The sequence below is a fragment of the Phaethon aethereus genome (assembly GCF_964289735.1).
Source record: "Phaethon aethereus genome assembly, chromosome: 2".
In the NCBI taxonomy this organism is placed as follows: Eukaryota; Metazoa; Chordata; class Aves; order Phaethontiformes; family Phaethontidae; genus Phaethon; species Phaethon aethereus.
In genome coordinates, this window is record NC_138582.1 from 121,028,626 (window position 1) to 121,091,888 (window position 63,263).

At 43.2% G+C, this 63,263-nt stretch overlaps 3 protein-coding genes across 4 annotated transcripts; 1 reads left to right on the top strand and 2 right to left on the bottom strand.

The window, feature by feature from the left end:
- Window positions 1-3,216: 3,216 nt before the first annotated feature.
- SLC6A20 (solute carrier family 6 member 20) lies at window positions 3,217-16,218 on the top strand (the record flags this gene model as incomplete). The annotated part of the gene is made up of 11 exons (XM_081996699.1): window positions 3,217-3,337; window positions 7,329-7,469; window positions 8,208-8,299; window positions 8,812-9,039; window positions 10,522-10,632; window positions 11,024-11,265; window positions 12,161-12,323; window positions 12,804-13,008; window positions 13,780-13,939; window positions 14,985-15,150; window positions 16,069-16,218. 11 exons carry the CDS (start codon window positions 3,217-3,219, stop codon window positions 16,216-16,218), a joined length of 1,779 nt encoding a protein of 592 aa, XP_081852825.1.
- A 1,131-nt stretch (window positions 16,219-17,349) lies between these two features.
- Window positions 17,350-23,234, bottom strand: SNRPD1 (small nuclear ribonucleoprotein D1 polypeptide). 2 transcript variants are annotated; one of them, XM_081996904.1, is made up of 3 exons: window positions 23,162-23,234; window positions 20,153-20,344; window positions 17,350-17,673 (listed from the first exon to the last, which is right to left on the bottom strand). In XM_081996904.1, exons 1-3 carry the CDS (start codon window positions 23,229-23,231, stop codon window positions 17,597-17,599), a joined length of 339 nt encoding a protein of 112 aa, XP_081853030.1. In that variant the 5' UTR covers window positions 23,232-23,234; the 3' UTR covers window positions 17,350-17,596. The 2 variants fall into 2 exon arrangements, with proteins under 2 accessions (XP_081853030.1, XP_081853031.1); XM_081996905.1 differs by having other exon boundaries at window positions 20,153-20,217; window positions 23,134-23,234.
- Window positions 23,235-26,764: 3,530 nt separating this feature from the next.
- On the bottom strand, window positions 26,765-56,209 carry SACM1L (SAC1 like phosphatidylinositide phosphatase; the record flags this gene model as incomplete). The annotated part of the gene is made up of 20 exons (XM_082015135.1): window positions 26,765-26,901; window positions 27,600-27,657; window positions 28,336-28,428; window positions 28,511-28,604; window positions 29,058-29,130; window positions 29,220-29,289; window positions 29,511-29,649; window positions 32,249-32,347; window positions 34,311-34,390; window positions 34,476-34,544; window positions 35,005-35,091; window positions 35,282-35,367; window positions 36,163-36,264; window positions 38,950-38,983; window positions 40,557-40,616; window positions 42,821-42,970; window positions 43,969-44,096; window positions 46,618-46,692; window positions 48,271-48,368; window positions 56,157-56,209. The coding sequence occupies 20 exons, from the start codon at window positions 56,207-56,209 to the stop codon at window positions 26,765-26,767; spliced, it is 1,785 nt and encodes a 594-aa protein (XP_081871261.1).
- Window positions 56,210-63,263: the final 7,054 nt, after the last annotated feature.

Consider the following 63,263-nt stretch of genomic DNA (forward strand, 5'->3'; position numbering starts at 1 on the left):
CTGCCCTTGATAACATCACTAAACATTTGCAGAGGCTATAGAGACTCTTCCACCCTTTCCCTTTGATAATCATCTAATACACTAACAGCCAGCACGTCTCCATTTAGAAGTGGGTGCCTTCAGGAATGGCAGATACTAAACACCAGAGCTAGACCCTGCTAACACTTTGTCCCCCTCCCACGTGTGTGGCTCATCACGGAAAGTCCAGAAGGTTTATTTTTAAATCAAGGGATCATAGTCCTACATGTTGGATGTAGCATAATAAAGTCCAGGCTACCTGGTAGAATTACCTAGGAGTTTGTCTACACCAGACTTCTGCCACTGCTGCCTATTACTCCTTCCTCCCCTGTTTCCATCTCTTTCACCAATAGAACTCCTTAGCTTCACTCATACCCTCAAATAATCATCCCCAACCTGTTGCTAGGACCCCAGACTCCCTTTTTGTCTGCATTTTATGTAGCTGGGAGAATACTTGGCTTCTTATTGTACCAGCATCAAAAGACACAAGTCCAGGATTTTTAGGTGGTACCTTCACTAAATACTTCTAGTTTTGCTTCAGTGAGAAGTAGGATTCTCTTTGTTTATCATCTTCTGATTAGGTTTACATAGGGCAGTTCTCATGCTGTCCCATCAGTCGCTGGCCTGCTGTGGAGATGAACCACTCCCCCAAACCCCAGACACTCAAATTTGTTAGGTGCTGGGGGGAAAAAATTCTTTCTAATCCTCCTTTAACATGAGCAGTGAAATGATCAAAAGTTCTTGCATGTGTCTATTGGAGGCTTATCTTTGTTCCTAAAGATAAAGTCCAAGTACTCCCCCAACCCAATTGAGGGAAGTTCAAAGGAGATAAAAATCTTGAATAGCATCAGAAATATCATCTTGACTGTCTGAGGTGTGTATGAAAAATCCCACAGCAAGAATTCCTGAGTGTTATCTGTTCAAATACCTTTATATATATTTAAAGCAGGTCTCTCAAGGAACCACCGGATGGCAGGCACTTTGCTGGATGCCTATGCGCATTTAAAAAAAACTCACAGTAGTTTGTGATCCAAGCTGCTTATGGGAGTGACACGTGCGAGAGGCAAGGATTCATTTCATTGCATCTGAACTGCCTGATCTGGCCTGACCCGAGCCGAGGACACCACACCTCTCTGCCTGTACAGCCTCCCCAGTCCATTAGTAAACTAGTTTGAAATGTAATGGGAAGGAGGTACAGAGCCAAGGAAATGTTTAACTTGATTATGCTCATCAGTAGCAGTAATCTATTCACACAGAAGCATCCTAAGTGCTAGTGATGTGCTATTGTTTAAGGCTGTCCTGTCTGCGATTTATTAAATGCTCTAAGTTATTTATAAGCATCGTGTGTAATAAATCCCACAGGCAGTGACAGACATTTAACTTTTGGATAATTTGCAAAAGTTTTTGTGATGTGGGGCAGCTAACATATCTGCAGCTTCTCAGTGTGTCCTTCAGTTTAATAGCTTATGGATCTAAAATTACCTTGGATTTTCCCTTCCAGCAGCATTCAGGCTTACCCATGAGACGTATTTCCAGGGCTAGCTGGCATGTTGCAATTCTGTGGGCAAAACAAGAACTGCAAGGATGTTGCAGAAGAGCCACGAGCTTCCCCGAAACGGTACTCTGGAAGGGTTTGGCAAACCCTGATGTTTTCCAGCAACAACCTCCATTTCTAGCAGCACTAAAACACCGTGCAGAATGGATTCACTTACGGGAGATGCATAAACGTCTTGCAGTCACCTTTTCTACCATGTGGAAAAGTGGCATCCCACTTTGTGACTTTGCTACTACAGGTGGCTGGTCAGCAAGTCCGCCAGAGTGGTTCTGCTGGTCTCAACAACACTGCACAACATGCTCTGCAGTTTGGGCTCATGTCCAAAGGCCCCATGGTAGGGGTTCTCACCCGTACCCACAGCTGGATACCTCAGCTCTGCCAGTGCCTAATGGGATGCTGGAGCAGCACAGACAGCCCTGGCAGGGAGCGCGTTCCTGGCACTGGAAGAGTGAGACTGACAGCAGCTGAGCGAGTCTTATTTGTAAAATGGACCTGAAAGGTGCCCAGTCCGGACCTGAAACCCCACACACACATTTAGACAGAGAAAGGAAGCTGAGTCCTTGGACTTGTTCAGCCTCTTTTTATTGCTACAGAGGCTGCCGGCAGCCTCCTTCACTGGAAGACCTGTCTGAAGTGGTTGAGCTCAAAGTGTACCTTGGCAGGGGCCCAAGCACACAGGGTTCATGTTCAGACCTGGCATCTCAGTGTGCGTTCAGACGACCCAAAGGCCTTGTAGGTCCTTCTGCCTTCACAAAGGGCCACAGACACCTTTTCCCAGAGGCCTTTGTATATATTTGGTCCCTGCTGCTTAAAAGTATTTTAAAACAGCAACGCCTCAGAAAAGTTCATCTGCAGCAGTGGGGGTTTGAGCATGAAGGTAAGTGAAAAAGAGACTGAGCTATTTCATGCTCTCACACACATGCAGAGTACATAGAGGGAGGGTAGTACTCCTGGAGGCTCAAACTTGAGTGTTGTACTCAAGGCTGCAGCAGGCTGAAGACCTGCATGGCTGATAGGGACTGTCTCAAGGCCACTTTTGGAACTGGGGAGTGTGCTGGGCTGGCTGGCGTGAGCACCAGGGCACAAGTGACGGGTTGCCTGAGGACCCGTTTAGGGAAAGGGACACTAGGAATAAAAGGCAGCTCTGACAGCCATTAAGCCCAGTCCTAATGGTGTGGGAACCCCTTCTCTGTGCTATCAAATCCAAGCTGGTGCCTTATGCACAGCAATGCCACTCCTAGGGAAGAGAGCCCTGTGGGGAAGGAGCGTCTTGTTTCCAAAACCAAACTGCAGCCCCGGTGCTATTTCCTCCCAGTGTCAAGTTGGCATGTGAGACGATAAAAATCCCTGGGCTCACATCCTTCCCAGAAATGCCAGTCAAAACCCAAGCGGCTATTCACCCAAAGTACCAATTTTATAGTTCTGTGTGTGTCTATAATCTATTTACCAGCATTCCTACTTCAGTATGTGCCTGTTAATAAGATTAGTAATTAAAAAGCTTGATAGGAATTGGCAAGCATAGCTCCTCCACCTTTCCCTCCCCTCCAAGCCGGGCTGGCGTGGAGTCTGAGGCAGGGCTGGCAGAGTACCTGAAGGAGCGAAGGCAGGAAGGCTCTGCTGAAACCTCTGCCTGCAAGCAGGCAATGGAGAAATCCCGGCCGCTATGGGACAATCCCCTGCAGTTTGTTTTCGCCTGCATTTCCTATGCCGTGGGGCTGGGAAATGTGTGGAGGTTTCCATACTTATGTCAGATGTACGGAGGAGGTAAGTGTGGTTTATGTTTCTTGCTTCCCCTGAGGAGGAGTGTGGCAAGCTTTTGGATTTAAAGTATGTTGTCTGTGCTAATGCCCTGTCCACCCAGCAGGCTCCAGGGCAGAGTAGGAGGTCAGGCTTTTTGTTGGTGTGGAATCTCTTCTATTGCTGCTTGATTTTACGTATTCTTTAGCATAAGGCTTTTACCTGACCGCTGCCCCAATACAGTGGCACTCATTTCCTAGGAGTGCAATGAAACAATGAGAAGGCCCATGTTTTCTAAAAGGATGGAGGTACAGTGAAAGATGTAGGTCCACATGGTATTATTTTATTACTTTCTTGCCCTATTGAACCACTCTGAAGGCACCAGAAACTAGTTCAGTTCCTTGTAGGTTCACATATGGGGACTTGGAACATACAGAGAAGGGGAGATGCTTACGCTGATTTAATTTAAGGATCAGCTGTATCATTTCGAGCTCTGTCATTAATGTGTTGTCTTTTATACAAAGCCTTAGTTTAGGAGGTGATAACTTGGCTGCAAATCTGCCTTGAAGTTGGCTGGAACTCCTTAATCAACAGGAATTCTGCAGCTAAAACCACCCGGGAAGCTTTGAAAACAGGGAATAAATTGGTTTGGGTTCCAAAAAAAAAAAAAAAAAGCTCTTTGAAAGTTTATCCTTCTTCTAGGTCCAAAGTGAAGAAAGATGATGTCTGTATCATGTACCAGCCACAGATGTTCTTCCTTAGAAATCAAAAGGCAGTTAATTAGATTAATTAAAAACCAACACTAACATATCTTCTAGTATACAGCTACCGCTGGTTCATGACCATGTTTTGAAGAATCCTTATGAAGAGCCTCTCTTTATAAGACATCCCAGTTCTATACTGCTTCTCGCACTGCATTCGTTGTCATAGTGTTGGACCCATCTCAGTCATGCATTAACTGACATGATGAGCATCTAGTTGAAGATGTCCCTGCTCATTGCAGCGGGGTTGGACTAGATGACCTTAAAAGATCCCTTCCAACCCCCAAATTCTATGATTCTATGATTTGCTTCTGGTCTGCTTCCGCCTTTTCTTCCTTTCAGGGAGAAACACACTGAGATGTTTAAATGCTTTTTGCTTGTTTTGTGCTTGTTTTGTTGACTTGTAGCTTACTTCTAAATGCACATGTGGTGGTAGGGGTTGGTTCGTGCTGGTTTTTGAAAAGCTAGCTCAGCATTAGGACTGCACCAGAGCTGCTCTGTGGGATCAGGTCAGAAAAATCCAGATAGTACAGTGGGTGAGGTTACAGTAGAAGCTAGATGCTGCAATGGCTGAAGCTTTCTTAGATGATTCATATATAGCACAAGTGATAGACATGTTGCAATTCTGGGTGTATTCCTCTACACAGAAGCTTTTGAGGGTCATGTCTGTCAGTGAACTCTAGCACAAAGCTTAAAATGCGAGTGTTTCTGTATGCAATTAAACTGCATGTGGTTAGTTCACTAGCAGCCTGTCTTGGCAGACATCCTGAACGACAGCGAAACTCTGACACCGGGGCACTTCGCATGGTCTGGCCTCTTCTTACCAGCCATCAGTAGTGTAGTAGATGGTGAAAATTGTCTGAAATGTAACCAAAACTGGAACACTTGATTAACCTGAAAAAAAAGATTAAACAAACCCAAGTATTTTCTGAAAAGCATGTTTTTATAAGTATAGTTTCTCCACTATTTTTATCCTTCCTGGTTACATTTCCCAAGGGAGGGGCAGCTCTCCCTGCTGTGAAACTAAAACTCCTGACAGCAGGCTTTGCTCTCGTTAATTGTTTTTCACTGCCCTCGTAAAAGAGATTCGGTGGCTTTCCAGGGGTCTGCAAAACCCACGCAGAGAGAACATCATTTTGGGAACTTAAAAACTGGATATGCCAGGCACTGGGCTTAGGGCGGGTGCGAGCAACTGCTTGTTTGGCATCTTCGTTGTAGAAAAGCACAGAGCTGGTCCCTGTCCTGCCCAGCAGAGCGATAAGGCCCTTATCGCTGGTGATACTCATAAACAGGGTATTTGCAGACTTTACAACCTCCTGCCTTTCTGCTCATCAGTAGGTTGCCTCCTTCTCCTTGCTCTCCTCCAGAGAGCCTGACCTGAGCAGAGCAAGGGGTGTTCAGACCTCGTAGGTGCAATTAGTCTTGTCCGTAACCAAGCCGGGCCAGGCTGAAATGACACTGGGACAGCTTTACAGCAGCGCTCAGCCCTGAGCGAGGAAGCCCCTGGGCACCGGGGGGATGCCGAGCACAGGCCAAGGTGCCACTGGCCAAGCCCGGGGCCGGGACCAGACCCAGGGCACACTCCACATGTTGTGCCAACTGCAGGGGTCTGGCCTGGAGGCTGGTTGTCGCAGGCGGTTGGCACTGTAGGGAGCAGCACCGGGTGTAAATGAGCAGGGGGGTCAGTGGGGCTGTGCTGGTTCACACGGCTGCTCTGAGTCACTTATAGGAGGCATTTGGGTTCTACCCTTTAGGAAAAATAGTGTCAGGAGTAAGGTCTGCGTGCGAACAAGGTGCAGAGCAAGGGACCCGGGGCTCAGCCCTGGCATCCCCAGCTGTGGGGGAACACCGGGGTGAAGAATAAGCCTGAAGGCACTCCTCCTCCTTGCAAGGTGTCAAAGCCAACACCAAGCATGTGGCGATGCTGCTGGGAGGGCGGAAGAGCCTTCGCAAAGGGCCTAACGCTGATTCCCCCCGTGGTACGTGGCAAAACTCCCCTCGGCGGCTGCCGGGGCAGCTCGCACCCCGCCGGGACAGAGCGGCTGTGGGAGCTCTTAAACCTCCGACAGCTCCCTTGCGGCATGGGAAGTTATCTAACAGACTAACAAAGGGGTCGTTAATAATGAGGGAGCCGGGAGGTGGGAAATTAATTCCCAGAATAAACCGGATTATTGCTTGGTGTTTATTTCCAGTTCTTTGCCTCAGTCACTGCCCAGAGTTCATTCCTCCGCGGCGCTGCGCAGAGCCCATTGCAAGGAATGTTAATGCCGCAGATTAAATCCTAAATAAGAGATATTTACGTAAATATGTTTGGCTTGCTGTAAAAAGGGAAGCAGGAAAGCCTTCACAAAAATCCCGTTTTTGACTTGGTCAGCAGCTCTTTCTGAAGCGAGCCCCAAGTAGAGGATGAGGATTTTTTTTTTTCCCCCAAGCAGAAATTTAAGCTGAAGCGTATCCTCCTTGCCGGGCAGGAAGCTCCCTTCCCCTCCCTCACTGCCAACCTGCCCATTCCTGCTGCTCCTCTTCTGTAGGAGCACCCCTGCGCCTCTCCGTGCGGGGGGAAACAGGGATGAGCCGACCTGGGGCGGGAGGAGGCTGTGTGCCTCCATCCCAGGGTCTGCTCCCACAGGCTTTTCTCCTGGTGGAAAAGCCTTCATCTCTTTGCTGGTGCTTGCCGGCTCACCATGGGGGTTTTGACGAGCTTTTTAGGTGTTTTTTTTTTAAAGCCAGGCCAGGCTTCAATACGTTACTCAAAATTCTCTATCCAACACGGGCGTTGCTGATACTTTTTCATTGAGCAATTTGGCTCTGCTGCAGAATGCCACACACGAAGTAAATCTTTCCCTCATCCTCTTCTCTCATTACCTTTTACAAGGTTTGGCTGGCGGTTAGTTACCCTTTAACAGCCCCAGCCCCGAACATTGCTCAAACCGCCCGCGAAGCATCTGGGCAGCCCCGCCATGCCGGGGCGGCGATGGGCACAGTTTAACAGCAGAAATCGCAGCTCTGCCAAGTGCCCACGGAAAATTCCCCGCATCCAGGTGCTCGGCGCCCACTGGCACCTGGGACGCCACCTGAAACCCTGTGAGATGACCCTCAGGGTTCGGCCGTGCCCTCAATACACAAGGTGCCCAGACAGGATCCAGCTCCAGACAACTCTTTGGACGCTAGCGGGCTGATTTGACCACAAATAGGGCAGCGTGGTGTTTATCATGCTGCTGATCTGCTGCAGGCTGTCTGTTGGGTTTTTCTTGCAGGTGGCTTTTTGATCCCGTATTTTATCATGCTGATCGCTGAGGGGATGCCACTGCTCTACTTGGAACTGGCCGTGGGGCAGCGCATGCGTCAGGGCAGCATCGGCGCCTGGAAAATAATAAGCCCCTACCTCTGCGGCGTCGGTATGTTCTCAGTTTTCGTCTTTATTTTTAAGAATAAAACAGAAACACGGGTGGTTTTTGAATGGAAAGCTTTGTCTTTCAGAGAAGAAACCAGGCAGGAGCTGAGGTTTTACTGGGTCTCACCAAGCTGAGCAAAGCGGTTATCCAGACACCTCATGGCATGCATTTACCTTGTCCCTTGCCGGGCATTGGGGCCAGACCCCAACTCGCTGTGCTGGGTCCCTGGACTTGGAGCTATGAGTCCCCCTGCCCTTGGGCAGACTGCCAAAATCACAGTGACTGATTTTGCCAAAATCACAGTGGCCAGCACTGAACTCAGCCCCTGGGGCTGCCTGCACTGGGCTTTGACCCCAAGAGCATCTTCCCAATAAGTTCAACACGCAGTGATGAAACCGTGCCTTAATTTCCTATCGTCACTGCCTACCATTTACCAATGTCCACTCTTAGCTACGTTACTATGTTATTAAATTACCCTGATAACCCAAACTATCATTAATTTGCTTACATGCACATGTTATTTCTAACGATACATCGAATATTCACCCCCCAGGGGCTACAGTATAAAATCCAGTGCAGGAGAGCCCTGACGGGAGGAGGCAGCGGCTGCAGCGGTGGGGACATGCCCTGTGCAAAAGCAAAGCCCCCCTGCGCCAGCCGCGGTGCCCGCCCCGGGCGTTACGGGGCCCTGGGCGTTTCGGGGTTTTGCCGCTGACTGAGCTCCTCCCTCCATGCCCGCAGGCGTTGCCAGCGTCGTCGTCTCCTCCTTCCTTTCCATGTACTACAATGTGATAAATGCCTGGGCCTTCTGGTACCTCTTCCACTCCTTCCAGGTACGTGGGTGCCCGGCGGCATGGCTTGGCCTCGCCGTGGCTGCAAGCGGGTCATGGTTTTGCATCAGTGCTGGATGTGGCACGGCACCATTGTCAGCTGGGGTGGGGGCCCAAAGGCTCCAGAAACCCTCCCAGGGCTTTTCTGGAGGAAAACATGAGGCAGCAGTGTCCTCCTCTGGGAGATTCCCAGGGTTATTGTAGTGTCTTCTCACCACAAAACACAGGTCGAGGCCAGTCCCGTGATGCCTTGGTGGCCACGGTGTCCCTGGGATGGGTCCGTCTGAAGGCAGGGGAGAGGGTTGGCCCTGGGGGAGAGGATCAGAGAGGGTCATCCCCAGGGGAGAGAATCAGAAAGCGTCAGTCCTTGGGGAGAGGGTCATCCCCAGCCCCAGGCAGCACAATGTGAGACAAGCAAGCCCTGGGCAGAAAGCTGTCCTCGCCTTCATCCCCCCCATACCCCACCGGCACCGCAGCTCTCCTCGCCATGCTGACAGCAGGCGCTCTCCCCCCAGGACCCACTGCCATGGGCCACCTGCCCTCTGAACAGCAACCGCACCGGCTACGAGGAGGAGTGCGAGAAGACGTCGTCCACCCAGTACTTCTGGTACCGGCAGACCCTGAACATCTCTCCGTCGCTGGAGGCCAGCGGGAGCGTGCAGTGGGAGCAGGCGCTCTGCCTGACGCTGGCCTGGCTGGTGGTCTACCTCTGCATCCTCCGCGGCACCGAGTCCACCGGCAAGGTGAGAGGCGGGCGCAGCACCGCCGAGCCCGGGCGGGACGTGGGGAGTGCCGAAAGGCAGTGGCCATGGCTGCTGTCACTTGGGGTTATGGCATCTCCCCCGGAGCAGCCAGCCCTGTTGCCTCTGCTGCTCTGTTAAGTTGCAACTGAAGAAGGCTCAACCGAAACAGAGTGATATTAAAAAAAATCCAGAAAGGTCCATTAAATGCAGCCACCTCTGCTGAAACCAGAAGCTGCCAGGCTGCTGGCTCTGCGGAAAGCTGTCTGCCACAGCAGAGCAGTGTCAGGAGACATCTGTTCCTCGGTCTTTGCAAGAAAAAAAAAAGACATCTACCAGGCATTTTCGTTCACTTTTTATTCACAACAGAAGTTATGAGGAAGGGGGGGGAAAAAGCAATGTCCCGGCTGAGCCTGCACTAAGAGGCAAGCTGGGGGCTGTAATCCCCAAATCGTCTTAGCCAAACGCAGAAAGCCAAGAGACTGTAAACTAAGAATAACCTCTTAAACTTGCTGCAGCTGGCTTTGGAGGCAAAAAAGAAATAAATAAATAGCCAAGGAGCATTGAAACAGCATCATGAAGGCATGGTCTCATCGGGGGGTGCGGGGGGCTTCCCCTGCATCCCTTGTGCAGGAACAGCAGCGGGTTTGGGCAGCGGTCACAGGGCTGTCCTGCTGGGGAAGGTGAAGCTGCTGTATCTGCAGGTGTGTGACAGGGAATGGCAGGTGCCCGCTGGCAGCGCAGGCAGGTGCAAAGCTGAGAATATTTGGTAACTACCCAGCCGATTCTCCTCCCAAGAGCTTGGGAAGGCATCTTTTTTGTGAGTTAGTTTTTATATGAGTTTCTGGGTGAGCCATTTGGCTACATCCCAGCAAAGAGAAGGTAATTTGATTCTCCTGTTTTTTTTCTGCAAATGGCTTTTTCCAACGTGAAGATTGAATATTTAGATTCAAATTCAGGGGTTTGATCAAAAGCTCATGGAAGACAACTGAAAGATTTAATACCCCCCCCCCACCCCATCTGGGTTACATTAAGTTAAAATCTTTTTCACATCTGAATTACAATAGTTTCATTGAAGTTTGATTTCGACCTTTTATGAAGTCTGCCTGCTTTCCTCCTAAAGCAGATGATGGATGACCTATGCTTATTGAGCTCTTGATAGACAGTTGCAAACTGGCATTACTCCACCAAACGCTGAGTTTGTAAATGCTTGTAAACGCTGCAAATATTTTAGATTTTGTTCTTGTTTTTCCAATCAAAGAGAAGACCCTGGGAACAGTAACACAGGTCTTTTTTTATTAATAAAAACTTGTTTCCTTAAAACGTAAGCCTAAAGTTAGATTTATCTGGAAATATTTCTTTAAAGATTAATTCAAGGTAACAAACACAATAATGGAAATTATTTAAGTAAGTGAGACTGACCATAGTAGATTAGCTCTGTCTTATATATTCTTTAGACCAAGGTATTTCCTCTCCTTCCCCCAGGTCGTCTATGTAACAGCCTCTTTGCCATACTGCGTTCTCATCATATACCTCATCAGGGGATTGACACTTCATGGAGCTGTGAATGGGCTCGTCTACATGTTCACACCAAAGGTACAGAAAAAACGTACTGAATTTTTCATGGAATGTTATTAGTTACCAAACATGTAGGTTTTTAAAAGGTGGCAATGCTCCTTTTCCTTATTGAATTTTTGACAGCAGTAGCTTAGGTCAGGCAGCTGCAGAGCCCGGGCAGGAGTGGCTGGAGGCTGTTCTGCCGTGGTGCCCGTAAGCCGCTTGCTTTCTCCTGCAGGAAAAGACCAGCCCGTTAACATAACCTGTAGCATATTACTTTCAGACTGAGCAGTAACCCTGCCCAAAAAACACTCATGAGCTAAAACGGGTGCAGGAAGGGGCCCGTCCCCATCCCTGCAGGCTGGAAAGGGCAGTGCTGGGCATCTCTGTGCTGCTTCACGTTCCCGCCTCTCTCTGTCTGGTTTTGCAGCTGGAACAGCTGTCGAACCCCAAGACGTGGATCAGCGCCGCCACGCAGATCTTCTTCTCGCTGGGCCTAGGCTTCGGCAGCCTCATCGCATTTGCCAGCTACAACGAGCCCAGCAACAACTGCGAGAGGCATGCCATCATCGTCTCGCTGATCAACAGCACCACGTCCATCTTTTCCAGCATTGTGACTTTCTCCATCTACGGCTTCAAGGCGACGTTTAACTACGAAAGCTGTATAAACAAGTAAGAGCCTGGTACTTCACTTGTTTGCCACCGCAAGCCGTTCTGGGGAAGGTAAGAGGGGAGGTAAATAAATAACAGTACGCAGCGCTGCCAGCGCTGCCCGGAGACCAGATCTGATACTGCTCTAATAAAGCTAATGGCGCTATTTAAAGCGATGAAGGCTGAGATGAAAGGTCAGAGCTGGCGTGCCTTTTGACACCTGGGTTCCGCTTCCAGGCACGAGCCAGGTTGAGAGGATGTTTGTCGGGGCACGTCACTGCAGCACTTTCCCCTGTGCCCTGGTCTCAGCACATGCATCGGAGGGGTGTGGGGGCTGATCAATAAAATGCAACAATGCTCAGATCCCCCCCACTAAGGCTATGCCCTGTGCCAGGAGCTCAGCCTCCTGGGCAATGATGCTCTGGACGTGCCCACCAGCCTGCAGAATCAGGAGCCGAGGCAGCAAGCTCGCACGCGCTCCCTGGCACGGGGCCCGCAGCAGTTACACTTTTACTCGTATTTTTACGGCTTTCAATCTATATGCTGATCAGAGAGGAAACCAAGCTGCTAGTCCCTGCTCGTTGCCAAAAGGCTCGTTAAATTGGTGAGGTGTGGACGTGAGACCAGAGGGCAAAGGGGAAGAGACGCCAGCTGGCACTGGCTGGCATCCAAAATAGCTGCTTGAGAGCCTCAGTGTGGGCGCAGGAGCTGCTCCCTCCAAAGCAGAGATGAGTGGAAGGTCGCTTGTGTCCCAACACCGTGCTGGAAGTGCCGTGGCTCCCACCTGGGGAGACCAGAGTCCTGGGGCTAGCAGAATATCCCTGCATGGGGGCCGATGGAGAGGGGATGAGGTGTAAAACCGGCCTCAATTTATACCTTGGCCTGAGAGCCATTAAATTCCCGTAATCTTTCTCAGGGTGATCCTGCTGCTGATGAACGCTTTCGACCTGGAGGAAGGCTCTTTAACAGCAGACAACCTCAACGAGATGAAAGACTACCTCATGGCCACTCACCCGCAGGAATATGCCCAATTATCGCCGCAGCTTAAAAACTGCAGCTTGGAAGCTGAACTCGACACGGTGAGTCGATGCTTTGTGCTGGCGCCTGGATTTCACTCGTGCCGTTCCTCCCACCGAGCCCAGGCAGCCCCTCAGTCCCACACAGGAACAACTGCTCCCCAGCAGCCGCCTGGCTGGGGGCTGCGGTGGGGCTCATGTCTACACCTTAGGTTGGGGCGGGGGGCACTGGCTCAGCCCGGCAAGGGGCTCGCTTGGCCTATTAGCAACGTGGCAATGCAGCCGGACTGCTGGCTCCGGCTGCGGGACAGGGCAGGTCACAAAGGTTTGGGGAGAATGTTTTTGCTATGAGCGGCACTAGGCCAGTTTCCATGGAGCGTGAATAAAACAACGAAGGTCTCATCTGCCTCTGCTGTGCAAAACCACCACCGTGGGTGTATTTTGTTGTGGTGCAGGGTCAGTCTCTTATGTCCCTGTTCTTATGTCCTTTACTGAGCTGATGAGCTGCCTGTAACTCACTGCTTCCCCCCTTCTCGCCCGCAGGCTGTCCAGGGGACGGGACTGGCATTTATAGTCTATTCTGAAGCGATCAAAAACATGGAGGTGCCCCAGCTGTACTCCGTGCTCTACTTCGTCATGCTGCTGATGCTGGGCATCGGCAGCATGCTGGGAAACACCGCCGCTATCCTCACCCCGCTGACCGACAGCAGGGTCATTGCCGCCCGTTTCCCCAAGGAGGTGATCTCGGGTAAGCACCCGCCACGTCGCAGCATAGGCCACGCTGTGAGAGCACACGTGTGTGCAAAAGCTTCGGTGTCCCACAGCCATTGAAGGTCCTTCTTTGTCCTTTGGAGCTTTGGAGCAGGGAATACCAAATACCCTGCTGGAAGGGTTTGCCTCCCCTTGGGAACTCCTGGCCAGCCTGGCCAGCACTTTCCCTCGGGAGCTCTCAAAGCACTAGGGCAATCGTGGCTGTGTATTTGCAGGCTTCCCAACACACCCCAGCTCCTTCAGACTGGTGTCTACTTACTGTTGAAACTCAAAGGGCCAGGACAAATATCAAGATACCTGCAGTGAGTGGCTCTTCAGTCACATGACCAGCATCCCAACTGCAAACCACCTCAGTTTTTGGCCAAAAGTGATACGCGCTCCCATTTGGGCATGGAAATGAGTTGTCCTCCCTTAAAACCTGTTTTAGCTGGATGCCCAGCAGTAACAGCAGATGCTGCACGCATACGCAACAAGGCTGTAGCCAAGACTCCGTTGTCTTGACCCTGCTGGGATGATGTGCCATGATTGCACAGGTCTAAGGAGCAGCAGTTTAAGGATACACCAGCATAGTCACACACAGAGACAGGTCTTTTCCAAAGGGAAAAAAATTATCTTTCTCCTCTGAGAAGGCTGCTCCCTGACAGAAATCAGAAATCTCACCAGCTTTTTAGTCACAAGAAGTGTGACATTTCCCCCATGCAATTAAATTTCTGGGTGTGACAGCAGGGTCCCTGTTTTATCCATGCAGGTGTTGTGTGTTTCATTAACTGTGTGATTGGCCTGATCTTCACCATGGAGGCTGGAAATTACTGGTTTGACATATTCAACGACTACGCAGCCACCCTCTCACTGCTGCTCATTGTGCTGGTAGAAACGGTTGCTGTGTGTTATATCTATGGGATAAGAAGGTAAAAGCTTGAACTCTCCTTTCTTCATAGTGGGATAGGTGGGGGAGCGACCACTGGCCAAGACATGCAGGGCCAGGAGTAAAGATACCACCTTGGGCTAAACTTTTCTCCTATGCTATGATGTCAGCAAGGCGATGTGGTCTCCCCTGCCCTGCAGACCCCTTCTAGGACCTTGGGTTCAGGGCTGTGTGGGGGCCCGGCTGGGCTGACACGTCCTCTGCAGGCGGGGGAGTACTAATGAGCCGCACACACCGCTCCCTGCTCTTCTTGTCTTTGGTCTCAAGAGCACCTTCTGCTGAAACTCTGCTCCTCCTTCCGCAGTAATTCAGTGGGAGCACAACAGTGCCAGTAAGTCTGGTTTTCAAAGATGGTCACCTTGCACGTTGCTGATCTCCCAAGTCATCCCTTGTGGGTAAAAGCAAGATTCAGCATCAGGAAAGGTTTTAAACAGCAGAAGCGTTTATGCTCAGGGCATCTGAAGGAAAAGGCTTTAGTATTTGCTTTGTTAGTCTGCTAGCACAGTGCACGTACAGGCACCTACATTGGTGTTACGTCCTTGAGGAGTTCAAAGCCTTCAAGTCAAACCCAAGTTTCCTGCGTGATTTTAGGTGACATCCCCAGCATTAGTATTTCCTCAAAGACAGTTGAGTAACAGCAGTGAGAACCCAACTACACAAAAACCAGCAGCGTTTTCTCCACAGTACTTAAGCATCATTGCTTTTCTCCGTCAGCTTACACCAGTGTGAACTTACACTCCAGGCAGAGTTTGTTGGGACTTTTCCTGCTGTACCTATTTCTAGCTACTCTTCCCAGAAGCCCTGGTATCTTTTTCCTTAATGATTTCACTCTCACTATATGATCCTGGTGAGCCAGTTCGTCAGACGATACCTCTCTGCTCATTACTCTTCTGGTCAACCTTGCTCCCCTTTCCCATCTTACGTATTTAATTCTGTAGGTGGTCTTAAAGCAACTCAGATCAAAGTTATCAGTTGAACATAGGCAGCTGTTCTCAAAAATGTGGTGATGTTTTTTTTTTTAAACACAGATTTGAGAAAGATCTTCACACCATGATTGGACGCAAGCCAAACTGGTATTGGAAAATTATGTGGGCTTTTGCTAGTCCTTTGCTCATTATAAGCCTATTTATATTTTACCTCACCGACTATATCCTCACAGGAACACTGCAATACCAAGCATGGGATGCCACACAGGTAAAATAGTTTTGATTTTGGGGTTGGTTTTTTTTAAACTTTCCTTAATGCCTGCAAGGACACAGCCTTCCTCCCTAACTCCCTACAAAACTGCCTTCTGAATGCTGCCAGCTGGAGTCAGGTCCATCCCTTAATTTTGTGGAAAAGTAAAAGAGGAAACAGTTGACCTAGTGACAATGCTGCAATGGTTCTGTAAAATGGATTAATTTCCCTCTATGATTCTTAATTGACCCGCTCAAACAGTAAAATTTTATTGATGTTGAAGACCTAAACATCTTAAAAAATACACTTTAAACAGAAAAATTACTTTCAAGGTATAGTGTTTTGAACAAAATTAGTGGTATTTTAACAGGACCGAGCTGCTGCTGGAATAAATAAATTTCATAATTTCCACATACATTTTTCTTCATGGCCAAAAATTTTATACAAATGCTGAACTGTGTATTTATCACACAGGAATTACTAATGGACAAGTAATCTTTGGTTTCATAACCTTTCGTGGAAAAGTTCCTAGCACGCAGAACAAATTACACACATTGTTTTCATGTCATCGCTGATTTGGGACCCGCAGCAGGCCTGGCCTGTTGACTGGGTGTCAGCAGGAGCCCACAGGCTCCCCGAGAGGAACACAGAGACTTGACAGAGGGTCAGGGCTGAGCCGTCTCATTAAGAAACATGAATCAAGCCAAAAATCTGCTCTTTACCAAAGCTTGCAGAAGTTTTCCCCAATATTTTTGTCAGCAGCTCTGTTCTTCTTGTCAGTTTTAAGCTTGTATGGTTGGACAAAGAAAAGCACCAAGTCAGGGGCTGCTACAGCCTGCAAGTACTTTCCAGGTGTCCTGTTTAGATCCAGAGCCAACTGTAGGACACAGAGAACCAGAGATCCCGCAGATCCAACGCCACTTCTCTTCCTTGCAGGGGCAGCTGGTGACAAAGGACTACCCAGACTATGCCCTAGTGGTGATCGGGCTGCTGGTGGCAGCATCCATCATGTGCATACCCCTGGGGGCACTAGTGACTTTTATAAGGAAGAGACTGAAGAGGGAAAGCATTTCAACCATTGCATGAATGCCAACAGCTGGATTTGGGAAGACCTTTACTCCCATCGTCCATGACCCGGGCGCTTCTGGAAGACAGCAGCAACCATTATTTGTAGCAGCTATTTATAGAGTTGAGAATGGTGGGTGCTATATTGACCAAAAAGTGCTCTTAGGAGGTTGGGTGGGGGGGAAGGGGGAAAGCAGCTCTTGTGTAACAAGCTGAAGCTTTAAAATGGCCTCTGTAAGAGAGGGAAAAAAAGAAGAGCAGTTCACAAAACACCAGCTAGCACGAATTACCAGCATATCAACCCATTACACAATGTTAGGTGATTCTTTTCCACTGTTGTAGCACTGCCTACGTGGAAACACAAGCAACCAACCAAGCATGTTCCTGCACCAAGGTATCAGCAAATACCCTTACCGTTCAAGCAAGCCACGCTTTAGCATGCTCACAATTTGAAATGACATTCTGTATTTCGTCAACAGCTGAAACTGTTGGAAGTCTTGCAATGCCAATGTGACAATCCCTTTCCTACAAGGGAAAGGTCAGTAGGACAGTATTTGAGATAAATGTGTCCAACACTGCTGCTTTTAGACTTGTGTCCAGCAAAGCAGTTTTTTTATATATATATATATATAAACACACACACATATGGGCTGCAGAAGTTCTCTCACCTCCAGAAGTAAAATTCCAATTCCAGTATGTAATTGTGCTCTGTGCTGTACTTTGTATTTCCTAGGGATGCATGTTAAGTACACTAGATGATACCTGCGATAAAGCTGCTTTACAAGCCCCACCCAACCAACAGTATGCCATATAATTAGCTTTGACAAAGTTCATATCCATGTATACTTTAATCATGAGACGTAACAATCCGGCAGTTTCACAGACCTGGGTAATTTCCCTATGGGAACGTTGTATAAAGCAAACAACATATTTAAATTGTAAGCGACACGTAATAGTAAAATTTTATCTACGAACTTTAAAGAGATCACTCTGCAGAACAACATTAGAGACACGCTCATGAGATGTGGGTTCTTCATATAGTGTCTTAACTATGTAACCATTAGAAGATGGCAAGTGCCTTATAAAAGAGGGATTAATTTCAAACAAACATTGTTAAAGCACACCGACACAAGTCTCTCGCTCTGGGGCAAAAAGAAAGGCATTTGCACAGCCTTCAGGGGTGGGTGAAATCCTGACAATGACAAGTAGTGGCAACAAGACATGCTTAGCCTGCAACAGCCTCTAGGAACAGGACATGCCTCCCTCCCCAGACTGCACTAACAAAGGAAAGACAACTTTTTCACATTTCCGTTTATTAAAAATGGATACCATAAACAAGACCTGTACAAAAAAATATCCGAAATTGCCCAGAACTTGGTAACAGTTGCACAGTGAGAAATTATCGCCTCGGGCCCCCTCTTCCTCTTCCACGACCTCGGCCTCTCCCACGGCCTCTGCCACGGCCTCTTCCAGCAACTTAGGAGAGGAAACAAAACGGATAAACCAAGTAAGACCCAAGAATACTTTCATTTTGATTAAAACATTCTGTATCAAGCATATACAACATACTGCTCACCTGTGATGAGACATTAAGTCAGATATTATGCCTGTCAATGCTCAGTAAGTTTCAGACAATATTTTCATCTTTTGTGTTAGGTTTTTCAATATACAACTTCCACAGACTACTGTCTGTCTTTGTCCCCACTGCAGAAAACATGGGAATCTAACAGTTGGCTGCTCCCAAATGCTAGGGTAAGGCTGACAGAGAACTGTGATTCCTCCCCCCCCCCCTTTTTTTTTTAGTAAAATCTAGTTTTTCAGACATCAGAAAAAGCATATGCAAGACAAGAGTATTTTGTTACTATTCCTTACAGTGGAAAAGATTTTTCTTTTAATCACAACCCGCATTCTCATTTGTAAAGGACTCTGTTAAAGTGAAATGCAAGTTTTAACAGGCTGAGCTTGGGAATCTCACAGCATTTCTCAGGCACCATGTGAAAGGGCAGCACTTTGAAAGGATCCCACCACCAAACCTGTTTTCAATGACACCTCTGCCAATTTCAGACATGATTCTCAGGCCAAGGTCTTAGCTGTGCGCTCCTACTTTTACATACTGCTATCTAATGGCAAAGGGAAGACAGAATCACAGAGTAATTCAGGCTGCAGGCAACTGCTGGAGGTCGTACGATCCATATGGGGATAACATGTCATCTCCCCCCTTTTCCCTAAAGAAACATAACCTGTCCCCCATCAGGTTGCAAGGCCACCCTACAAACTTTTGAAATTACTGGTTAATTTCAAACAATTTTGTTAGTGTAGGGCTCAAAAAGATACTTAAAATTCTGTGGAAGTGGGTGGCTGGGTAAGAGACACACACTAGCATCCACATTCAAGAAACAGGCTTGTAACAATTACTCTGTTCCACCTGCCAGTATGCAGGTCAGAAATGCAGTAAAGACAGGAAGAGCAGAGGCACAGGACAAACTTGTGAGAAGCAAGGCATCATTTGTTTTGCTGGTAATAGTTAGTAATGCTGTTAATTAGTTTTTTACTGACTCTGTAAAACACAGAGCATCAACACCTGACTAAATGACTGCAGCATCTACATGTATCAGTAGATAGTCATGTTCACTCAGGCCCAAGGTATGTTTCTTAGCCAGCACCCCGCCGCCCACTGACAATTTCATTTGCCCAGGACAGACCACATGTTATAAGCTTTCGACGCCCAAGGGTGTTCATAGAATAAGGGAAAGCACAGCACAATGCAGCTGCGGTCTGAGAGTGCTTCAAGTACACTGAAGATGCAAGGAGTATTAAACCGAGGCAAATAGCGCTATCACAGCTCCTTTTTTTTCTTCAAAGTTAAACAGAAATCGTGATGCTCTTGTTCACATCACATCGTAAGGTTGAGGAAAAAACCAACCCAACCACACTAATTTCTCCATGTGGTCAGATTATTTTTAACGGACATGAGAAGAGCAGAACACTTTCAGGAGCTTTATCCTTATTATCTATAAAGACAGCCATATCGCTTGCACTGCATGATGCGCACAGCTGAGGGTTCTTTATATCATTTCAGTAAGGTAAGCAAAACAATTCATAGCATATGCATGGATCAAAGACAGCAGATCCAAACACTTAAGCAGTAATTACAGAGGAAATGGTATGACATTATTTTAGAGCATAATTAGCTTTCACTTACAACTTATTATTTTAAAAACACATAGATTAACCACTGGGCAAAATATATACTGCCTGAAGACGACCTACAGATTTTCTGGGGTTTACTGGATATTAACCTTTAACAGTGTGGATTAAAACTAAATTATTGTCTATACTGTTAGGCTTCTAGGGAAAAGGTTTTTGTTCTACAGCTTTTTGAAAAAAACAGTTCCAGGAAGAGCACAGAGCAGAACTCTACTGGGAGCCAAAGCCAGAAAGCTGATCATCAGACTACAGCCTAGACTCCCTCAGATTCTCAAGTCTCTCAAATTCAGTTCTCTGACAGATTATTTTTATACACTTCCAAGTGAGACTTCAGTGGAGCATTCAACACTGTTCAAGAGGCTGGTCTGTACTTTCTTATTAGGCTATGTGAAGTTCCCCATACAAACTGGGGAAACACAGTAGATATTCAGAGAAGAGAAAATGTAAGTCTTTGTTGTCAACTCTGAGACTGTGATAGGTTAAGATTCACTCAAGCTTAAAAGCATTTACATTTTTAAAAACAGATGTATGAAAAGCTACACACATAATTTCACATGAAAGAAAGCTCTACAGATGCCAAGAAGGTGGGCAAGGCAGACTTAGCCAGTTCAGTATCAAACCCTCAGAGATGAAAGAACTAGCTGCCAAATACAGGTATTAAGACACTCAAATCAGATGTCTTCAGATTCAGAGTACTAAAATGCATACAAAGGCAGAACAAACACAGACTGGGAAAGCACAAACTAACCTGCTTCTCTTTTCTTGGACTTGACTTTTGGTTCCACATCCACTAGCAAAGTATCCAGAGGCAAACTGTCCGGCAGAATGAAGTATCGGATGTTATTCCCTCGAATACTCAGCGTCTCCAGCTGGACAGGTTCTCTGTTCTTCAGTGTCATTTTCACAGCTTTGAGATGCGTATTCATACTGACATCCACTCCTGAAACAGCACAAATCTAATTTCAGGGATGAACGCCTTATAAGATGGTCCCTTGTTGGCTATTTTTAAGTATGCACATGCTTCAAGACTTACCCTGTTCATGAGGGAAAGGACTATCTTTTCCTCTCAAATTATTCCCACTGATTTATCAACTGCTGCCTTTAACACCTCATTGCTAGAGATCTTTACCTAGGTCCTGGCAATAGCTATTTTGTGAACAGTTAGAACGATTCCTTTGAACAACAAATAAACTGCCACTTATTACAGAAGTCTAATACTACTCTTTTTACTCCTTTAAAAGGAAGCAAACAAATCTTTGAGGAAGAAAAATGACCTGATAATTTCCTCTTTGTGTAAGCCTTAGAAAAATCCAACTGCCAAAGCAGCATTTATTTGCTAATAAAATACACCTAATACTAGTGTGATATCTTCTGTGAAACTATGTAAAATACACTTGTAAGGAAAAATCATTACAGTTACAAATTCTGTGAACAGCCAATATGTAAGAATTGTATGGAATCAGTACTGTGCTCACTACGCTGAGCTATGCATAATTCAAAGCTGGGAAACAGTTTCAGTTGGATGCATGTATTCAATAACAGCCCTGAAAAGCATTTAAAAAAAAAAAAAAGTCCTCTATTAAGTTTTTATTTTGCACATCACAAGCCTTGTGTGGGATTTGGTCTCAAACTGTGAAGATCAAAGTAAGAGTACCTTTTTCAGATCAAAAATTTAGGCAAAAGGTGGAAATTGTAGTTTACAAATATTTGCTAATTCAGTGACAGGGTACTCACAGGAACAAAATTTTAAGTGTGTTCAAATTTCTGTACAAACAACACTTTGTGGTAAAAATAATTATTGTTTCATTCCATAAACATGGAAAGACAAACTGTAAGACCTCATACTAAGGTAAATAACATAAGTGAGTACCAGGCCAGAACCAGAAAAAACATTGTGCTGTGCTTATTCCATGTATTTTTCTGTCCTCTCCCCTTACTTCTAGATTTTATGCAGCCCTCTGGCACTTGCACTCCACCTGACCCCTGCCTTGGTTCGTACAAGGTATGCAGGACATGAAGCCTGCCCCTTCAGCACGTCTGCTCTGGCCAGCAGACACACCAAGAGGAAGAGGAGACTGTACAACTGGCAGGACAGCACAGCAATTATGAACATTGTTCACGCACTGGTGTAAAGGGAAGATTGTGATTTTAGAAATACGGATTGCTTTTGAAGTTTTTACAGATTCTTAGTGGAAAATGAGGGAGACTTTGCTCAACAACTGAGCCTGCTAGAGCATAGAGGTCAGGAGCCGAGCAGCTAGTTTGCTTCCTACCTAGATGGGTTCAACAGAGCATGCTGCAATCAAATACCAGGGTGGTGCATTCAGGTCTAATCAAAGCTGATGGATCTGGCTGCAAAACAATGCCGGTTTTGCATTTTGCCAATTCTCGGCAGATTACTACTGGCCAAAAAAGCACCTAAACAGTCCCCTGGAATACAACTCTGCCAAGTTTGAATTCTATTTTTTTAATAGTGTCTGGGTCTAAGAGCTTCTAGAAGCAGCCTGAGGTGAATGAAGGAAAGGAGATCAAGCACGTCCATCAGCTTAACTGTAAGGGTTTGCTTCATCAAATACAATGTGCCCCACCTACATACCTGATCATCTCTAAAGTAATGCTAACGTGAATATTCTCAGAACAGTAATTCACATTGCTATTATTAAAGCAAACAAAATAGTCCACACATTTTCCAATACACATGAGAACCATACAATGAACCATAAAGGCTTTTCCTACAACTTTCAGTTCAGTGATACAAAGAAGCACCTGCTAAACAATAACACCCACAAACTTACAGGATAGACCTTTGGCAACAGCAGGGGAGCAGATTCTCAGCACCAAGATTCCTTTTTGCCCTCTATCCCCCATCAAGCTCTGCGTTTTCAAAGCTGTTTCATTAATTCAATGCAAATATATGCAAAGATGCATTTCCATATCAGTTCACCTTAACCAGAGCAAAAACACGCTCAACAGAAATAATTCGGTTTTTAGATTAAAATTGCCTACGCACAGAATTTAACGAATATAAGACCATATCGGCACTAACATTTGCCATTTATCTGTATTACCATTAAAAAAATAAGTCACTCTTCTAGCTATTCAGCTGTAACTTTTTTACTATTTATTCCAATTCCACAAATGAAAAGTCAGATGTCCTGAAACATCATATAAAAATTTGGCTGTATATCCGCTAACAGTTTGATACGGTAGTATAACTACCTCACCAACATTATCAAGCTGCTAGAATTCTAAGAGAATACCATGCTTACACCAGCTTTGCCAGCGGTTCGGAAAGGTGTACTACTTCCTTCACGCCCAAGCCTGCAGTCAGGCTCAGAGGCTCCCAGGACTACAGGGAACCTACTGCCTCCCAGCAGCACCTTATGAACAGAAAGCTTATTATAAAATATATCAACAGCCTGACCATGGGTGAACTCGCCCACTAGTTATGTCAAAGGCGATCTGTGACCGATTGAAATTTCCAAGTATTTTTGTGGTTGCCCAAGGAAAGCTGACAGCTCACAGCTCCGCACTCTGCTCCCAGCAACTTCTGCCAATGTCCAGGCTCTTCTGTAACAAACACGTCTTATGCTTACGCATAAATATGTGAATTACAAAGAACACCTCCTGCGCCTTACCAGAGAGGGTCCCCACAAGAGGGAGTACAAAACAACTTCAGCCCAAGCCATGGCTTCCAGTTGTTGTTAGCAGAAAGGGAATGAAGGATACTTTGCTGTAGCCTCCCATTCCACCATACCTGTGATAGTTCCATGCACCTGTGTCCCGTTCTTCAGTTCAATGGTCACAGTCTCATGGCTCAACTTCATTAGAAACCTAAGAGTTAAGAAAACAGTCGTTATTCTACAAACGCGGCAGCGTTTTAAAACTCGTTACTATCTCAGGAATGTAACAGGTAACCAAATCTGGGGCGTTTCCCCCCCAAAAGGGCGGTCTACTGAGGCCCCAGCCCCTTGCCGCGCAGCTGTGCCAGGCCAGGCCAGGGCTGAGGTAGCGGCACGGGAGAGCAGGCCTCCCGCCGCCAGACACCGCGGTCCGGTCGAGAAGATGGGCCACCACCTCTATCCGTGCAGCCCAGGGGTCCGCGGGCAGCCGCTGCCGCCCGCCGCAACAGCCGGAAGTGGGACCCGTGAGGTGGCCGTTATCGCGGGGGCGGCCGCTGAACGCGCCGGCTTCCTCGTCGCCGCCGCCGCTGCCGGCAATCCGGCTCCATCCCCTCACCTGACGAGCTTCATAGCGATGGGAGGCCGGCGCTACGGCCGGGCAGCCTTCGGCAGGGAGCGGCGGCCGCGCCGCGGGAAAAGGAAAACCCTTGGGCGCGAAGGCCCCGAGGCCTCTTCCGAGCAGGCCGCGCCGCCTCTGGCGCCAGCAAGCGGCCACCGTCGGCGACGATGAATGGGCGGAAGCGCCGCCGCGCGCGGGGCGGAAGGGGCGGTACCAGCACCCCGGGGGAGAGCGCATGCGCGGGGCAGCACTTGGCCCCCGCACTGGGGGAACCTCGGCTTAAAGAGGAAAAGGCCGCGCTTAACGAAGGAGATGGGGGGGAGGTGGAAGGAGGTGGCTGAGCCAAGCTTTCCCTAGGATTTCCCTAGCTACCCTGGCCTTAGATTTTAGAGAAAAATAAAGAAATACTTCATTAAGGCATTTAAGCTGGGTCTAAGCTTCAAAAACAAAGAAAACCAAACACCCCCACCCCCCAAAAAAAACACCACAGGAGTAAAACCTTTTAAGAACTATTTAAACAAAGAAATTACAGCTTCAGGATCAAAAATTTTAATAGCAATAATTTTGTCTGAGTATGGGAACATAGTCATAGTGAAGCCCTACCAATTTAAAGTGTACAACTAGGCTCTTCCAGCTGTGACTGCATCAGTGACTCAAACACCCAGCCCAGGACCTGCACAGTTGGGTAAGCGCATTTCACGCCCGAGTTCACAATAGGCCAATGCGACTGCCTAACATACTGCAGGACAACTACAACAAAAAAAACAAACCCAGAAGAAAGCTGATGCATGCCTGCAGGGAGGGAGGGAAAGGGAGAAGACAACTTGAATTTTCACCCCAAGCACCTATTGCTGCAGTCAATAAAAACCCCAGAAGCAGTCATGTGAGGGAAGAAGCAATGAGCCATCAGTACTGAGCAGAGATGACACTTAGGATTAAGCATCAGAGGCATCCAGTGACAGTAGATCTCAGCCCGAGATCCAGCCATGGTAGTGAAGACTGGAACATGACACTAGTGCAAGCTCTAACAATGGGTACAGTGCAAGATCATCGGTATTAAGCACAGAATGGCAACTGATGCAAAGAGCAAAGACAAACCTGAAGCATCCTTCTGGTGAGAAACAGTTCCTAAGGAACAATTTGGGAGAAGTCTGCTCCCACAGGCAAAATGCACCACAGACAGTGTATCTAGAAAAGTTGAACATTTTATTATCATTTATGAGTACACCATTTGTGATTTTAGAAATACAGACTCTTTGCAAAGCACTGAAATACAGACGCCTTCTGAGTCCTAAAACCCAAGTTATTCTATGCCTTACAATCTTTTCATATAAGCAGTTTAAGTTTGGTCTTTGCTGAAAGAAGTTCTTGAAAGATGCAAAGATTTAGTTCTAGACTGCAAGACAAACGAACTGAGTTTCAAACACCACCTGCCAGCAAGCCATCAAAACCATTACTTTCAAATATTGAGGCTATGATCTTCTCATATGTTGTGCCCACAATGGAATTCACCTTTGAAAAAGTTAGAGGATTTTCCATTTAACCATCAACTGGCATTTCCATTGCAGCATCTGGAAGCAAACAGATACTTTGCAAGTACTAGTGCTTATGAACAGGTTACGTTTACACAAAACCCAGAGAGGCCTCCAGAAACATTCAAGGTTAAAATGAACACTTAACAATTGCAAAAATCTGTACATATTTTCAGTCATAACACAAGGAAACACTGTAGTATCAGTGTTTCATGTTCTAGCTTCAGTGACAACTGTGCTAGTATTCTACACATTTCTCCCTTCCCCCCCATTTAAATTTTATACTCGCAATCTGAATATACAGCTGTACTTACAGGAAATATTAAACAATGCACAGCGCCTCAAGCAAGTTCCATGTCTGGTTTTGAACAAACCATATAAAATAAGTGATGAAATAGTTTAAAATTGGTCCTTGATTAGGATTACTTATTTTTATACAGCTTGGAAGCACTAAATTTAAAGACACACATTTATTATTAACCAGCACAAATTATTCTGTAGCTTTTTTCCTTTAAAGAGTGTTACAGTATCATGCATGAAAAGCAAGCTGCTGCTCCCAAGTGCAAAGATGGAGTTTAGACTAAACGCTTTCTCCTCAGGTTGTTATTCCTTCTTTCATAAATTACTTCAACATAACCAAGAATAGAAGCAGCTGACTAGCAAACCAATATGAAGTTCACCTTTTACATTGTGACCCATTCTTAAAGTAATGGAGTACTTTGGACCATTAGCATAAGGAAGGTTCAATAAACACTGCAAAGGATTTTTACATTCTTTGATTTCATTTACATATTTAGAAAGAAAATTCTATATTTTAAGTTGCTAACTAATGAATCATCATCTGGAGACTGTAGTATTGAAACAGTGCAAGACATGTACAACTTCAGGAACATCCAGTTACACTGCCTTTTCACCCAAACAATGATTAGTAGAATATTGCATCAGTCCTAGATAAACAAGACAGGACAAAAAGCTCATTTTAGAAGAGCATTGGGATTCAAAAAATCTTTTATATTTAGTGAAAAGAATCCACACACAAATATGCACATAAGACTCCTTAACATGGACTTTATGACAACAAATGTAATCCAGCTGTAAGTCTTGGAACTAGACTTTATTGGCATGAAGCCATATTTGAGACCACAGTTAGATGCTCCATTATTAATGCTTCAACATCTGGGTATTTTGATGCATGAACAGCATCAGAACACTCTCCTGTCAAGCCAGAGACCAAAAATTCAGCTGGAAGAGCTCAGGTGGACTATGAGCTTTAAGCAGTCCACTTGTGCCGTAGAACATTCCAGACACCAAAAAGTTTGCTTTCATCTTTGTATTTCCTCACAAAGAGTGGAGCTCCCTCCACTAATGCAATATTCCAAAGACCATTGCAACTAAGACTGTCGAGTCAAGTCTCAGCTGAAAGCTACCACCAAAGGACATTATTTTCTCTGCACCCCCCCCCCCCCCCCCGTCACCAGGGAAGGATATTAAAAAGACCACTGTTCAGTGTGGAAAGCAGGTCAGTAGAGACTCCAAGTGTGGCTTGAGGAATCCTCCATACCAAGCCGCTTTCCACACACACAAATTCAGTCCATCTTCTCTTTCTGGACCAGCTTGGGTGCATCTACAAAATCCTTGCCGTTGTAAAGGATGATAGCGAAAGTTCCAAAGCTTGCACTTCCCCAGAAAAGCACATAGGCCAGTGTCTCAGTCCATGTATCACCTGTCAAGAGTCAGATGACCATTTTAGTTCATCATCTCCAATTAGAGAGGTTTTTTTAGTACAAAAGCAAAGTATTTCAAGCCCACACTCAGAGATACGTTGTCAAATTAAGCTAGAAAAAGAAAAGACCCCAGTACCCATGGAAGACTTCTATTTCCTTACCTAGGAAAGCTGTATTTGCCACACAGTTCTTTGACTTCTGTTATCTGTCTGTTCAAACTGTTCTGAGTCAAGCACTCTGTTGGTACTAGTGTTAGAAAACTCAAGGCAGAAGCAGAAGGCAAAAACCTTCACAACTCCCAACAGATTCAGATTAGGGAGACATCCATCAGAAGAGACTTATGCTTATCTCTGACTTTCCTGAACTGTCTTTCTGCCCAAAATTAGGTAGGTATTCTTCCGGGGATTCATCCAGCCTATAATAAAGCTAGATGTCTACTTAGGTGCAATTAAATCTAGGGGCAATTAACTGCCCCTTAGGTGACTTCTATAAAAAAGTTTTAACATTTTTTCTATAATACCTCAGTTTTTTCCATATTAGTGATATAGTGCTAACCCTTAAACGCCAGAGCCATGCTCAAACACCTTTTAGTATGACTAAGAAGGAATTTTACACTGAATAGTTTCTGGTAACCTTTTAGAGAGAGCTCACACACAAGGAAGCTAATTTTGTGAAATTAAACTCAATAGTGACTTACCAGCCATTAGCAAACAAATAATGCACATTGAGAAAGCAACCACCATAATAATAGGCAACTGGGGAAAGAGAAAAAGAATTGATCACTTGATATAGTAGCACATATATTCCTTAATTTCTTTTAAGATGGGCTGTATTGCAAAGCTATTTATTTGCTTTGCAATGAAGTTGCTTTAATTCCCAGTTCACCTGCTCTCAGGTACAAATAAAATTTTGGATAGCTCCAAAATTTGGAAGAGTGTGTTCAATAACTAAGTTAATAGATAGAAGGTATATTTTAATTCTTAAAAGATTACGGTTGAGATTTGTGTTTTAAAAAGATACACCAGCCACTAGTTAAACCCGTAATGTTCCCAAATCCCATTTCACAAACTAGAAGGGGGATGAAAAAAGTTTTTCTGTGTTACAGTCTATGCTTCTGCATGAAGTATAAGAGATCTTCACAAGCTTCTTTTGCAGAAGGCAACAGTCATTGCTGGTGACTAGTAGAATTTCTCCCTTTCCACTTCCTGGAGCAGATTTTAAAAAAGCAAGCAGCAGTTTTTTCAATACCTCAAGGACACTCCATTTTCTGTCAAGGGAACAGTCTGAGTTTAGTCCTATAAGCAGGCATCAGAAACATAACCAGATTACAGGGACACTTCATGACTAAATAGACATGTTCTACTTAGTCATGTGAAGCAAGTGACTAAAAGGTTGTATGCGTTTCTCCAATCACAAATAGTCTCCATACTCACAGCTAAGAACTTCCAGTCTTTCTTGACATGTAGAGGACTAGCAGGTTCTACTTCATCCACTGAATAATTTCCAAGAAAAAGATCAATTGCATCCTGGAAGAGAAAGGGAGAGTAAGAGTTAAAATGCACAGCAATGTTTATCAAACAGTTTCCCACAATTAAAAGCCTAACTTACTTGTCTAAATCCATCAGAAAAGTTATTTTTGTAGTAACGTATTAATGAGTTCCATCCATCCATTATTAAGCCCCACTGAGTTCTCTTCCCAGTTCTGCAAAAAGAAGTTTTAGAAAATATTTTAAATAGATTTATAAATTCAGGAGATAATTTCAGATTTACAGTCCTTTCATTGTTCAAATGTGTACTATGTTTAATGAATACTTGCATGTAAATACATTTCTCTACTGCTGCCTCTGCATTATTACCACATATACTTGTAACAAAGTTCAAAAGTAAAATTACACTTCTCTCCATCCCACAATATGTGTGCCTTTAAGAGGCACATTTTCTTGATTTTATTTCCAGATAGCCTTTTCTCCTTTCATATACAGTGAAAAATGGTGTTCTGTAGATTTTAGTCTGACATTTTACTAGTTGAACCACTGCAAAACTCATTCACGGCCTAAGCCCCAAGTTAATAATATCTTCTCAGATATGAAGACTTAAAGAAAATCCCAAACATGCCCAAAAACCCAGAAGGCCTTTACAAGAAAGGCTGACTTGCCTTGTGTAATCTGTCTTTAAGGCACCAGTTCCAGCATATTGTTTGGCACAAGCATTAGCATTATCAGCCCATGCTGTGAATAGGAAAACATTAAGAAAGATTAAGGAAGTTATGTACATGGTTTGGAAAAAAGTGATTGTTTGAACTCTATAAACAGCCTACCATTTTTGTAGATTTTCTCAAAGTCTGCTTGCTCTTCAATTCTTTGTCCAACATGCAGAACACCTAGCCTCTGAAAGAAAAAGCATACTGAGGCTCACTAGTAGTTTGCTAGAAAGATTAGGATTTGCTTTCAGAAAAACCTGTATTTACTAAACTAGAGTCTGGCCAATGCATTTCAAGTAGTATAGTAACAAGTATGCAAGCTCTTACTGTAGTGTTAAAAATGACATTTCTGCTTCAAACAGAAAGCCTTTCCTCTTCCAGCTTGTTAAACAAGAATAAAATATTTACCTGAAGCTGGGCTTGAAGGGATCGACGTGCTAACAAGCTCTGAATCACATTAGTCCGATCAAGGCAGTCCATGCAGTTACTGCGGAATATTCCTTCCTGCTGAGTCACAATTTTACCATCGGAATCAACTAGAAAATAACTAACACATACAATCCACTTAAGTAATTATAGATAACAGGCCATACAAACCACACATTTTCAGAAGCAAATACTCTACCAACTGGAACACAGCTGTCTTGAACATATGAAGAGTTTTTAGCCATGTCTTTGAACATTGATGCCTCCCTGAGTTCTTCCACACTGAAAAATGGCATTAATATTTAGTAATCTGAGGGCAGTATTCACTCTTATTTTAGAAAACCAACCAGCAATATTGAGTTATATGCCACTGGGAAGAATAGGTTCTGGTACAAAACCAGTGACTTATATTGTATTTTTTTCAGTTATTATAGGGTCCTAACTCCACAGGTATCAGGATCATTAGCAGAAGTAACCAGATTTGTGTATACCAGGTCACGTGGTTCAATCCAGTCATCACTACATAAAAAGTCATATAAGCTGTCAGGCATACGTCTCAGAAGGTATTCTAATCTTTAAGGCCACTACTGAAAATCTGCTACTGTCACTCTTCTCCCCATTATGTGAGCATCTGGGGGAAATCAGATATTCTCTTTTGCAACTGCATATGCTAACTGCTACCTCAATCTTCTTAACCAACTAAACCAGATGTTTCTAATTGATAACAGCTAATTTTAAATACTGAATTGCATGCAAGTAAACTGATAACTGAGTTGGTAAGACATATGCCAATCAATTTATCAGCTGGATGTGTGAATGGGATAGAACTGTACTTGTCTTTCTACCACAGCATGAAACTTCCAGTCACCTAAAGATTTATAGATCGTATTCTGTAGATTAAGTTACTCCGTTATGTAATGATGAACTGAATGTGGACTAGCATATGACCCACTGTTACTGTACAGCATTTTAAAATTATAGAGTCTGAGTCACACAGTACCAAAATCAAGAGCCTTAGAAGCATATGCATTTACTTTGATCAACCTTGTGTTAACAAAGACCAGTATTTGTTATTCTTGGAGAACTAGTTTTGTTAAACCATGTTTTACATTCTCATATGATTAGAGGAGACTAACACCTGTGAAATCTTCATTTTCCCCTCTTCTCCCCTCAAGCTTTGCCTAGAACTCATATTAGGATAATTACTGTAGTTGAAGAATAAACTATCTTATTATCCAGAAATGTCTAAGTGCTGCATCTCCTATAATTGCTCTAAAAAAATTAAAACCAAACAACGCCCCCCCAGTCCAACTCCCACCTTTACCCCAAACCCAGCAAGTCAGCTCTCCTTTGACAGGTCTTTCATGACTAGATTTAACCTGCAGAAAATAAGAGGTGTTTACCTCCCGCAGGGTTGCAGGACTACTTCCTAAGAATATCAGAACTCAGACTTTTCTATTTATATTTAAGAAGTCATCCTAGATGAAACAAAACAAGGCAAGGTAAAGCCAACCTAATCTTGAGCAAGAGCTTTCATTTTTGTGTCTTGTTTTGGAAACACAATGCTTTTTTGGTGTCTTCATTTCAAGAAAACCCAATTCGTTTGTAAGCCTCCAATGGCAGGTGACAGTAAACAAGTTATGGGATTATTCGGTATTCATTCTAAGAAAAAGATCCTTGCTGTGTAGAAAACCTACATGCTTATTTCTCTTTATTTGAAGTACTCAAAGCAGATTTATTTTTCGGCTCTTCATGTGTTTAGGGTTTTTTTTGCTGGTGGGCAGAGAATATTCACTATTATCTGACTAATTTAATAATCCCCACAGCCTTCATTCCAGGCAAGAGATTTCATTCATGAGACTCCTGTTTTAGTCTGCAGCTCACCTAATTTTTTTTTTTGGACAGAATATACTGCTGCCAGCTTTATAATGTTTTAGCTGATCTACTTTGTGCTTTAGGCACTAGACTTCAGGAACAGGAAGGAAGCAGTCAGAAGAGTAAATAGTTTCCCTAACAATCTAGAAGTCTACAAATAGCCAAGACCAAGTACTTAAAACACACTTGTGAGACTAAAAATATTTAAGTTGATTTGGACATTTAAACTACTTTTGTATGACTAAGAATGTGAATTTGTTTCCTTGTGAGTTACTTATGTTAACAAGGGCTTGTTAATGATTGTCAATTGTTAATTAACTTGTGTTAACAAACCAGTGCCAAGGTTTGGTGCCACAAACCATGTGAGCTAGACAAAACACTTAAGAGAGCAGGTGTCTGTAGAAGAGCACTAAGTGTGTGAAACTATGTAGCAGAACAGTTTGCAGTCAACACGTGGTTACTATTGGATGAAAAAAAATAATCACCTAAAAGGAGACTTTAAAAAAATAGCTTCAGTTGTATCCATGCTTATTTCTTTGTCTAACCTTTTACCTTTTACCCAAAGGTACAACGGCAGCCCTTGAGTCACAAAGCAGGGTTGCTACAATTCTCAATTTTATTGGGACATAAAAAGGGCTCTACATCTTATCCACCACCAGGTCTCTAACCTTTCACATGGTTATCAGCAAGGGATCAGAGATGTGGAAACACTAATGCATCTGAAGGCGTCTTCTTCACAGATGATTACAGGTCTGTTTTACTGTGCCTTAACTCAAGACAATAGAAGCTATGAGAGGGTGGTCTCATTTTAGCACTACAGAAGTAAAAAAACTGCAGAGCCTTACCTAAACTCATCTTGCTGTTCTGCTAGTTGATCCATCAAAATCTGAAGTCGATCCCACCTCATTCGACTGCACTCTTTATGGAAGTCAAATGCTACGTATCTGTTCAGAGAAAGAAACATCTTTTCAGATTACATATGCACTGCAGTGATGGTCTCTGAAAACCCCACAGGGAAGGTGGGGGATTCTATAAAACAGGTAGTGACAGAGGATTTGTTTTACTTTAGAGATGGGACTTCCAGCAAATACCTGCTGATTTTGTTAGTGCTCTGTAACCTTCCTGAGGCTGCACCCTTAGCATGCATGGTAACAGTATTTACATTTATTTACAAGATGCCACTAGTCTGGGGAAGCACACATTCAGTTCCAAGTTACTCATACTACATTATGGCTAGTATTTTTCGTCCAGAAAGTACAGAAGGGATATGCATCTGATTTCATCTCTTTTTTTCCACCAGGATCCTTCTGCCCTCCTTTTCCAAGCAACTGCACTGGGAACTTCAGTTCACTTTGAACTAGACACAGGTGTTAAAATGCAACATTCTTTGCCAGCATGCTCTCTAGAAACCTGAGACAGATTCTGTTTAAACAGCTAACCTACTCTGTGATAAGAAAATTAAACAGCTACTGACTTGGAACAAGATTTTAACTGCTAATTCATTTCTGGTAGGAAGTGCTCTAGATTAGTGATGTTTGATTCAACATTTATACACACACACACACTTGCTGTGAATTAAAGGGCATTACATTCCTCTCCTCAATATTCATAATCCAAAAGTTATTTGCCAAGTCTTCAAGACTACTTGCATGAAGAAAGATGGTATATATACACTGAAGACTCAAGTCAGTCTGGCAGGCAAACACCATCAAAACTGATTAAGAAAAAGGATTTTGGCAGCATTAAGAAAATGGGGCTGACAAACACCACTTCAACATACAGAGCAACAAGCATCACTAAAACACACCCTGACAGAATTTTACATCTTGGTTTCCACCAGGTAACTTTATAGCAAAGATGCACAGAGTTTCACAAGCTTTGTCCAGCTAAGGTATCAACACCAACCTAGGTGCAAGAGTGAAGAAAAAGCCCACCTTAGAAGTGGTCTTTTTAATAAAAACAAAAGAAAAATCCACAACCATACACCAATAACACACCACCTCCCCCCCCGCCCATGGTAGTAAAAGCAGCACACAGAAGTGAGACAGACATCCATAACTACCCTGGTAAAAGCAGCAGCATAGCATCATACAAGCAGAAAAAAGCTTAGAAAAAATTCCACGTATGTCAGGATTTAAGGACATCTTGATTATACTCTGCAATTCCTTAGTTACGCTTAGGCAGAAGTGAATCTATATTAGAAGAGGATGCTTTTTTGCTTACAGGGAAGATTTCGTCCTTTGACATACATAAGTGACAATACTACTGTACATCAATTTCAAGGAAAAGGTAGAGGCAAATATCTGTGGGAGCCAGATACTAGCCCTCCCTCTAGAATTTAGTGAAAGCAAGCGCAGGCAGATTCTAAAGTTGTGTACTGCACTCAAGATTCCCACAGAGAGAGAATTTTTCTTGTGATTAAAGTACATTCTCTACTCCCTTGGCCCACTGTTATACTGAGGTCCGTATGTTTAAATTACATGTTCCCCTTACTGTTTCCTCCTTTATCTCAATACTGCTTCTCTCATGCTCAGCACTTCCTTCTAAGTTAGCAGTGCAACCAAGCCCTTTTGCCAGAAGCTAGTTCTACAGGGCAGAATTTTTTCCTAAAATGCAGATCTCCACAGTTCTCATAGCATGCTATTACTCCAATACTGGCATTACATTGCTTCTGAGCTCCCTTCTTTGTTCTGTGTGTCTCCTCTGTTCCATATTCACTTCACAGTCTCACTTCTGCTTAGAATGTGAGCTCTGAGGTAGGGGCATTGGTCAGATGCAAGTTACTTCATGAAAATAACTCAAGCAAATCTGACAGTTGGTAGAGGCCTCCAAAGAACTGATCACTCTGTGGGTCTCAGAGGCAATGCTCGACTTAACACAGAACATACCATTTCACTTCAGACATACCTGACCATTCCATTTGCCATGCTGTTTACCATTTTTGCAAATGTTTGCTCAAGAGGTTTCTCTGAACCTTTTTGGTTAACCTAGGAGAAAGGAAAAAAGAAACTGTATTACTCAAAAGCCTGCTTAAAAGAACAGCTTTTTCAGGAAGAAAAAGTGAAAGCATACCAAGTTGACAATCATCTGCTTTCCATAGCTAATTATTTGTGAGTCAAAATGTCTTTGGAAGCCATCCATCTAGAAGAGAAAGGAAATGTGTTGACAGATGTATGCTACTATCAAGATCTGTGATTTACAGGAAATATCTATAATCATCTTTTTGATGATACTGCATAGGTAATTTTATAACTAAGAAAAGTGTTTGATGTTCTCTATTGTGCTAATACATTTCTACTTTCATCCCCCAAGTCTATTCAACTCTCCTTATTAAACATGCCACAGAGAACAAGAATTCTGCAGCTACTAAAACTGCTGCAAACAAGAACCAAAGAGAAACTATCCCCATTGACATCTGGATATTTTTCAGGCTCTGAACTTGTCTTAAGGAGTACAACGCTTCTTGCTACTACTTTTTAAAAAATAAAGCTCAATCCAGTACAGTTGACTTTTATTCTCCCAATTAGTTTGTTACCTTATCACACAAACATGAGCCCAGAAATACATTAAAACCCCCAAGACACAACAAACACTCACATACATGATTTACTGACTTGCTGATCTGCGGCTTTGGTTTATACTTGAGGTTTGGTCTTTGAGACCAGAAAAAAGGAATTGATCCACGGGTCTGCAAAAGAATGGAAATAGTTTTAAACAACAAAACTTACAAACTCACTTGCCATTTAAAAAACAAAGGAAGCTGGTTTAGTTTATTTGTGCATATGCACATCTTATACAGATAGCTGTCTATGTTTCTGAATATCAATTATATCTATCTCTCTCTCAAGCCAGTGAGCAGTTCCTTACACTGACTTTACCTGAACAAACGATGCTTTGCTCCCCTTGTAATGCACAATTTGTTCTGTTTCGACAAAATTAGCAGCATGTCCTTCTGAATCAATACCTGTGTAGGAAAAAGACCTTGTTAACCAGCTCAGACTGGCTGCAGAATAGCAACAGTATATCAACAAAAGGCTTCCAACCCTTTCCTTTCAAGTGCATGCAGAAAACATGAAAGTACCAGTGCTGCCTGAAGATGGCAAATTAAACACACCTTTGGCAAAAGTTTAATATGATCTGTAATAAATTTAACTTGAAGGACCACAGTTGTGCTTAACACAGTTTGACATTTATAGTCCCAGAAATTGAGTAGTTTAATACAAAATAAAATATGCATCCTCTGACACTGAAATATTCACAATTCAATAGCAATGGTAGAATTGGCCAGCAGAAACTGACCAATTTCTTCAAAAGCAGGTATGATGGCACTAAGAACAGAGAAAGTAATTTAAATCCATTTCCTTGTTCACTTTTTAACTTTAAACAATTAGAGAACACCACTATTCAGGGCTCCCCGCCAGCACCAACGATGCTCTTAGTTGAATTTACTGCTAGGCCAAAAGGGCTACTACACACTTGATTTAACTCCAATAAAAACACTGAAGTGTTAAAAACCCCTGCAAAACTTTTGCAGTTATCTCCAGGATATTAGAAGAGTCAGTTTTAATAAATAAATACCAGAACATGCTTCAGTTCAGCATACAGGTTCCTAATATTTTGTTTGGAGCAAGGGTCTCTTGAGGCAAACTATTACAAGCATTTTTTTGTTCAAGTCACCTTTAAGAGTAATTGCTGTATAGCAAGTCACACACAGATGGAATTCACATTATCTTTAAAATAAATCAATTTGCTATTTTACCTCTTACATAGTAGCGTACACCAGCCCTGAAACAGCTTCTTCTGGAAACAAGCAGCCAGTCAAAGCACTTGCCATTAATAGAACAAGAGTGCATAGTGATAACTAATGAATATCACTAAGGAGAATCCCAAAAACTTCATTATGATATTTTTATATACCAAGAGGTAGGAAACATCAAGGAACCAAGTGACCACATTCAAAGAAACTCATAAGTGTTTCTCACGCCAGTAACAGTTGAACATTAAACTTGAGAGGGTAACTTAATATTAGGATCAGTATGTGCATCACAAAAAGACAGGCTATAGGAAATGTCACTGATGAAGACACATTAAAACTCCTATAGTTTTGAGAAAATGAGACTCTAAAGATTAATCTGGTCTTATGGTCCTATGCATATCATTAAATGGACTGACTTATGGAGTTCCATTCAGTACTACATCCATCTCATCCACATAATTTTATTAAGCTATCTTAAAAGTTTTTGCCCCTATTGCTGCTAACAAAAAAAAATACCACTCCAAAACCTTTTTCTAGGCCTTTAGAGGCATGAATATCTTGGGCTGTTATACCTTGCACCTGTTAATGCAACATACATCACATTTACAGATGCCAGAGCTAGCAGTAATGTTCATTTTCTTGGTACGGATTTGAAAGCCAAAGAATGAACATGTACCAAGTCTCCAATGTGAGCTTCTTACACAAGAATGCTTTCCTGCTCAGGCTAAACACCCGAAGTGGCAGATGCACCATAATCCAGGACTAATCAACAAACAGGGGCCATTGATAACCAGTTTCAGAGTCTTGTTCTGTGCTGCTTACAATTGCCTTTATTTGGGCTACGGTAGACTCAAGTGTAATAGAGACCAGCATTCACCATGAATAATTTCTCCAGGTAGATCCACAGGCTTTCATTCTTTACCCCAAAAAACTGAAACCTACAACTCTAAAGCAAGCAAAAGATTAAAATGGTCAATATTTGCAAGCTGCGGTATTAGCACACTGCAGTCTTATTCTTTGAGGAATCTAGATGCTTTGTCTTAAGGTTGGTAAAACTTTTCTTTTTTAAAATAGCACATTTCACAGGGAAATCTAGCACTTGTGATTCAAATGGGACATATAGCAGCTGTCACATGTGAGCACTTAAGTTATGTTAAAGAGCACACTGACTGCATATATGGAACATCTTTATGTGTGCATTTGTACTGATAACATTTGTAAAGAACTCCAAAAATATAATACAAATTGGCCTTACATAATCCAGAGTGTTCTCACAATTCATAAATTAGACTGTGAAAAGACCTATCCCTCTGGTTTCCTGGAAAATTACTGCCAGGTCCTACACCCTTTAATCCAGCATTTGTACAGCCAACAGTTTCCTGCAAGAAAGGTTACCTCTAAACTTAGCTGCTTAGCAATAGTCATCCTGTTTTCTGTCTGCAATCTCTGTCCTAACTTAAATGGTAACTCACTATTGGCTAATCCCACACACAGACATAATTTATTGTTCTTAAGAACGTTTTTTTTTGAGTAACAAAGGAAATATAGTTTAGACTTTAGGTGATCAAAGTCTTGATTACCCAAGTAAGTCCATTATTTCTCATCACTGCAAGACTAGAACCCCAGTCCAGATAGTTGAACAAAATACATTTAAATTTAGACAGGGGGAAAAAGGAATCTTTGATTTTATTTAAATAACTGCTAGTGGCACTGTAACAGTTTTTCTTGGGGCTCTTCCTAGTATTTTCATCACTAAAAATCCAGTTTCTTTGAATTCCTGGTTTCTCTAAGCTGCTTGGTTAGTATTAGAATTACAGCAAAACATATTACTTATGCTAATTATTTATATAGTGAAAATGGGACAGAGGAAGCTGTTAATTGCAGCCTGCCAATTGCTAATTGCAATCCATCCAGACTTTTCCACCCAGGACCTGCAGGATAAGGATTAAGTTGTTTTGACAGTTCCCTTTTGCCACCTTTCCTTGCTTCTCCACATACTCCTACAACATTTTCCAATAAATGAAGTCACAGGAAAGGACTGGAGATCTGCCAGCTGCTAACAGTCCTACCAGAACAGCTGACCCAGTCTGGAAGCTGTTCCCTGCACACACCTAAAGGGCCTAGGTGATGGAGGAACTAAGGAGAATGAAGCATGAGTTGCTCTGTCCAGTCTTGCCAGGCCTTTTTGTCCAGGAGCACGTAGGACTTACTGTTGATCACACACTGCATGAGGAACACTGCCTTCAGAAAATATTAAGCTTACTTGCAGCATACACCCCTTCTCAAAAATAAACTCATGACTGCTTTACTAAAAAGGCTGTTACCCAAAGCACTGGTGCAGCAGAAGCATTCCAGGAGACTTCAGCAGAAGTCCTTATCCTTTTATTCATCAGTGGAAACATCCATAAGCAGTCCTTCAAGTCAAGAATGTTCCTTATTTTAGGCCCAAAGTAAATGCTAAGTGAAGGTATCTTTATAGCAAGATAAAGAGTACTAAGGCTGCTGTAAGAGCATTTGCCATGTTCATCTTAACCATCAATCCCACTGAAGACAGTTATGCAAATCATACCTGTAAAATTAAATACATTAAGCCTTAAAAGCAGAATGTTCAAGTTAGTTAACATATGAGTGGGCTAACAATATGTAATGCTCGTATCTGAACGAACTACAACTTAAGTCTGACGTTGTGTTGTTATAGTTGCAACATAGCCAATAGCACCACCTCATCAGCAGCCATTTTTCTGTTAGACTACCATATTCAGCAGTGAGCTTTCCAACATGAAAGGATACATCCATGCATCACTGGCGTAGCAAACCTATGGATCTGAAAAAACACACAATCATGTTAAAAATACTAAATAAACACTAGCACCCAAAAAAGGTGAGTGACTATGCTTTGCCTAGGAGTTTTATAGTTTTATATACTTTATATCCTTTACTTTGTTTAGGGTGCATTAACTCTGAGAAAAAAGTTCAATGAAAACAGCAACATACATAATTAGCAGTAGGGAAAAAGTGAAAGTCTAATCCTAATTAAATGACCTTGACAAAAATACAAAGCTGCTTTGTCCTCTTATATATGGCATTTACTCTTCTACAAACATGCCAGATACAAAGCAGTACACACTGAAAGCCTTTTGATATGGTATTTGCTGTACCTCCACAGTAGGATGTAAGCAGAGATAGCAGTTAACACAGGGCTTCAGTAAGGAATACTTCTATGTGATTTACACTTGAAATGCTTGTTCCAGGGTTTTTCCCATCCTGCCACTCCTGAATAAATTTTCTTGAAAGACCAAGTTAAAATTAAAATTTTCCAATGTAAGTCAGAAATACCACATCTCATTACCTAACATTGTTACTATAGCAAGCCACCTGTAGTCGATATCAGGTCACACCCCCCCCTCGCATATCAGTTATCTCCCTTTTAAACTTCTGTGTTTTGACTCCTACATCTGTTTTCACTAACCAGCCACAGTTGGCTTTCTTTGCTGTTCCCATCACAGCTTCTCTCATTTCCCAAGCTTTGTTTGCATAGCACTATCCAAACCATATACCTCTGGAATATGCACAACAGCCCTTTGCTAATTCGTATCTTCACATTCCAGAAGCACTGCACAATCCAGTCTTTTGGAACAGTGCTGTCTACGCTAAAAGCACATCTCCACAGGTTACTGAGAAATAGAAGCAGTGCATCATTCACTTCACTAAATGAAAAAGTACTCAGAAAACTTTGCTGTAGTGAAGACAATTGAAGACAATTCAAGAAACTTCACACACATCTAGGGTGTCCAGTAGGAAGGAGCTTAGGTAGTCTGGCCATTGAGGTACTACAGTTGTGGCTTATGGTCACGTACTTGTATTTGCTGGAGTAAGTGAACTCAAAGGTTACACTGTGCTAGTCTTCATTTGAAATAAACTGAAAGAACCTAAACTGTCAGTCTTACTCTTATTTATTAGCTATATGACCTATTCACTATACAAACAGAATTTAAACTGTAATCATGGAGAAAGATGCTAGCCAGTCTTAGGAGAAAAGTGATGAGCTGAACCTTGCCTGTACCTAAAGATAAGTAGCTAAACCTTCAAAAAGCTTGATAAGCATATGCTGTGCAGTGTAAATTCCCCTTTGGTTTATATGAGCATGGTCTCAGCACAGTATCTTCAAATGCAAACACTTCCAAAAGTCAGCTTTACTATATGCACTACTGAAGATACTGACATAAAGCTGAAAGTTTGAAAGCAGAAGACTGTCACTGTGCTAAACTAGAAGATTAATAGCCACATTACACCACATTCTGGCTGTCTGAAATAAGAGACAGAATTAAAGGAAACTTATACACTTGTAGTAAAAGTATATTCATCCTCTATTAATATAATCATTACAAAGTGTTTACCTCTGGTTGAGCAGCAAATTCTCTAAGAAGATGTCCATTCCATACAAACCGTGGATCTGCCTGCAGCAAGAAAAAAGCCAGTGTGCTTTTACAGACTGTCAGTGCTGTTTAATTCAGCATAAAGGCAATGTCATAGCAATACACAAGTTTAGGTGAACAGATGTACATGGAGATGGAACACGCTTCTTTCATCAGTATCCTTTATATCCTCAACTAGAAATCTAAAGAAAAATAGTTAAAAAAGAGGAACAGTTCTCTCCAATCTTTAAGGGTGTTGCCTGACACTTAACCATTAACAACTCAGCTGCAGTATCAGAAGTACATTCCAGTCCTTACCATAAGAAAAGAGTTTGAAGAAATTATCCGAAATTTTAAGAATAGCAAGGTAACACTCCTAAAATGGTCAGAAGGTAAAAATGCAAGGTGTCTGGAATGCAATAATCAACAATTCTGAAAGTTAAACAATACTTGTAGTTTAAAAAACTAAAGTATTTATATGCCACTGCATAAATTATCCGCTTCAACTTTCCATTATTTCCTATTCCTAATTCACACCAGAAGTGTCTTGAGTAGGTTGCTGAGCACATTCCAGAAAGCTACCAGATTAGTCACAAAAGAGACATTTGCTGCAGAACATAGTGCAGGCTCTGGGGAAGTGGCATAAATCTAAACTTTAAGATGAGACAGGCAGACAATACATCACTGAGGATTAGGGTTAATTCAAGCTCAGTGCTGAAACAGTCCTTTGTCTAATAGAAAAGACTAAATAAAACTATCCGCCAGAAACTGTTCAAATCCTACCTGCAGTATCTTGAACTAGTGGAAGAATATGATATGATGCTTTGGTGCCCCTATTTGGGGCTGTTTCCTTCTACCTGTTTACAAAAACACCAAACCAAAACCAAACACAAATATCAAACCAAGACAACCACACACCAACCACAGGCCAGGCTTCTCTTGTAGAGGTGCACTGGAGATGCCCAAAATTGCCATCATCCTTTTGTTAAGCCATTACGCTGCAAACACATGAGTGTGAAGTTACATTTGTTTTAATCATCCCACATTTGAATTTACTTGAAACTGCATCTTTTTACTGTACTTTGCCTTTCAAACAACCTTTTCAAGTGCCAAAATTTTAAAGCAAACCAATCCTTTCATGTCAGCAACTGCTCTCCCTGGTTAAGAGTCCTGATAGAGCAGCATTTGATAATGCAAAGTAGTCCCCAACTATAAACTGATTTTTAAATTGATTTTTGTTTTTTAAAATCTTGGAAAAAGTGTGCTGCTTCCCCATCTTAGATAGTTTAAGTATCTAAGAGACAACATCTTATGACTCCACTGCCATCTCTTCAGCAAAGGCAGGAAGAATGTTATTGACTTCGAAGGCTTCCGTATTTCAGTGCCTTGGCAGTTTAGACCTTGTTTACGCTGCAGTGTAGTAAGTTACCAGACTAAGGATTCTGGAACTCTGGAAGCACACCAGAATTTCAAGCTCAAATTGCATTTGGCTGTGCGATTCTCTTGTCTTTAAGAAAAAAGTAGCATATTAAGTTCATGCTTCAAACATAGGAATAGGCATAGTTTAGACAGAATACAACATCCCAAGGTCAACAGCTCTGTAAGACCCACGGTTCTGTTCCATGTTACCCTGGAAGAAAATACAAAGTCAAGTGCCATTTTTTCCACTTTGAGGTCGTCCCCGTCCCTACACACACACCCCACCCACCTCCCGGATTCTAGGTCAGAGGAATGACTTGCTTTCTCAATTTTTCTGCTTAGTTCCTTCTTGCTGCCATTAGAAGTGTTCAATATGAAGATCAGAGGCACATTTTCATTTATTTTGAATTTTTAAAATCCATTTAAAGCAGACTGCAGAAAGTATTTTAACTGCCTGATCCAGAAGTCTGACATCAGAACAGATTTTTAGAACTTCATTTTCCTCACAGGCTATGAGACTTAAGGGTGGACTAGTATGCTCAGCCGCAACCCATAACAGTTTTGATAAAATGCTGCAGTGCTGAAAAAACTTGTGTGCTGAAGCATTACAGACCAGCAATTTCCACCCTTATTCTAAGCACAATATGAAGCAAACTCCAAGTGTAACCTGAGTTTATGCAACATCCTAAACTGTGTAGAGTTTCCTTTAGTTTGTGATAGTTTGCTTTGACATCATTTAAACATCAGCTGCATAAACTAAACTTAAGCTCTGCAGAACAGATTGACAGAGTCTGTGACACAGATACTAAGGAAAATAAAATTCTTACCCTCTCTAGGAGGCTCATTTCCTGGAACTCTGGGCTCGTGTTGGCTAACCGTTGCAGAGTGTGTGTTAGGTCATATGTTGTCGAGAAGTAAAATCCATCCACGCTCAAGACATGATTGAGCATTGATAAAAATACTTTATTATCCTGCAACTGTTGAGATGAGAAAAAAAGGACAGAAGAGCTCTCATTTATTAACACCAAAATATCTTATTCTTATATGCTGCCACTACTTTTTGAAGTCATGAGATGAACTTTGCTAGTGCTGTAGCAACACAACATCAGAGATTACCATACAAGAAAGAAACCACAAGATTGCAATTTTGATACCAGTTCACTGATAACTTACAGCTAGCACACTGCAACCAAATTCTGCAAGAACAGTGGAAAGCAAAGAACAGTATTCCTGCAAGGTAAATAGCTACTGATATTAAACTAATATTAGCAGCTTCCTAGCAAAAAGGAGGCCATTAGTTACCCTAAAAACCATTTAGTAAAAAAAACCAAGACAAGATGGCAATGCAGAAAAGATACAGCTTACTGTCAAGATTACCCCAATAACTAATCTGTGCTCTGGTTCAAGTTTTGATTAACTTCATTCCTTCCCTGAAAGAGCATCAGATTCCTTTTCAGCTCATTCATTAGACACCCTTATCTACTACTCAATCCACAACACCCATTTCAAATAATTTTCATCTTTTCCCTCCCTCTCAAAAAAAATTCTTCCCTGCTGGGTAATTATATCATTGAACAATCCCATAAATTCAGCAAGACAGATAGTTAGATGACAGGGAGGCAGCTTATTGTAAGGGGCTACCAGGATAGTCAAGCTGTGAGAAAGACTTAACACAAAAAGTGTTAAGAAGAGTGTACCATCTTAAAAGAGGAAAAAGGCACAATATCCAGAACAAACTCCGGAGATGATATTTTAAGTTGCACAATGTGAGTTTGTCATCTTAAATGACATAACATTATATACATCTATACCCAAATATTGCATCAATTATAGTACCCTGAACAAATCAGAGAAAAAGAGTATAGTTCAAATAGCTTCTTTAAAAAATTTCATAGTTTCACCAAATTAGGTCCTGTGGTAACAGACATTAACATAAGATAACATCCCCCCCAACTTCGCTAATCAATCCACCTACCTGAATATCAGTTAAGTGCAGCATGGTTTTTTTATAGGAGAGGATGTCAAAGTCTGTTGCTTTCCAGATTGCATGACTGAAAATCTCACCTACTTTTTTCTTTTTTGTTATTACAATAAGATACGTGCCTGTAAATCAGAAAGAGCAAAGTTTAAAAAAACCAAATAGATGCACATATTAAGAAAAGCAGCCTATAACCATACCAGAAAACTGAAACCAATAGGAAAGAGTAAGGTTTCTTCAAGTTACGCCTAGGACTATGTTCTTACCAGCAAGAGGCTGGAACAGAAGCTAAACACACTTGCTAAGCTACCCACTTCTCTGTGCTCACAGATCTTGAGCTACCAATTAAGTTTAAGGAAATTAAAAAAGAGACAAGATAAAAAGTGTCAGCTACTCTTACTTCAGACCAAAGACAGTCTGAAAGTCTTTAGGCTTGCAAATGTAGAGAGGCCAATGGTCTTGAATGTGGTTTGGAAAGCAGAGAGTAAGCCTGAAATACATGAAAGGAAGCACACTTCAAAATCCAAGAAGTCTACTCATCCTGAAAAAAAACCCACTTATCCTAACAGGTTCAAAATGGAGCAGAGAGAAGGGAGTTTCTTTTAATTATTTAAGATGGGAAGTTTGTTGTTTTCCTGGTTGCATAAGTAACAAAGCAAAAACACATAACCATGACGGTTCACTCGGAGCAATTATTTTACACTTGTTGGTAAATACAACATAGCCTTATTTCTAAGCCTATCGTATTGCAGTGCCATCTTGTTTTTGAAAAAGGTTAATTTATTAAATTGGATATTGATGGATAAAAGTGTCTTATCATCTACATCTTATAAGCATCAAATGCTTACTTACAACTTCAATAAAGCAAAACAATGAGCAGGCCATGCAGAAGCAGAGAAGCACAAGTCTAGTACATTTTTGTACAAAATCATTCAAACAAGTATAAATGCCAAAGCAGAAGAAGTTCCTGTTGTGTGCAGTAAGTTCACCCACTATTTGTATTTACTACTATACCTAAATATACACCAAGTTTTACGGACAGGTGAATTATTAGATTAGGTATCTATATAGTTAGTCAAATAACTTTTTTTTTGCCCCCGCCGCTCTAGTGTTATACCTTTTATTTGCATGGAATGTCCAAGCACTTATAAATGCTCTAGCATGATTGCATCTCCAATTATAAGTATTGCTTTTTGTTGGTACACCAGAAGCATTCAGACACCTTATAAAAACAGCACATTACATCCACAACTATGCCACAAAGATGCTGCACAGATACATTTAATCTGACATGAATTTCCACTGTTGTCTTTTCCTATCTGGGTATGCAAACTTCTGTTTGAGATTTCAGAGCTTCAGATATTACTTCAGCAACTTTCCCCCTCATTACTGTAATAGGCAAAGAATATTTATGCTTGTTAAAGACACTGCATTGCTAAATATAGAACCCATTTTACAGTTAACAGTGCCTAACAACACTTAGCTAAACATTTACTTTAACTGATACCTTTAGTTTGGCAGCTGTATACTAACAATGAGTGCAAAGCTTTGGGAGTGGAAAGAAAAAAACAGGCTATTAAAAGAAGTTACATACTTCTGTATTTTATATTCAGTCAGATGAATGGAAGTCATTACCAACCCTTTAAGCTGTGAAAATTCCCCTTTGGGGCAGTTCAGTTTTAAAGGCAGGGCTTGTTAAGTACCCAAGACCTAAGACACAGGTGTCTATTACATTGCTTTTAATCTAAAGAATTGTGGATCTTGCAGAATATGAGCATATATAGTTCAGTAGTTTAAGATCCTGTCAGAAGTTACTGCATTTAACACAAAGATACTTTGCTTCAGTTGAGAATACTGCAATGAGTGAACTTAAATCCTTTCTATGTATGGGGACCTTTATTCAGTATGCACGCTCCTTATTACATCATTTTTCAGACTACTTTAGTCTCAAACTCTAATAAAGGCTACCCACAAAAGATCTTTTGAATAGCAACACTGACTTCCCTGGAAGACTTTATACATCAGGTTTATTTGTGCCCGGGACTGTTTAGACCTGAACACCACTGAGATACTTGGATAAAGCAGATACTTTGATAAAGCAGACAGCTTATTCTTACCTTATGCTACAACTCCCTAAAATTTCGAATTGTTTCAGTCTGTCCTTTTTCTTTTAATGTTGAATTTTCTTTGTATTTGTAGGCTAGTTGGAACACAATCTTTACTTGAACAGCTGCATCTACTAGTCTATCACCCTGTCACTCTTACTTGTGTACCAAGATTATTGATTTAAAGTCAAACTTCACAACCCAATATTTGACTGTGCATCAAATCCTCCAGCTAAGATTAAAACAGTTATGAAAAGTAAGTAGATGAAGTTCTTTGCAGGCATTTGAAGTGCATTCCTTAAAACTCAACAAGCTGTCAGTTAACCCTACCGTTAGAGCAGCTACAGGTTTAAAAGGTACATGAACATTCATGATAAACTGTATTTGGATACCTCTATCCTCTAGCAGCCACAAGGAAAGCCCATCACACTGATGAAAGTGTAACCTCAGATACTTGCAAATACTATTTTTGTCTTTAAAGCTTCTTTAGCAATATATTTTGCTTAAGTATTTTTAAGGAGCACAGTTCTGTTTTCCTTACCTGCCACCAAGCGGATTGTTCCCAAAATACCATATATAGGCCTTGTAACAGCTGAAGGGGGAACATCTTTCTTAACTGAAAACCAGAAGAAAACATCAGAATTTCAGACTGCTTCTTTCATGACTATATCATAAAACTATTAAAGTAGGTTTGTCAAAACTTCTTGGTCAAATGTCAAGTTTTGCCAGAGTCTTAAGTATAAGCAGCAACGCATCAGAATTTCAAAGCCTGTTGGGGGCAGCAGGGAAGGATGTGGAAGCATTCTAACCCAATTTCTCACATTTAATCAAAACAGTCATTCAATTTACTAAATTCAAGCTCATTCACAGGATAATACAGCAAGTAGACTCCTCAGTAATGTATTGTCCTGCCAGTTTCCAGAAGCCTCTTGTATTAAAACCATCAAGACATCAAGGACAAACCATAAATGCTTGTGCCTCCCACTTCTGACCGCTTCTTCTGAGCCTCCCTCTATTTCCATTTCAGAAGACCTAGTTTACTTCTTGGTCTATCTCTGCAGAACTACCAACAACAGCATAGATGTGGCAAGGGATACAGTATTCCAAATAACATACCAGGAGATCCAAAAATAAATTGTAAGTCTTAGCATGTTAAACTTTATCTAGAAATGTGGATAGATAAAACAGAAGGGATATTAGAGAATTTAAAAAGAGAAAAAACAAACCAAAACCACCCACAGAGTTAGGCATTTTCCCAGAGCTTGGAGAACAGAGAAAGACAGTGCTTGAATTTTCCTTTGCTTGAAACACCTTGCAGGTTCTTCTGATAAAACACCAGTAATGAGAACAGATGTAGATTAATAAAAGACTTGGGATAGCCATCTTTACAGTTTTGAAAGGACAACTTCAAAGGAGAAATTGAAGTATTATACTACAACACCAAAAACATCAGTGGGATGGGCACATTTCTCCTACATGAAGTATAAGAGGCCCAATAAAGGAATTACTGCTTTTATATTAATATTACCATAGCATTCCTGTCTATTTTGAGATTAAGAATACTAGGTACAAACTCATGAAGTATCAAAAGAGAAGTTACCCATTGCCTTCATTTCATGTTGTTGTTTAATGCAAGATCTTTGATTGTGAAAATAATGGATAGAAACATTCTTAAAAAATTAAACTGAAGTTTTGAAGACCTCAGCATGCTTAAGACTACTCACACTGACATTTGAATCCAGATTTACAACACAGATCAAAATTTACAGTGAGGGTTTTTTACTGTTGTTTCTAGAGGCTTTATGAAAATTCATGTTTCAGTATTAAATAAGTGACAGCACTAGGATAATTGGGCAAAAGCTGCAGAATCCCAGTGTTCAACCCTTCCCATGTTTGATCTTGGACTTGTAGCACCAATCCCAACTAGCTTGGATGAGTCAGTTTTTACTGTTGTGATGGGCAGTCTGACCAAAGAGAAGCAAGCACTATCACTCCAGTTACCCACAGAAAAAAGGCATTTCAAAGAAAGTTCTTCACAGGACAGAATAAAAAGCACTACTTTAAAACAGTGACAAAAGAAAAACAATTGTCCCAGTATCAATTTAAGGTTCTGAAGATTTTCTGGGAGTGCCTAGAGCAACACAGACAAAATGGACAAGAAGCCTATATTGAGAAATTCTAGTGAGGAGAGTACCTGTAAGAGTGACTTCCGTGGAGACTCTATCGATAGCAAGCACATCATCTGCCCCATCATCACAAGCTTCCACATAGAACTTCTCTGGTGTTATATGCCTTTAAGGGAATGGATAGGAAAAATGAATTTGTTTAGGAACATTTACTTTGGGTTTGTTTATTCTTCACCACCTGAAGACAGAGCAATCAATTTTAAACCTTGTTTCAGCTGCAAAAACCAAAATTCTCACTGGATTACTTCCCAACAACCACTGATGTTGACAGTGCAAAAAAAGCAAGTCAAGCTAGTCAGTTACTGCAAAATCCATGGCTTGTTTAATAACCTTAATTCTTGTTTATGACTGGAAGTTAAAGACATGAGTTTGTGTACACAACGGTCCACTCTAAGTCATGTAAGCTTGAACTATGTCACTTAGAAGTCTGATAAGCCAAAATCAAACTTCAAAATCAAAAGTTTAACCAAACACTTTCCAATATATCAGAAACTAAAGTACCACATCCTTGATGCAAGTCTATCACTTTGGACACTATTTTTGTTTGCTAAACACACCTGTTTCACATCAGTGTTGTAAATATTGTAAGAATCCACTGGAAACAACAAAGAAAAGATGGAAAAGTGGCACACTAGTTTATTGAAGCAGGTGTCTCAACATCCCCCAGATTTGTTAGCCAGGTCTGTGTGACATGCATAAGGGTAACCTGTATTCTCCTCATTGGGCACATCAGGCAAGTCACACTGACGTCCTGTTCAGACTTCATAGCTATCTTTCCCTTCAGAAAAACTGTATGCACTACAATGCTACCCATAAAATTAAACATAGTTTTCAGAAATATTCCTTAAAAATACATCTGTTGAGATACTTGCAAGAAGCCAGACATGTTATACTGTGCAACAATGCAAGAGTTACACAGAAATGACTTGTAGCTGTACATAGGAAATGCTAAACAAACAACAACCAACTCCAAACACTCTTGAACTAGTGTTCTTAACTCTTCTAATGATTTTTCTTAGTTTAAGGCTTGACAAGACCAAGGGTCAGAGTTTTAAACATCTTGTTCTAGAAACTTATTCTACAGGATAGATATTTTTAGGCTCCTTCTCCCTAAATAGATCTTTCATTTCTTCGTATCTTCCCTATTTTTTTTTAATCCTTCAGAAAGCTGAATTAGATTCAGAAGAGCACTTTGAAAGAGGTCTTCTATACATCCTTTAACATGTCTAACACCCCACCTTCCACCCACTAAAAGCAGGGCCAACTTCAAAGTTTATCCAAATTCAAAGTTAAACCCTATTTCTTAGGGTGTGTTTTGACTCTCCCCAAGGATGGTGATTCTACAGCCTCTGGGCAATTAGAGGAAAGCCAGAGACCACCAAATGCTTAACTGAACTAGAAAAAAACCCAAACATAACACAAACCAATCAATAGTTAACCATTCATCAGGTAATTTAACTTCCTTAAAGGAAAATTAGTCTAAGGGTCCTAAAATGGGAAATACATCAACAGTATTCCCTTTGTAAATCAGGTTTCTTAATCTTTCATGTACACATGAATTGCTTTATCTTCGAAACTAAAAACAAAGAAAATACAAACATGCAGTTCATTGAATACTGCAGCCCTAAAACCCCTACTTTGCTCTCATCGCTCCTGTTGTTGATGAAGTGCACATGTGCACCCCTGGCTCATTAAGGGGGTTTCACAGCAAAAATGGGAGCCATTTTTACAGTGAAGAGCAAACAAGATTACATAGAATGGGCAAGACAAGCTTAAGGACATTTATAAGCCCTCAGTTTGTTAGAGAATTTTAAAAGAAATCAGGATCACACAGAATCAGGTGCAGTCAGAAACCTATTGCTAGGTGGCAAGAGACAGTAGTAGCCATTTTTTTCCACAAAGGAAAGCTGCAGCTACTTAACTTGTTGGTTTAGTTGAACAGTCAGCTGCTTCTGGTAGGTTAGTTGACACAAGACTCCAGATAAAAAAACTGGGGAAAAGATACTGCAAAGTTTAATATTGGACCTGTTATGCATTTAACACAGATGCTTATGCACTCTTACTCATGTGACTATCTTAAGTCAAGTAAGTTGAAAAAAACATAGCAGGTTGTAAAATAGCACTGAACAAAGTAGTGAGAATGATAGTTCCAGTTTTTGAATGCTCTGTAAAAAGAACACAACACAAATAAGACACCTGTACTCACTGTCCAGAGCACAAATGAGCATTTCCATCCATGATCAGTATTTTTAAAGCTGCTCTTTCAACAGTGCAACATGGCCATGACTGTACTGTACTCTCAGCACCGAGATTCACTTGCATATTAGCTAAAGCCTGTTTTCAAACAACTGAGAAAAAGCTTACAGGTGTAGAATATTTGTCATATAAACAAGTTTTATATTTACTACACTCAAGAATAATTTCTCCCTGAAGAACATGAAGTCTTTTACCCTCATCATCCATGAGTTAGGAAAAATGAGAGAATTAAGGCTGCCAGTGCAAATTATGCCTGGTCTCTCAACAGACCAGCCCCCAGCATTTCTCTCTCAAATCCCAGCCCATATTTTATCTCCTGCCACTATCACTACCCTTTTAACAGCTTTTATCACCTTTATCTCCTCTTACACAATGCCTGTATATTTCTAACTTTGCTTAAACTACACTTTACCTCCAACACATACGAAGAAGCAAACTTTGCAATCAAAATCCTCTTTCCCACAGTCTTCTCCTAGACCAGATTCGGTGACAAGTGTCATGGAAAATGCAAGACAAGTGACCCCTGTTTTCAGTTCAATGGACCAAACCAGCTCTAGGCTTCAGCAGCTTGCAGCACACTGGAACAGTCTTATCATTGATTGTTTTAGAGCTTTGGGTGTTTTTGTTTTGGAGGTCTTTTGGGAAGGAGCAGGAGGAAGTCAAGTTGCCAGTCTATGAAGTCGAGAGAACTTAAATACTTCTGTTGGGATCACCATTAAAAACTGCCTAAAATATAACTGCACACCACAAACTGAAAAGTCTAATGCCCTGCAAAATGTTAAATCCATGCTTCAGAAGAAGTGGGAGAATTAGTGCTCTTCAAAGTTTTTAACAAAAAGATGATTCACTTAGTCCTTGTTTCATTTGTGTAAATAGTTGAAAGTTTTCTAAAGTAAATGTACTTGAGGAAGAAGCCAAGACTCAAAGAAGTTTCAGCCCAAATGCTGATTTAGAAACTTACTAATTACCAGAACTAGGCTAGTAGTCTCATTCTTAGTTATAGCAGTCTTAATGATTGAAAAGGTCCTCTAAACAAGATGACTGCCTCTCACTTCTCTTTCAGGAAGGAATCTGACAAACACTGCCTGCAAGAATGGTGTTTTTCCACAGACTGTACTCAGTACCAAGTCTGCATGTCTATCACAAGCTTAGAAAGGTAACACATGCTTATTTTACTGATCAGAGAAGGAGATATTAAATGCTGAAAGGAGGATCATTCACAATGACTAGGAATCTGCAGACAGATTCATTCTATTTTTTAAATGAAATAAGGAACATATGAAAGTCCAAGTGCTATCATTATAACAAAAATAGTAATAAAGAAATCAGTATTTTCCAGAAGCTCATAATGTCTGTACTTACTTTTGAAACTGGTTTTCACACACTAGGCCATATTCTGCTTCTGTATAACCTTCACATTTGACACTGCCTTCTCCTTGGCTACATTGTCACTGCTGTCTATAACCATCCAAAACATCAAGAACTCTTAACAGCAATACCTTGCTTCCATTACAGCTTAACAGCACAAAATCTCCACAAAATTTTAGTTCCTCTCATTTACTTTTTTTAATACAAAAAAAACCTGACCACCATTATCATGGACTATTTCTAAGTGTTGGTAAAGAACAAAGGGAGTGATAAATGGAAATATTTGGCATTGATAGTCTATCTCATGATACTCAACAACAGGAAAGGTATTGAAGAACTGCAACCACCAAATTAATGTTTCAAGTATTACTGAAGGTGACTTGGATTTCATTTTGAAAATCTTCTCCAGCTGAAAGTGTGGATTGCTGCCAAGAGATAAAAGCAACTCAGTACCCTTCATTCCTACAGTCCAAAGTTGAGAAAAAAGTGTTGATTCAAGTGTTGATTCCCAACATAACAGAAACATAAAAGAAAAATTCAAACTACTGCTTGCTTACACCAAGTGTAAAGCTGGCTTCATTTACAGCTGAGAGTATATTTTTTTAAATTTATATATTTGTTGTGAATTTTCACTTCGTTATATTATAAAGCAGTGTTGTATATCATGAAGATGATGCAGAGTTCCATCCCACATTTTAATTAGGTTGATCTTACAGACAAGAATATTCCTGTGTTCAGCTACAGCATGAAAGAGGACCCATCATGCTCTAATGGCAACTAAAGATAGTTCTTCACTCAATATCACTTAAGCCTGCTAGGCCTCAACAGCCAAACCCTTACTTCAGTAATTGATTATTTTACCATAAATACTTAACATTGCTCTAATGCAGGAAGCTCTTTGATGTCAGCCTCTAAATACTGTAATAAAGCAAGCCAAAAGCACATCCTGTACTGCACAGCAATGCATCTGCTGTACTCAAGACAACAAAGTTGTCTGCAGTGCGATACCAGAAAGACATTAGTATATGCACAGAGTCCCAACAGTGTGTTAAGTAACAGTGCAAACAAGCTGATGGTTTCAACACTCCAGAGATTCCAGATTTTCTAGGTGAGCAGGTGTGCTAATTATACATCTACAATAAATGTTACTCCTCAAGCAGAAACAGCTCAAGGAACTGGAACATCTCCCATGGAGCAGTAGCTGTTACAGGGAGAAGAAAGGGAATATAATACCAGGACTTAAAAAAACACTAATGGAAATACCATTTAAAACCAAAAAAAGACATGTATTAAAGGCATAGCTCCATAATAACTATTTCCAGTTAAGTTTCCCTTAAGGTGACAAATAATTTATTGCATAAGTTAATGCCCTCCTCAGCCAACATCCCTGGGCTTCACCATGAGAGCCACCTAGATTAAGCAGAAAAAAGGATGTGTAGCTGTTTCTTCTAGAAGTATTATACAAACTCTGAAAACTCAAGTTTAGAAAACAAGCAAAAAACCCCAAAAGACAAGATACACTTTTGGACCTTTCTCCAAATACAGACAGGTGGAAGGCACTGTGTTCAAGTACAGTAGCTGCTAACAACTGATAAGTACTTTCACAAAGCATGTAGGCATAACTGTGGGCAGCAGGAGTTAAATCTGAAACACAGCTAGTGTTAGAGACCCACAGGATACTGAGAAGGCTATCAGCAAGGTTAAGTCTTCACCCAAGCACAAAGAAACCAAAGTGATTTTAAGTGAGCCAAAACAACAGTCAGGATTCTCTCTGTTCTGCAGACAGCTTTACCAATTCAGTTTTTATTAATTGGACTGGTAGCTTCACTACCATCCACTAGCTTGCTACCTGCAATAGCTGTTTAAACTTCATAATTTATTCCTGAGGCTACGAGAAGAACTTAAGTATAGCAGTGACATAGATGACACCTATGGATAGCAGTTTGCAGGTTAACAGTTTTCGCCAGTAGCTGCTGGTGTAACTCAACTAGTTCCAACGGTAGCACAGACACTAGACATCAGCATTTTCACCAGTACCACCTGAACTTGACTGATGACATCAGTCAAGGCACAAAGGGTTTGAGTCACTACTTTTGATGAGAAACACAAAAGGTTTGGATTCAAAGCTGGAACCTGCAACTGGATGTACAGAATGGGACCCCGCAGAGCACTATAATCAGTGAAGCTCCACACAGGGCCACTGGACTATGCAGAAGAGATACAGTTGCAGAACCTGACCTTTTCATAGTGAGAATGAGAAATTAGTTAAGAAAAAACACAGAAAACAAAACACTGTTACCACTAAATCCTCAAACTGAAATCTAGACTGGATTTCTCAGAACATTCTCCTCTGACCTTGCCAGACTAGTAGATTTGACTCATCACCCAAGTTACAGCCTTCTATCTTACAATGCTTGGTAGAAAGTCTACAGGCATTACCACAACTTGGTGTAATAACAGGAAAAAAGCCTGTTTTTCAGAACACAAAACAATTCTGTTTTCAAGTTTATAAAAAATTCTTGTCAGACTACATTTGAGACCGTCTTGTTCCCAAAAGACCAAAGCTTACTTTTAGTTAAAATTAAACTTTAAATGAGAGAACTCTTTACTAGTCTGTATCCAGGAAAGTGCTTTTACTTAAATTCTCAGTAAAAACTGTGTACTACAAGTTACACAACCGCTATTCATACAACTCACCTTTTCTTCTCTGCAGGCAAAAAGATCACAAGTTCAGCTCAAAGAAAGACAAAGACTGTTTAGGTGACAAGAGCAAAAAAATCTTCCTGCCAAATAAGCAAGCCTTTCAACCATCACTGATGATCTTACTCTCCATCAATACTCAATAATCTCTAGTGTCTGTGTACCCTCACACAGCTACCTAATCAAAATAAGGAAAGAAGCCCAGTGGTTTTTAAACACATAACAGCATTATGATAAACTGTTTATACAGAACTCTAAGAAAGATTTAAGTATGTTTGCTCTGAACCCAAAAGATGTCTGTCAAATGAAATTTAACAGAGCATTAAGTACAGTTAAATCAGGCTTAAAAATCACTTTCAGAAACTGACGCCTGAAAATGGCATCAGTAACTCTATAATTGAGCTTCAAGCTAATATTTGGAGGTCAAAAGCCTGGCAACGCCTTTAGGACACACAAGGACATTTCACTGTTGGCTTCAGACAGCCATGAAGAGTCTCACGCTCAGAGTAATTTTCTCAGGAGTTCCAACCGGCCAGTGTGAGAGCTTATAATGGAAACGCCTCTTCAGCTTTAACTTTGTATTGCTTTGGTTACGCAACTTCTTTTGCTGTATAAGAGGCAGCAAGCAAATATCTGTCAGTTCAAAGGGTTACATTCTCCCCTAAAACCTTTGGTTTAATGAAAAATTTACACCAGGGGGTTAGAAGAATTTATTTGAAAAGTCACAGTAGGCACTAGACAAGAGAGTCCCAACAGTTCAAAATCAACTGGCATCAAAACCACACCACAAGAACACCTGTGCCTTGAAAGACTGATGGCTAACTATGCTTAAGGAACCTTCTGCCGACAAGTAACACTGCTTATACAAACCTTTACATTAGCATCAGTACTCGAGTTTCTACAAAAGTCGCCTATAGGGAAGGCAGAAGGCAGCCTAGGCTCCCCCGCTCAGCGCATCACCTCCTCTTTAGAGAGCAGCAGCTTCACCCACACTTCCAAGGCAGAGCAGCCACTCGCAGCAGTGCGGCTCGCCTGCCACGCCGAGGCGGGCGCCAGAGAAGACCTGCACGCATCAGCCCTCCCGTATATGCAAGAGGGAAACGGGACAGACACGCGAAGCGCCAGCAGCCTTTCTACCCACCGCTGCGCTACAGATGGACGCCGAAAGAGGATCGGAGCCGTACCTGTGGCCAAAGTCCTCCTCCCCTCTCGTCCCGGGCTGCCGCACACAGCCGCCGCCTCGGGCCAAGCCCTTCGCGCCGACCCCGGAAGCGAAGGAGAGGCGGCGAGCCCAGCACAGCCCGCCGACGGCCCCACACGGGGTACCCGCGCAAGCGACGGCCGAGAGCGGCAGCCAGCCGCCACCAGCCGCAGCGCTGCCCGGAGCACGGCGGGACCCTGCACCGGGGCCGCCCTGGACGCGCCAGTCCGTGAGGGGAGCGCGAGACGGGCGGGGGGAGGGAAAGGACAAGACAGGCGACCGTTGCTCCAACGGCCGCCCTCTCCCCTCCGGCAGGCCCGGTAGCGGCAAGTGACAGAGCTTCCCCCCCCTCCCCGGCGGGTCACTCACAGCTTCAGGCTGGCGTAGGCCGCCGCTGCCGCCGTTCCTGCCGCTGCCGCCATTCGTCCCCCTCCGGCTGTCTCCGGCCGCCACCGGCTCCGCGTCGCTCTCGCCCCCCCAACCCAGCCGCTCCCTCCCTTCCAGACTGACGCGTCCCCCAGCCTTGAGGGACGGGACCCGGCACAGGACAAACCTACTCGGACACGTTAGCGAGGGCTATCGGGCGGGGCACCACTTATGGAGGAAGGGGGAGGGCCTGGGCTGACTCGTCGTCCTCGCGATTGGCTGAGCCACTGCGCTCTAACCCCGCCCGCGGCGCGCCGGGGGCCACCCAGGGCACTGTGAAACGGTGACGGGCAAGCGGGGGCGGGAGGGGCGGAGCCGTTCGAACGAAGGCGGTGGGGATTGGCCAGCGAGAGGGTGGGGCGGTAGGCCACGCTCCAGAGGAGCCGCTGGGCGGGGTGTCGGCAGGGTTTTTGCGTTGGATTGGCTACGCTCTGACCAGTGGCCTCGCCCCCACGCGGATCTATGGTGAAAAGCATATGGGTAGAAAAGAAATACCGAGCAGGGCCAGTGGCGCAATGGATAACGCGTCTGACTACGGATCAGAAGATTCTAGGTTCGACTCCTGGCTGGCTCGGCTGCTCTTTTTCCACTCTTTCCCCGTTCTTTCTCTTTTTTCCCCTCCTGGACCTCATCCCGAGGGTGCTGCCTGCACCCCCTCCCCTCATGGGCAGCCCCCCCACTTCTGCAGAAACCCACCGCGGCCACCCTCTTGCCCACAGCGTGCGGGTCTGCCAGGTGCAGGGGCCTCCAAAGCACCCCAGGGTTGGGTGGTGATACAGGGGGTCGTGCCCTTGGCAGGCCCCAGCCACAGGCACCACCTCGGGGACAACTGCTGCGGGGGAGGCTGGTGCCCATTTGGGCACCCTGTCTGGGATATGGGGGCGAGCTCAGGGCTGGGGGTTTGGCACAGAGCAGCCCTGGGGCACCTCCTGGCCCATTTCCCACTGGATCCCAGCCCTCTGGGTATCCTCCCCTGGTTTTAGGCAGCTTCTTTCCTCGAGGAGGGGGAACTCCAAGGTATAATTACAGGTAATCCTATTTGTTTGCTTCATTTTAGCTGATAGCTCCAGTGCTGCTGTGGTGCTGCTCGGCCAGCAATACTGCTGAAGTGTCCCGTCTTCAGACAGCAGTGAAGGCTACGGGGGCACCATGTGGCCACCTGCCCCCCAGAGCCACAGGAACTCTCCCCAAAACTCTCCAAGGAACCCAGCCACACCAATGCTGCAAAGGAGACTCCCATGCTGGGACTGGAACCTGCTCCCAGCCAAAGCACATCCCTCCCCAGCTCCTCACCCTGGGACCCACATCTCCCCAGAGGGACGCCAGAGCAGGATGGCCTTGGATGGGGCTGCAGCAAATACCAGCTGCCTGTAAAGGAGTAGAAATCCCGTGAACCCCACTGAGGTGGTTCCCCCCACCAGTCCCTGCTTCAGCTACTGAGGCAGGGCAGAGGAGGAAGGTAGAGGTTGGGAAACCATCGTTTCACAGCATAACTCCCTCCCTGTGGACACCGGGTGATGCCAATTGTCTTAAGTTTAGGAAAGACTGGACACTGAGAATTGCTTTACAATATTGTCTTTAATCACTGAAATTACAACAGGCCAGTGGCTTTGCTCCTGCTGCCGGCCCTCATTCTTTATAAATATTTAACAGCACAGAAGAAAAAGACGGCTGTGTTCACAGGTGGCTAAGGTTAGTTACACCAGCACAAATCCTAAAATATTCTCTGCTAGAGTTGAGCTTTAAAGGAAACCTAAACAAAATAATTAGTACCGTTCAGTATCGTTAGCTGGGCTCTGGATTTGCTTTCCAGATACAGAAAGCCACAGCCCAGGTCCCTGTCTGGCTGTGTACCGCAGACCTGCTGCGTGAGGACGAGGGTGGGTGCCAGCAAGGCTGGGAACTGTAGCCTGGTCATCCCTCCGCTGGGGCCGCGGGCCATCCCTGCCGTCTGCCTTCGGGGTCTCTATGCCGTGGATTTTCACGTGGGGACAGTTTCTTCCTATCTCTTATCTTGCCTTAGCGGGCTACTGATGCACATTGCCACATCAGCTTCTGGCTGCCCTGGAAGAAAGCAGGGTGAGGATTTTTATTGCTCAGAAAAGCTTAATTTTGTTTCTCCTTAGGAAAAAGGTGGGTGAGCAGCTCCAGACTCTGTCTGGGTTCACGGCAAGAAGATGTCTGCCCAGTCAGCTCCGGTAAGTACACCTAGTGCCACTGCAGCTAGCGAGCGGCAGGACGCAGAAACAGAAAAGAAAAATGAACACACAAATGCTGTGCAATGAGAGAGGCAAACCCCCTCCCAGCGACGCAGGCACTCGGCCTCAGAGGATGGGAGAAAAGGGATGTATATCTGGCCATAGGCCTTCCCTGCCTGCAGGTACTGACTCCAGAGATGTTCCCCCAGCAATGAAGCCTGGGTCAGCCTGTCCTTACATTCATGCACAGAAAGTTGCTCAAAATGCATCTACGAACACTTGGCACGGTCACAGAGGTGCAAACGGCAGGTCTCTCGCAGGCAGCACATGCTGCACATCCATGTGCACGGACACGACAGCACACACCACCCCAAAAGCGAACACAGAGCATGCAGCCGAGGCTGACGTGGGAGAAGCATGGTCCAGACCAGCGTATGCAGGTGCGCTTCCCCTCGGAACCCCCTCTAATCATGTGCAGGAATACGATAAACAAAAGTGAATCCCTTCCGTGCCGCTTTCTCCCCTGCTCTCTGTAATCACCTGCCCTCTTTTCTCTACAGCTACTGTATTTTTTAAGTCATGTCCTTCTTCCTCTGTGCACCCCCACTGCTTCAATACATATTTTTGTTTCTTGAACAAAAAAGTTAGCAGTCTGTTTCAGCAATCGTTTCAAGGCAACTTTCACACTGCTGCAGATTCATCCTCAGCTATGTCTCGTCTATAATAAAATCACGCTGCCCTTGATCCAACACTGACCTACGTGCAACGCATTGATTTTCACATACGTGCACAGCCTTATTGGTTTCAGTGGGACTGCCTGCACGTTTGAAGGTCAATGTAGATGGAGTCCTTCATGTGATTTTCTTTGCAACAGCAGCAGAGTACAAAGCTGCCTCTGCATCGACCAGTAGCAGGTTGATACTCAGGTAATTTGGAGGATGAGATCAAAGTGTTCAAGTAAGGATGAAGAGTGTGTGTCAATTTTCCTTTAAGCAAGGACCCACTTTTGCTGTTCCTGAATTAATAAAGTGTTAAAATTTCCAGGGAAGTACAAAATAGGGACTAAATTCATTAGAAAGTGTGTGCCTATGATTTTCCCCAGGGCTGTGAACTCATGGGAAAGAGAGGTATAGGTCACAGCAGTGCTTACAAACAGACCCAAATACTGAAATTCAGGAATGCCAAATATTTGCCCAGTGCTAAAAATCAGCAGAAAGAGAAAGCACAGGAAGATATTTACTTTTTTCTCTAAGCAGCCAAAGATAACCCTTTCTTTTGAATGGCCAGCCAGACCCATACCAGCTCTTACGAGCCCAGCTTCCCCCTTTCAAGGCTGCCAGAGCACACCTGATGCTGATGAAACTCCACCATTTCCAGGCCAAGGAGCTATTCACTTTCTAGTAAAAAGGTCTACAAAAATCCTTTAAACCCTGAAAGACTGGGAAAACATTTTAAAAGCCCCCAAATGAAACTCAGAAACTAAAGAACCACAGACCTCATCAAACCAGGGTGTTTGAAAATGCTGTTCCCTGTGTTTAATACCAGGGCAGTTTCCTAAACCACTTTGATTATGGGTGTTTTTTACGCTTTAAATTACATTAAAATGTCTGCTTCTTCTATAGCTGGGGCTTTTCTCCAGCTTTTATGCAAAAATCCCTATTTAAATGAGTTTCTGTATTCTAAACAATAGAAATTTAACAGCATGATCTGAACAGAAAAATCTATTAAGCTCTGGTTCCTGAAAGCATGTTTCAGGGAATTCACTTGAATGACTATTTGCATGAAAGTTACTCATTACCAGCACAATGGGACTTCCAAGGGTCCCTTACCCTAAAACCAGCCAGAAGAGCATGCTGGGGAATGAATTAAGACTAACTTTTCACAGCACGTTTCAGCATATTAATAAATAAAAAGACAACAAGGTTCACGTGAACAATGCGTATCGGTCAGGAGACAGGCCGAATTTAACATGTTTTCTTGAATTCTTCTGCAGAGGACGCAAAGCCTCGCCCCTCCAGCTCCAGAGCTACCTGCCTGCCTGTTTCTCCCTTTGGGAGAGCTGCCTGAAGGCAGGCAGTGAGGGCTTGCAGCTCCACAGATGCCTGGTGAGGGTCAGGAGGAGGAGGAGAAGCCTCCCCTGAGCAGGACGCCTCTGCCTCCTCCCGGCCCCAGCCCCACTGTCAGTCAGCTGCAGAGCTGGGGACAATCAACAGGGACTTGGACACTCACAACCTGGGAGAAATAATAATGAGCTTAAATGAATTCAAACTCCCAAAGATAACAGCGGTGCAAGTTAGCACACAAAGGGGAGCAGGGCAATGCGGTAGATGCTTTAGCTTCAAAACCACGAACTCACACGCTCCATTTTCAATAGCTTCACATTGTAATTTCTAGCTCGTTGTAACTACAGGAAAGGAGAGCATCGGCACTTAATAATTTACACGGGATCTCAAAACTGAAAGTAGGGCAGCCTTCATCCCCAGCTCTGAGGGATACGGGATGGCTGGCAGGAGAAAGAAGACACTATGTGGGAGCAGAGGCCAAACTTTCCCGTGATGCAAAAGGGGCTCCTGCAAGACAGCTTGCCACAAACAGGCTGCTTGAGGCCTTCCACAAGGAAAATTGTCCTTCTCCCCCTTCCCCTTCTTTCCTGCTTATTTTGTAGTCATGGGGAAAGCTGCAGGAGTGAGACAGTAGTTCAAGCCACAGCTTAAAAAGATCAGTCCCACTAGTGTTTTCAGATCTTTCCAAAACTAAGGCCAGAAAATGTGCATGAAGAGTTGCTCTAAAAATCAAGATCTAGCAAAAGCACAAGCCACACAGTAGCTTGGTTTCTCAGAGACAGAGCAACAGATGAGCAAGGCTGGTGTTTCCAGCTCACTTCCAGAAGCCATTTTGGTATCTCACTGCCTTCACTGCCAAAGGAAGCTCAGGGAGGGGAACCACCTGCCCAGGACTGCCTGAATTATTTACCAGGGACATCAGCGTTATTTCCCACTTCAGCCCCTTCAGAAAATCCTAAGATCATAGTCACACATTGAAAGCCCCCTGCCCCAGGCCCAGCTGCTCTGCAGGACACAAGGCGATGCGATGCAGTGGAGTGAGAGCACTTCAGGATCTGCCCTGGCTGTTTTGTTGCCCCTGATCCACACTGCCTGGATACAGTTATATTTTGTGTTGGCTCCCATCCCTCTGCTATCCAGCATTTGGAAGCTAAATTTAAGGCTCTATGGAGCTCAAATATTTGAGGTCAATTTTACCTCCTCTAAAATCACAGGTAAAACTCACCAAAGACATATATGCCCCAGAGCCACGTGTACTGCAGTGGGAAAGTCCCACCCCACCTTCAGCTTTTGGTCACTCGCTGAGGGGCTGCATGTCCCCAGGAGAAACGGTGCCGCAGAGCCAGGCTACATCAAAGCCGGACCTCTGGATGGTTTCCAGCGCAGGACCGACCTCCAGCCACGTGCTGCCATCCTCATCCCGAAGAGCAGCAGCAACAGGTGGAGGCGCTTACAGCTGGATGGGGCAGAAGGCTGGATGAGTCTGTCAGCCCGATGAGATGCCATGCCAAAGCCACCAAGCTCCCGAGGCTTGGGCAGCTTCGGATGTTCACATTTCAGCCGAGGCAAGCCGATACAGACTTGTAAGAGGGTGCTAACAGGCCACTGGTCTCCATTTGTTTTACAGCAAATACTTGTGCCTCTGTTTAATACTTAGTGCAGCAACTGGCACCGCTCAAAACGGAAGCCCATGGTATTTATTATCATGGGCAGAAACAGGCAGCTTGCTGCTACCCAGCACCTCTGCTGCTCCAGGTGGGTACACAAAGCAGTCTGACTACATGGTGTGAAGTTGAAGCACCTATCTAGCTACATCCATGCTACTGGAAAAGAGGTTTGGTTGAACCATAGTGGGTTCTCAGCACGGGCTCATTTCAGGAATCCCAGTGCCGCTGCTCAGGTAATTTATTGTAGTTTCCTCACTAGAAAGATCTTCAAGAATGTCATCCCATCCTCTACCAATGAGAGCCAAATTTACATCTTCAGCATAGATACATGAGGATTTAACTAGTTTTCCACACAATATGTTGGAAAGGGTAGCTAAGATGCACAACTGCATCTGAGGCTTTAAATTAAGAGCTCTTTCTTAAACAAAAGCTTTGTACCTGTACATGAGGAGCTGCACAGCTTTGGTACCTACAGAACATGCACTGCAGGCACACCTATCACATATGTAACACATACTGGGGGGGGGGGGGGCATATTTCTTTGACAAGAAAGTGGGGGAGTCAAAAAGAGAAACAATTTGCCTTTCTGCTTTCTCAGCAGAACAGAAAGTGAGGGCCAAATTCTCTAATCCCTTGCTCAGATAAGTTGTTATTATCCATGGGAGCAAATCTGTTTATACCAACATACTCATCTGAGTACAGGTTGCAGAGTTGGGCTCTAAATCCCTGTATAACAAAGCCCTCATAACAACCTCGAGTTTGTTCCCAGAGCTCTAAGTAAGCACCATTATGAAATGGCTTTGTGCTGGGTAAACACCACAGAAAGGAGTGGGCAGGCTCGGGGCTGAGCTGTGGGGACAACTGGAAAACTCAGGCAAGTGTCTGGAAAAAAGTGGTCCGTACACAAAGTGAGCTTTGCAAGCAAGAATGAGGATGGATTTCCCCTATGTCCACACTTTCAGCATCCTGACTTTTCCCTTCCAAGTATGATTCACTATTCAGACTCTGACACAGCAGACCAGCCCCTGTGTATCAGGCTGACACGCAAGCCCAGGTCCCAAGTCATCGCGGCAGCTTAGCCTAGCTTGTTCCAGTTTTTTTTCTGTCTGAAACAGAATGTCA

What these genes read in the sequence shown, in the direction of transcription:
- SNRPD1 (XM_081996904.1), bottom strand. Translation starts at nt 23,231, where the DNA reads ATGAAGTTGAGCCATGAGACTGTGACCATTGAACTGAAGAACGGGACA. An exon ending in GGTGCATGGAACTATCACAG is followed by an intron (nt 20,345 to 23,161) that starts GTATGGTGGAAT and finishes GTGCTGTTTCAG; the next exon opens with GAGTGGATGTCAGTATGAAT. An exon ending in GTCCAAGAAAAGAGAAGCAG is followed by an intron (nt 17,674 to 20,152) that starts GTTAGTTTGTGC and finishes TCCTCTCCTAAG; the next exon opens with TTGCTGGAAGAGGCCGTGGC.